The following is a 70783-nucleotide window of genomic DNA, read 5'->3' as shown; positions in this document are numbered from 1 at the left end:
AGAAGCATAAGGGGCCGTCAAGTCCCGAGCAATCAAAAATCTATTTATTAAATGACCTAAAACGGTCCACGTTTCGGCATGTCTGCCTGTGCAATCCACACAAAATTAGCCAAATAAATCACACCTAATATTGATGAACTCAACAAGCGGCAAAATGAAACGTGCACACATGCGAGTGGTTTTATTGCACTCAGTAGTCAGAACGCATGTGTGCACGTTTCGTTTTCACCACACCAAGGATGCTGCTTGTTGAGCACGTCAGTATTTAGTGTTTCTTGTTTGGCTAATCTTGTGTGGATTGTAGGTAGAGGCGCTGAAACGTGGACCATGTCGGGTCCTTGAATATGTAGCTATTTGATTGCTCGGAACTTGAAGGCCCCTTGTGCTTCCTATTTGACTCCCTCTCCGTTTTGATGAAGTGAAATCGGTTGGGGTCTGTACAGCTCTTAGTAAACATCTATATTTTTCTGAGCAGCGATGCAATGCATGTAAATGGCTAACTTTTCTGTTTTTTTGCAGTGATCAGAGGCACAAGTGAATTACAAAAACAGAGCAAAGATTGTGAGGGGTACAGTTAAAGACCAATGAGTCTCAGATGCAGTATTTGAGACTTGCAAATATGTCCTGATGTGGCCACGTTAAATCATTGAATTTGGGTTCTGGTTTTAATTATTCACCTTTCTGCATGAGCGTAACGTAAGACCATGATAACTGATTTTTATTTTTTTTAAGGCTTACTCTTTTGCAGCACAATGGGGTTGATGTTTTGTGGTTAACATCACTTGTTCATTTTCCAAGGCATTTCGGTCTATAAATGTGCTCAACTGTACCCAGGCACAGTGGGGAGGTGATCCTGAGGGTGAGGAAGGGAAAAGAAGCCCTGCAAGCGGCAGATCATGAGTCTGTATACCTTTGGAAATGAATGTGAGATCCAAGGGCAAAAATTAAATGCAGACTTGTGTCTAGAGCAGTGGTCTCAAACTCGCGGCCCGCCAAGTACTATTTTGAGGCCCTCGGTATGTTTTATCATCATCACAAAAGTAAAATAAAACAGTTTCTTGATCATATGTCCCTTTAGCTATAAATGACAATATTATTATTAAGATTTAGCCAAAAGGAAAGATTTATAAATACCTCACGCAAAATTGTCTTTTTTTCAGAGGCCTACAAATCCAAAATGCGGCCCTGCAAAGGGTTTGAGTTGGAGACCACTGGGCTAGAGCCAGCGTGTTTTCATGTGCGGGTCCTCGGGAGCGGAATAAGCTTCCGGGATATTTACGACAGCAAACAAGTTTGAGTAGTTTTAAGAAAATATTGAAGAAACACCTCTTCTGTAAGATGAAATATGGGACTTGATTTATAGTTTTCTGATGCCTCTTTGTAATCTTAGGAGGCTTTACATTATTCATGTTTGATTTCTTGTACTGTATGTGATTCTGTTTGTGTATGGACTCTATTATGACTTGCCTTGGGAAACGCAGGGTACAAATAAATACAAATATCAGTGAACTTTTTGAAATGTCGCCTCCGTTCTCTCCATATAAGGTCATTAAAGATTGACATGCCTTGAGTGAATTTTCTAAAAGCTGCTTACCGGTGAAAATAACCATCGTGATAGTAAACAGTTCTATATTAATCCAACTTCTTGTATGTAACATGCACCTGTTATGCTATCAGAATTATTCTCCTCTCATTGGTTCCGCCCTGGATTACATTAATCTGCTCTTAGATCATTAAAAGACCACCAAGCTGCTCAACTAAAAACCAGATTCCCACTTCATTTCGGCTAGGCCTCGGTTGTACGATTTCCCTGTCCCTGGCAATTCTTTATGTTTGTAGCTCTTTTCATTCTAGATGTAAACCGCTGCAACCTGCTAGTGGTCTGACGGCAACTTCAGCATTTGGAACCAGGTGGACGTCACAGTCTATGACCCAGAAATATTAAAGAAGAGACAAGTTAATTGAATCATGTACGGTATTTGTAATGGATATAACTAATGGGCAGACTGGATGGACCGTTCAGGCCTTTATCTGCCGTCATTTACTATGTTACTATATTCACCCATCCTTTCTCATAGACTCGCACGCACAAGCCACTATGGATCAGCAAGACTGGCAGGATATGATAATTGTATGCTTATCTATATGTGTCTGCTTTAGGTGCATTTACAGTGTGTCACTTTGTTTTGTTTCCACTCTCGTGCGTGTCTGTCTGTCTGTCTTTTGTTTGTGCATGTATGTTCTGTGTGCAGAGGTGTATAAGTGTGTTTTATATATGTCTTCTGGCTGTGTTTATGTACCTACACACTACCCTACACACACACACACAGGAATTAGAACTCTGCATGCTTATCTCACTATGCCCCCCAACCCTTCTCACCACTGGGCTCTGTGCCAAGATCACTGGGCAGTCCAATCTGTAATATTTCAGAAGATGCAGGAGGTTTAGAAACACACTTTCCAAGCAGTTAGACTTGAAAAGTACCACAGTAAGTCTAAGTACTTTGAAAATAAGCTCCTTAGATAGACCTGTTATTCTTGTTCTAAGTCTGCTCAGTCCTTTGCATTGCCTCAGAGGTCCTTTCCCGGAGAGACTTACAGGGAGGTTAAGTACTTGGTACCTCTGATGGCTGAAGATTACCAAATCAGAGCTGATCTACGGCCATCTCTTCTCCTGAAGGTAGGAGCCCTAAAGATACCATTCATTACTGTCATTTTGCCAGGCTCAGCATCTTATCTGAAGTTCAATTATGTCTGCTGTGCTGGGCACAAATGAGAGAGAGAAATGAAGAGGCGGGTTAGACAAAGGCTGGTAAGATTCCTGAACACATTCACTGCCTCAATGCAACGGAAGACACAGGGGTAATATATTTAAGGGAATGTTTTGCTGAGGGGAAAATGTTCTGCTTGGCTTAGGTGTCTCTGAAGAGGTTAAGGATGCAAGAATGAAGTGCAGAGATAGGTGTCTGGTGAGAAATTAAATCCAGAGCTTAAAATGGGCTTAGACAGAGCCGGAGGCTTTCGAATAATGAGTACATGGGTGCAACATCCGTGCTGTGTGCCAGAGACAGCAGAAGAGACGTGGATTGAGCTACTGCCCGTAAAGGGATCTGGGACAGGATGGGAGCCAGGAGACGTTACAAGAGATGGGACGTCCTGAAAGGAAGCTGAGACTAATCATTTGAATTCTAATGGAATAATATTATCATTAAATTCCCAAAATAAGAAAAACAGAAGGTATCTCTCAAAGCATGCAAATAAGAGCAAAGCTAAGGGATAATGAGAATATGCCAAAGATGTGGCCCAAAATTCATGAAAAGGAGCGATTGATAAGGCAGTTATCAAGCGGGGAACTTTAAACCATTGACACCAGTCTTCAAATTTTCCCTCTCTGTCTGGGTACAACTATGGATAGGGCAGACAGCTTTGGAAGACCTCGCTACTGTGCGTAAATATCCGTTTCTTCTTAAAATTAACTTATTCTCTTTTAAGAGAGTAATAAATCTTCGACAGCTCTTTTCTTTTCATAATTTTGATTCCATAATTTGACAGAAGGAGGGAGAAGAGCTTTTTAAACGGCTCCAATCCACATTTCTTTTATCAGGGTTTTGCCCCTGTGTACTATTTTGAGAACTAAGAAGGTGAAGGTGGACAGATTCTACTTTGCATCGTGATGGCTTTCGTGGGCTTTGAGGTGGGTGGCTGCATCCATATTAATCATTTTTTGTAAAGTTTAAAGACTTTCTTTTTTGAAAATTATGTTACTCTTCATTTTAACTTTTTGTGTAATATATATCTTTTTTAATATAAGGTTTCTCCTGTGGCAATCCGCTCTGAATATGAATTGAAAAGAAACGAAATATAAGATTACTGATTAGATTAGATTACTCTTTTTTTCTCTCTCTTTTTAAATGATGGTGTTCTTTTCTTTTAATATCAGTGCCATCTAGATTGTAAATTGCTTCCAAAAGGCAGTATTTCAAATGGTGACCTCGCCTTCTATGGTTTATGACAGGGCTGAGGAACAAGGGCCGCAATCCACCTAGGTTTTCAGGATTTCCCACTGAATATGCATGAGATCTATTTTGCATACACTGGAGGGAATGTATGCAAATAGATTCCATGCATATTCATTAGGGAAATCCTGAAAACATGACTGGATTGCGGCCCTCGTTCCCAACCCCTAGAATAATTTTTAAAGATGCTCCTAATAGAAGCCCTGCCCCAAAAATAAGCCCTAGTTAAGACTAACCCACAAAGCTCCCCCCCCCCGAATGTCCCCAATACTCCCTGACTCCATCTTTGACACTAGTGCTGCCTGATTTGCTGAAAAAATCAGACTCGTCAATTCAGCAACCCCCCACTCCTCGGAGCGGAGGTATGTCATTCTCATGGTGGGAGGGTTGATGGGGTTCTGCTGCACAAGGGGATGGATGAGAGGGGAGGGAGGGAAGGAAAGGAAAGAGGAAGAATTGGGGTAGAGGGGAGGAAGAGAAAGATGATTGTTGTAAATGAAAAATATAAGACATCCCCGAAAGTAAGCCCTAGTGCGTTTTTTGGATCCAAAATTAATATGCCACTGCCCTATTTTCGGGGAAACACGGTAGTGGGGACATCTCAAGATTTCTGCAATCCGTGTAATAATTGCATGAAATAATCAATTTGTTAGTTTCAGTGAAAGGTTATTTGTGCCCAGCCATCCTCAGTCTAAAGCAGTGGTTCCCAACCCTGTCCTGGAGGACCACCAGGCCAATCGGGTTTTCAGGCTAGCCCTAATGAATATGCATGAGAGAGATTTGCATATAATGCTCCATGCATATTGATTAGGGCTAGCCTGAAAACCCGATTGACCTGGTGGTCCTCCAGGGCAGGGTTGGGAACCACAGCTCTAAAGTTTTCAAAGTAATGTTAAGCAGGTAACCAGTTCTATTCAGCTTTGAACAGTCCAACCTACTCAGTTTGGCTTTCACTTGCTCCATAGATTATGAATTTTACCTCCCATTGCTAAGGTTTCTCTGGGTAATTCCCAGCATTATCTGAGATCATGTTTTTCTTTCATACAGCACCTCAAAAGCTGACTTGATTCAGAGACTGATCTGCATCTCTTCTCCAGCCAGAATCCAATGGAAGAGGAGAACGTCACCTCAGCAACAGGATTCATCATTGTGGGTATTCCTAATTTCCCCGACCTGCAAATCCCCCTCTTCCTTCTCTTTTTACTGATGTACCTGATTGTCCTGATAGGGAACTTCACTATTATAACCGTGACCTGCCTGGACCCTCGCCTGCACACCCCCATGTACTTTTTCCTGTGTAACTTGTCTTTCCTCGATATCTCCTACACCTCAGTCACTCTTCCCAAGCTCCTCGATATCTTCTTAAACAAGAATCGAAGGATTTCTGCAGTTGGGTGTTTCACCCAGACCTATTTTTTCATGTTTTCGGTGTGTGTAGAATTTCTTCTCCTCACTGTCATGGGTTATGACCGTTACGTGGCGATATGTCACCCCCTACGTTACACTGTGATTATGAATCCGAGAGTCTGTATACTGATTGCGGTGGGGACCTGGATCTTTGGCTTTCTGGACCCAGTGGCACACACCGTCCTGCTCTCCCGTCTCTCTTACTGTGGATGTAATGAAATTAACCATTTCTTCTGTGACCCCTCAGCGCTGCTAAAACTTTCCTGCACTAACACCTACGTAATTGACAGCATGACTTATATTTTGGGTGCCATGGTAGACCTACCCTGTTTTATCTTAACCCTGGCATCTTACGCCTACATCATCTCCGCCATCCTGAGGATCCGCTCTGCGCAGGGGAGACGCAAAGCCTTCTCCACCTGCTCCTCCCACCTCACGGTCGTTACTCTCTTCTATGGGACTATAATGTGTTTGTATATGAGACCAACATCCATGCAGTCCCTGGAGCAAAACAAGCTCTTCGCTTTGTTGTACAATATTTTAATTCCCATGTTTAATCCTGTAATTTACAGCCTGAAAAATAAAGTGGTACAAGAAGCCCTAAAAGGTGTTTTCAATTTCAACAGAGCCACAAACAATAACGCCAAAAGGTGAAAAAATGCCTCCAAAACTGGACAAAGATTCACTTTGTTGCGTCAAAATCGAATGACCTGTTTTATATCGATTTTTTCTTTAGATGGTTCAATTAATTAAATCATTAAATTTAAAGCACATTTATTAAAAATTGTGCAGCACTTATCTAAAATTTTGTTATCATTTCTAAACATCTGTGGTTCTTTCATGATTCTGATACCCTACAATAATGCAATTCATTTTTAATAATGTTCTTTTTTGATATAATTCAATCTTGCCATCACTTAATTCTTCTATTTCATCCTGTAGTAGATTCCTGAGTTTATCTTCATCATAACTTAGAACGTTATCCCAGTTCTTGAAGACCATCCCTTATTGTGTTCACAGTCGGAAAACAGAGAAAGGGAGGCCAACAACGAATCCACGACTAATAACACCAAAAATGCCTCCAAAACTAGATAAAGATTGCATCAAAATCGAATGACCCTTTCCAAAAATAGTATGAAACTGAATTTGGAGGGCAAGATGTTAATCTCTCGTGTTAAGATCGGGGCTGTCTGTGTTTCGCCAAGTTCTGGAATGCGCTGCCTGGGATTCTGCGATTCTGTGGCGGGAGAATGGACTAGAAGAAAATGTTAAAGCTATTCTTTGTTGGTGCCTTTTTGTGCCTGTAGGATGAATTTAAAGAATTTTGAAAATGATACAGTCTGTTAAAGTCTTCCTGTGTTTGTTCTGTTGAAATATGTATAGAATTCGTTTAAGGTGTGTGTATGTGATTTTATAAACCGCAAAGTTTTATTTTTGCGGTATATAAATTTTTAAACAAAATAATAAAACAAAGTAGACATTTTTCGATCATTGGAAGTCTCTGTTTGATAATAAAGACTCTCCGTATCTTTAGATTTATCATGCCTCCTGTCTTTCCTAATAACTCTGTTATGGTATCTGAAATGTCACTATATAGGAAACATTAGCTTGCAGAGTTATGTACCTCCATGGTATAAATGAACAGGAAAGGAAACTCTGGAATGAAGGGGGGGGGGGGGAGAAGAAGGTAAGACGGGCTTAGGAGTAGACTAACAAAATACTTCTTTAGTTTATTTTAATAAGAACATAAGAATTGCCGCTGCTGGGTCAAACCAGTGGTCCATCCTGCCCTGCAGTCCGCTCACCAGTGCTCTAAATGAGTCCAGCCTCATCTGCATACGTTCCAGTTTAGCAGGAACTTGTCCAATTTTGTCTTGAAACCCTATAACAGACTCCTACAAACCCTGGAGGGTGTTTTCCTCTATAACAGACTCCTACAATTCTATTCGGATTTCAAATTATTCAGGTACTCAAGCATGGAATATTGCTACACCTTGGGTTTTGGCCAGGTACTAATGACCTGGATTGGCCACCGTGAGAACGGGCTACTGGCCTTGATGGACCATTGGTCTGACCCAGTAAGGCTGTTCTTATGTCCCCTGTCTGTTCCGGTGGGCTTCCACTCTATCTAATGTACCTGGACAATGGGGATTAAGTGACTTGCTCAGAGTCACAAGGAGCAGTGCGGGATTTGAAAGAGTGGTAGATGTGTGGCATGGTCTCCCACTGGAGGTGAGGACAATATCTGCCTCTATTTTTCTCTGTTTCTCTATTTCTCTATTTCAGGTAAAGACCATGGGCCCAATATTTAGACTGTGGAAGGTAGCCTGGATAATTCAGACATTCAATGCTGGGCTGTGTCCAGCCACCTGTATTGAATTTCCAGGGGGGGGGGTTGTCCACTAGAAATATAGCTGGTTAAGTTGATATTCATCACCTGACTGCCCCAAGTTATAGACCCACCCAAAGATAAGGCCTATCTTTGGCCGCTCTCTGGCCAAAACAAATGTTTCACTCTGCTGTATACGAGCATCTCATTCCCCTGTATAACCCTGTGATCTATAGCCTGAAAAACAAAGGGTTAAAAGAAGCCCTGAGAAGGAGGATGCAATCTTCCTACAATGAGCCTATTTAGGTGCCATGTCTGGGTGTTCAGTCCATCACTTTGCAGACCCCTCCCACGAAAAGTTGGCCGAAAATGTGGTATAAAGATGGATGATTTAGCATCTTGGACGATCAGATCGACAGGACATATACTTAGACGAATTTTGAAATGAAAAAAAATGTGGACGTATTTTTCGAAAATGTGTCCTAAGCTGTTTTTTACTTTGGACGACTTGTGACTTAGATGAAAATGGACTTAGACATTCCTTTTGATTATGCCCCTCTATCTAGTTTTAATTGTAATTGTTTAATTTTTTTATTTTATTATGAATATTTTTTTACTCAATTCTCATTGTAAAGTGTTTAGCTATTCCATGATAAACAGTACATCAAATTGAAATAAACTTGGAAACTTATTATGAATTATAGTTCAATTTTTTGAACTTTCAAGGGCCGAGTCCTTGTCGTCAGGTGCATGGAAAGTCTATAAGAAGACATATGCCTCTGTCATTTTCCCTGTATCATACTTCCCATTGTATACGATCTTCTACATTGCTCAGAGCTTCAAGATGTGTCTTCATTTTCATCATGAATGCCAAAATTTTGGATTGACCTTCCACAAGACAGCAGAGATGATCTCCATTTCAGAAGTTTTTGCAGACAAACAGGTAGCTGTTTTTTTCAGGTTTAGGATTAGATTTTCTTAATTTCAGCTGCTCTTGAGGGCTGGGTTTCTGTGCTCATGGGAGGGGTTTAACTGTTATCAAGACCTAAAACAATGGAACTTATTTACCTCTATAAACCATACAACTCAAACTTCAACCCTAATGTCTGAAATCATCATCTACCAATGTTTCTGTATATTCTTCATCACCATGAACCACTTAGTGATTTTGGTGAAACATGAATTCATGACTGACTGAATGAATGAATGGCTATTGGAAATATTCAAACAGTTGGACCAATATTTCAACACCCCAGGAAGCTTTTAAATAATCTACGTAACTTCAATACCACCATCCAATTCGGTAGTGGCAATATATGTATATACCACCAACCATTGCTGCTATACAGTTATTCAGCCATTATGGAGGGTTATCCTGCCACTATGGGTAGGGAATATGCATAACAGCTGAATATCGTTTTGTCTATACGTAGAAAGGGTCTGGAGGAGTTGCCGTACAGCAAAAGATTAGAGAAACTGGGCCTCTTCTCCCTTGAACAGAGGAGATTGAGAGGGGACATGATTGAAACATTCAAGGTACTGAAGGGAACAGACTTAGTAGATAAGGGCAGGTTGTTCACCCTCTCCAAGGTAGAGAGAGGGCACTCTCTAAAGTTAAAAGGGATAGATAAGGAAGTTCTTCTTCACCCAGAGAGTGGTAAAAAACTGGAACGCTCTTCCAGAGGCTATTATAGGGGAAAACACCCTCCAGGGATTCAAGACAAAGTTAGATAAGTTCCTGCTGAACCAGAGTGTACACAGGTAGGGCTAGACTCGGTTAGGGCTCTGGTCTTTGACCTGGGAGCCGCCGCGTGAGCAGACTGCTGGGCACGATGGACCACTGGTCTGACCCAACAGCGGCATTTCCTATGTTCATATGTTCCTTAACTCCAACCATGCTCCTATAGCAGAGTAGTCAGAAGGAATTTTCAGCACCAACTCACTTAGGGACTTCTAAGCTTCAATATCAACTCAGTTATTTTTAGCCATTCCACAACCTTCGAAAAAGAAGTGGAGATCTCTACTTACAGCTCCAAAACTTTTCTTTATGGAGAAAAATTTGAGGGAAAAATTTGGTACTGTTGCTGGAGTATTTTGGAATGAAATTTAAAATAGGTCTAGATGCACTAAAGTCATTGTTCGTTGCTAAACCTGTTTTCACAGCTTTAGTGACGATCGCTGTTACTGACCCGATGCACAAAACAGCCCACCGCATGTTTTTCCCCTCGATCACCCACTTTCCAATCCGGCCATGCAAATGAGCTAAAACCCTATGCAAAATAGCCAAGCGATTGATGCACTAACATCGCTTGGCTATTCCAAATGGGGTTTTAGCAATCGTAAAAACCGATTTGTCTAGACCTGTCGGTAACTGTGAAATGCAAGCCTATATGCCTGTTTTCACTGCAGCTGTATCCTAGTTAATATTTCAGCAGCTTTTGTGATGGTATTTTAGAAAAAGACCTAGGCAGTATGAACCTGGGAAAGTTTATCTGTGACTTCGCAGTTCTTTTATTTACATCTCAGCTTATACAATTGCTTTGTACACATTTGACGTGTACAGCCATTTTTTTATTTGGTTTTCACAAATAATACACTTTTAATATCAGTTTAGCTGCCTTGGACAATTAAAAAATATATTTAGACTATCCTGCATTCATCCTGATTAAACAGGATACCAAGATGGGCTGGGATGGTTTAGACGAGCTGGAGTGAGCGTCGACGGAGACTCCAGTAGATGCATAATACCGGGCAGAGCTCTGGGTTTCTGGCCCAGAAATATCCAAGAAATTTAAATTAAATCATTAAATTATAGAGAGTGCATGTTTGGGCAGATTGGATGGACCATTCGGGTCTTTATCTGCCGTCATTTACTATGTTATATTAAATAATGAACTTATTATTGAATATTGAGTTCCTTAATATTGAGATGCATTTGAAAATAAGGATATCTTTCTAGTGCAAGCCTGCTGCAAAGTGCAAACGCTTTATTATTTGGTTTGGATCCTTTGCACTTGATCATTAAATGGAAGCAAAGATTGTAACCAAACCTACACACCAAATCACCCTTGAAGTTTTGCTGTACGACTTGTGATTTCTCTGTGGGGATCCTGCCCCAGAGGGATCCGCATTGCTGTAAAAGTACTTCCAAGAAGAGAACATCGCCAGATTGGAGCTGGTGCAATTCCATCCCTCATCCTGGAGGTAAGGAGTTTGATCACAGACTTTACTTGATGTATAACGGGTGTTGAGCTCATATTTGAAGAGTCCCCAGGAACCTCAGTAAGAAATCGAGGTCAGGACACAAGAATTGTAGCAAGGTTGCATTTCTCACATAGGTTCCATAGCAGCAAAAAGGCAAGCGTGATGCCCGATCTAACCAATCCAAGCTTTCTTATAATATGTAACAGTCCTATGGTCCCATGGGCCATCACGCTTGCCTTTGTGTTGCTTTGCTTGCTTGTTAAGCGAGATCCTTTTCCCTTTCACATAGGGAGGGGGCAGTATGTGAGGGATGCAGGAGAGAATGCATCAGACTCTAACTGGACCACTCACAGCCACAAATGAGGCCAAATTCCTAGACAGAAGCAGAGGAGCTTGTTGAGAAGAGAGGGAGAAGATACAGAGGAGGGAGTCCTTTCCAACAGTGCCAAAATCAGATTATGGTCCATGGAGCTAACAGGTAGCATTATTTAAACAAATTCGGAGAGCTTTCCACTGATGCAAGGGATCTTAACCTGGGGTCTGTGCATAGATTTTAAAGGGTGATCAAAGAATTGACCCCTTGGGTCCACAGAGGAGTAAAATTCCAGGACAAAAAAGACTCTGAACCTGATGTTGCTGACTGAAGTTGCTTTGATATGAAGAGATATATATTATTCCTCTGTGATATTTAAATAATCAAGAAATCTTCTAAAATCACAGCTCTAAATGATAATAATTTAAGTTGTGAAAACCTCAGACCCTGAACCCTTGACTGGTGATGACACCGACCTGAGGTTCTTTGGGGGACCATCATCGTTTTCACTGTCCCCTTTACCATCCAAAAGAAGATATAAATATAACTAGCAAATGAATGAAAAAAATAAATAAATAAGAGAACTTATCTGAGATGGATGGTATCCAATCATTAATGAAGTGACTAGTGCGTGTGCTGATTAAAAAAACCACTTTACTCCTCCATTGCATAATCCCTGTCCCCCCCAACAGGGATTTTTTGCTGACTTAAGTTTTGCATAAACTTTGCAGTTTCAAATTTGTGGGTTTACCGTTTGTTTTAATAAAGCCGTCATCAGCAACATCAGGTTCCAGAGTCTTTTTTGTTCTGGATTTTAAGGGGTCAGAGAATTTGGATGGGAAACAATGTCATCTTTGGTGATATGATCTATAGCTAGGTATTTCTTTTAAGCATTTAAATACATTTCTCTGATAAAAGGTCCAGACTTTCAAAGCAGTATATAAATAAACAGCGATACTGTGCTGGGAGGATGAATTTTAAGAACATGCTGAAAACTCAATTGCTTGTTAGCACTTTCCTGTAAGAACATAAGAATTGCCGCTGCTGGGTCAGACCAGTGGTCCATCGGGCCAGCAGTCCACTCCCACAGCGGCCCTTAGGTCAAAGACCAGCGCCCTAACTGAGACCAGCCTTACCTGCGTACGTTCTGGTTCAGCAGGAACTTGTCTAACTTTGTCTTGAATCCCTGGAGGGTGTTTCCCCTATAACAGACTCCGGAAGAGCGTTCCAGTTCTCCACCACTCTCTGAGTGAAGAAGAACTTCCTTACATTTTAACTTTAGAGAGTGCCCTCTCTTTCTTGCTACCTTGGAAAGGGTGAACAACCTGTCTTTATCTACTAAGTCTATTCCCTTCATTATCTTGAATGTCTCGATCATGTCCCCTCTCAGTCTTTTCTTTTCAAGGGAGAAGAGGCCCAGTTTCTCTAATCTCTCACTGTGTTAGGCTTTCTTTTTTTCCTTTTCCTTTCTATGAGAGCTGTTTATATGTGGTGCTTAATCTGATATGATTGCAATCTTTGTAAACCGTATAGTTAATATACGGTATATAAATTTTTAAATAAATAAAACAGTTAAGACTCCCTGACTTAATCAATAATTGTTCTGGAGATTGCAGATGCAAGGCATTGTACAAGTACTTCGCATAACTGAGTTTAAAAAGGATTTATACAAGTTTCTGGAGGAAAAGACCATTATGATCCAGGTAAGACTTGAGAAAGCCACTTTTCATCTTTGAGGCTGAGCAACAAAAAATAGACTCTGACCTGGATTCACTCCAGTTAGAAACAGTGGGACGGATGGAGTTTTGGTGGGACCCAGTACAATGATTTTTATGTTCTTATGTGATACCTGAGCAAAAAACAACAACCCCAAAACGATACACAGGAGCTAATTCAGGGTCATTGTGGAGCTTTGAGGGATAACAGAAGTTTGAAATGTACCAAAGAAGAAAATCTTTTCACAGGTACATTCCCTTCCTTAGATTAGTATTTAAAAAGGCCCCCTTTTACTAAGCCATGGTAGAGGTTTCTTATATACGAACCTGTCAGAATAACGTAGAAGAGAATGACGACCGTGAGATGGGAGGAGCAGGCGGAGAAAGCTTTGTGTCTGTGGATGGCAGAGATGATGTAGACGTAAGATGTCAGGGTTAGCAGGAAGCATTATAAGCATAGCCCAGGGCGCTAAATGCTCCGACACTCGTAGGAATTCTAAGAGTGTTGGAGCAACATTGGAGCATTTAGTGCTCCGGGCCACAGTAGAAACCTCTACCACAGCTTAGTAAAAGGGGGGGGGGGGAAATAAAATTTTTTTAAAAAGTGCTATACTTAGGGGCTCACCCTTATTTCCGCATAAATAAATGGACTAACGCAGCCATCACAATTGCTTCAAATTAGCTGAGAAGAGGTCTGAAAGCCATATCTGCTACAGGTAATTTTTAATTTTTAAAATTAACCCATAGCAGTGGCGCAGTGAAGGTGACTCCCCTCCCCTGCCCCCCCCTCACTCCTTCCCTATCCCCCCTCCATTGCGTGCCCCCCCCCCCACTTCCATTCCCTTATATCTCTAGTTGAAGTTATTGTTCAAAGCAGTTAACCATGTGCTTCTCATGACCTCATCAGCTCTCCCTCTGACATCATTTCCTATGCATGGCACCCGGAAGTGACATCAGCAGGAAAGCCGACGGGGTCACGAGGAACATGTTGTTGACTGTCACAAGCAACAATTTCATGGGATGGGGAAGGGATGGGGATGGGGAAGGGAAGGGAAGGGGGCCTATGCATGATGAGGGGAGGAGTGGGACAGGGCGGAGTGGAGGAGGGGTGCTGGTGCCTGGTTTGGACCGCCCCCTTGCCCCCCCCTTATTTCATCACTGTCCCTTAGTAATTTGAAAATTGCTTCAATCAAACTTCAGAAGAAACTAAGAAATCCTGTATAGTCATATCACAACATCAAGCTGAGATCTTGAGTATTATTCCTACTTAAGAACTGGTCGATTAAGCCTTCTCTCATTCTTTAAAAGCAGAAACCGAGAAAGCTTTGACTTAGCTTGGAAATGTTACAACCCTAACAACCCATTTCTTTATGGCTATAGGGACGGCCATCTCATTTCAGAAACTTCTTGGCCAAAAGATGTCCTCCCTCCACTCTGGGGTTCAGCTTAAGTGAACAAAACACAGAAAAAAAAAACTTGAGGAGAAATTGTAGTGAAAGTTGGAGGAAGTCAACTGTGGTTGATGCTAGCCAATATTACAAATATATGCTGACTTTTAATAAACCACGGTAGAGGTTTCTACCATGGACCGGTAAATGCTCCAACACTCATAGAATTCCTATGAACATCGGAGCATTTACCTCACTGGCCCACAGTAGAAACCTCTACCGTGGTTTAGTAAAAGGAGTCCATAGTTATATTCATTCCAGGAGAAGGTCAGTGTTGTTGGTCCTAGAATAATATGACCAATCAGTAAAATTTCTGAACTGTAAGTCACAGGGCAATGCCTTTTCCAGTTTAAGAGGACTGTATATTGAAATTATGCTATATCTTAGTCAGCAGTAGGAATGAGTCCTCTGTCTCATAACCTCACTTTATTTTAAACATCTCTTCTCTGTCCAAGACCGATGGAGGATGAAAATATCACCGTACCAGCAGAATTCATCATTCTGGGGTTTTCTGAATTCCCAGAACTGCAAATCCACCTTTTCCTTCTGTTTTTACTGTTTTACCTCTTCATCTTGATGGGGAACCTGATTATTATAACTGTTACATGCCTGGATCCTCGTCTGCAAACTCCTATGTACTTTTTCCTCTGTAACTTGTCCTTCTTCGATATCTGTTGCACCTCAATCACGCTTCCCAAACTGCTGGATGTCTCCTTAACGTTGAACCGCCATATTTCCGCAGTTGGGTGTTTTACACAAGTGTATTTTTTCATGATGTCACTATGTGAAGAATTTCTGCTTCTTACACTCATGGCTTATGATCGTTACGTGGCGATATGTCACCCCCTGCATTACTCAATAATCATGAACCGGAGACGCTGTATACTCATGGTCACAGGGACCAGCATTATAGGGTTTCTGGAACCAGTGACGCACACTGTCCTCCTCTCTCACTTCTCGTACTGTGGGACCAAAGAGATTAACCATTTCTTCTGTGATCTGTCAGCTCTGTTGAAACTCTCCTGCTCCAGCACTTCTCTCGTTGATCTCTTGTCGTACATTTTGGCTATGCTAATAATGCTTCCCTGCTTCCTGTTAACCCTGACATCTTATGTTTACATCATCTCTGCCATCCTGAGGATCCGTTCCTCAGAGGGGAGACGCAAAGCCTTCTCCACCTGCTCCTCCCACCTCTCGATCGTCATTCTCTTCTATGTAACTCTGACAGGTTTGTATATAAGACCAACGTCCACCCAATCAGTGGATCAAAACAAGATCTATGCATTGTTATATAATGTTTTAATCCCCCTGTTTAACCCCGTGATTTATAGCCTGAAAAACAGGCAGGTGAAAGAAGCCATAGGAAGATTTTTCAATAGAAAGAGATTTCCTCAAGCTCAAAACATTTTCCATGTTGGCAAAAGTGCAATAAACTGAAATGTTGGCAATAAATTCTTGAAAGATGTTGTCAACGAGTTTCTATTGTACATAAATTTATGAACCTACATCATGAATTGTAAGGATGCCTCTTTATGAAGGGCAGAATAAGTATCGAGACAAATTTTATTATGTCTCTGACATCCGGAAAGTGAGAAATAAATGTCTTGTAACCTCACTAAGGTCAAAAGAACATCTTCTGTGTTTTAATATGTTGGTTAGATCTTTCCCAATTACTGCTGTTTATCCAATAAAAATTTCCCACTAACACATTGCGTCTTAGTCCTGAATTAACCATCTTAGCCCTGACAGACTGAGAGTCTCCATAAATCCTCTATTTTTTCCTCCCAGACATTCCTAGAGGATGACATTTGACCAGACTGAAGCAGTTGGTGCCAACACTGAGGACAGGGAGCCAGAAAATGTTTGTTTGATATCATTCCTGTGTCATTTCAGGAATGTTCGTTTCATCTAGTTTTGTTTGCCCATTTTTGGGGGGCATCGGGAGCAAAGTCATTGCTTGCGCTCTCTTTTGAAAGATGGCGCTCGCTTTCTGAAAAAGTGCAGACTGTATCTAATCTAATCTACAATTTCTGGATTGTTCTATGCCTATCTAGGTTCAAGGTGACATAATTCAGGAGGATGTTTAGGTAATGCAACAGAAAACAAGGTTAGACTGGAGATAGGAAAAAGTTGGATTTTCTTTTGATAAGAGCATGAATAACATAGGATATAGCATGATATTTCCCTTATGACAGTCTGTCCCCCATGTCTGTCTCAACAGCAGACAATGGACTTTTGCTCCAGGAAATTGTCTAAACCCCTCTTAAAACCAGCTACGCTATCTGCAACATTTAAAAAGCCTGACACAGCTGTGTTTCAACCATGCAAAGACTTCATCGGGGCGAAAAAAAACTTTTAATAGTCAAACAAAAACCATATTTGCATAAATCATATAAACCAGTAAGATATGTGGGATATTGGTTTATATATATCCACCAAAAGATATTCGTATAATAGACCCAGACACCAGAGACTTATGTAAGGTAAGTTTCTAACTTAATACGGAGAAAAGACCTCAGTGTTTCCCAGGAGTATTCCCGAGAAACTTCTATGACAAGTATATAGTTGCCATGGAGAAACACATCCTTAGACATAGAAAAACTCCATTTTAAAAGTAAATACGTTCAATAAATAACAGTTCAATTCAGAAAAATTTGTTTCAAGTTCTCTTATATAGATGGAAACCAACACTTATCTTAGTAATAATATATGTCCTCTGGTGTTGGAAAAATCTTTGCGTTTGAAAAAGTGCTCCCGGGGCTGAAAGATTTCATAGCTCGCAGGAGACAAACTGAGGTCTTTTCTCCGTATTAAGTTAGAAACTTACCTTACATAAGTCTCTGGTGTCTGAGTCTATTATACGAATATCTTTTGGTGGATATATATAATTTTTGGGATATTGGGCTTGTTTATATTTATTTTTGGCATTTGGTTTATATGCCAGGTTTTTAAAATGTCACCATCAAATGTCCAAAGAAAATAGTTTGTACCCACTCACTCTTACCCATCATGCAGCTAGTGTGAACTGGATGCCACAACCTCCAACAGCTGCCTCGTGGTAGCTAGTACTGGCTGCCACAACAGGCAGACGTGAATAAGCATCATTCCAAGCCAAATGACCCCAGTAAAGCACTAGGGGGCTCATAATTGAAACTAAAATACGTCCAAAAACCCACCCAAATTGGTATATGGATGATCTAAATTCAGGTCGTCCAAGTGCCAATAATCAAAACGGCTTTTTGGACGTATCCAGGAACTTTTTATACCTCATAATCCCACCAGAGCTGAAAGGAGTGGATTTGGAGGAGTGGTGGGTCGACCTAGACTAAGTCATCCTGCAGCAATAATCGAAGGTTTTAGAGACTTCCTGGACGGAACTTATACATTGCGACTTAGACGAAGAAAACCCAGGTATAAGTGCCCAAAAGGTATCAAAAGTGACCAGATAACCATTGCTTAGACCAGGCAAAGAACCCCACACACTCACCCCGACAAAGATTGGAATAAAAATGTACATACCTGCCTCTGGAACATCAGCACCTGGCAAAGGAAAGCCTAGTAGAGCTGCCCAGAGGTGGCATAAGTAGTCGGGGGGGGGGGGGGGGGTGTAGACTAACGAACCATAGAGAGGAGGACCCAGGCCCATAAGGCACTCTAACTATAATATTCTTGGTGGAAAATGTGAGCCCACCAAAACCCTACTGTGCTGCCATATAGGTGCCATAAGGGCTATTGGGGTTGCAGACAGGTGGGTATAGTGGGTTTTGGGGGTCTCATCATAACCTATAAGGTAGTTCAGTGAAATATTTATGTGGCGCCCTTTTTGTGACGTTCACAGCAGTGCCCTCTGTTGCCATGTCTGAGTGACCAGTCCATCAATTTGCTGGCCTTTCCCAGTCCAAAAGGTCTTGTTCTGGACATTTGGGACTTGATTGAATTTTTGGTTGAGAATGCGATATAAAGACAGACGACTTGGCAGTCTGGATGATCAAACGCTTGGACGTACAGATAGACGGTTCTCAAAAAAATACATTTTAGATGTATTTTTCGAGAATGGACATTTTTCCGTAGCGCCCTAGGCCCAAAACAGACTTACGTGTTTCTTCTGATTATGCCCCTCTAGGTGTTTAAAAGTAAGTCCAGGGGGCCTACTGAGGTGGGAATGGGTGGAGATCCTCTGTCAGCCCTTACCTATATATGGGGTGGGCAGGAGGTGGGATCGGGGTCACAGGGGAGAAAGAGAGAAGCAGGAAAACTAGTTCCGCAACCTGGATGATAACTAGGCATTGACCAATATTCATACCAGTGCCTAGTTCATACCAGTGCCTCCCGTACGAGGAAAGACTGAGCAAATTGCAGCTCTACACTCTTGAAGAGCGTAGGGAGAGGGGAGACATGATTGAGACATTTAAGTATATCACGGGACGGGTCGAGGTGGAAGATGATATCTTTCTTCTCAGGGGACCCTCGACCACAAGAGGACATCCACTCAAACTCAGGGGAGGGAAGTTTCGTGGAGACGCCAGTGCAGGTGGTTGAGGCATGCAGCATCCCAGACTTCAAGAACAAATGGGATACCCATGTGGGATCCCTACGAGGTCATGCCAAGGGATAGGGTCACTAGGACTTGAATGAGCGGGTCAGTAGAGTGACAGTATAATTACAATTATACTTAAGGGGTCAGAAGACTTAAGAGGGTGGGTAAATAGTGTGGGCAGACTTGATGGGCTATATGGCCCTTATCTGCCGTCATCTTTCTATGTTTCTATGTTTCTAATTATCTTTGCTTTTCTACTGTCCGAACTTTAGTGGCTTACCTAACCAGTTAGAAGTTCCGGCTCCTCCACACTCCACCCACAGCTTGCTCTGGCACTAACTGGACAGCGCAAGGGTGGTGAAATTCAGTGCCAGTGCCAATATCACCACTTAGCTGGCAAGAAGTGATTTAATCAGGCAGGAGCCTCTCCCGCCAGGTTAACTCGCTTGAATATTGGGCAGAGTGATGGGAACCAAATGCCCAAAGCTAAGTTCACTTGAAACTGTGTTGTGTGATCCGTGATTTCTCACTGTCAACCTGAGGGATCCTATCCCGGGGGCCCTGCAGTGAGGATAAATAATGTCAAGCGAATTAGACCTTATTTAGTCTTGAGATAAGGCCTCTGAATTAATATTCTGTAATAGTACTATTTATACTGTATTCTACTGAAGAAGGAGGCTGCAGGTCTGTACCCCAAAGGTTTATAGTCAACTGGAGACTAAGAAGAGATATACCGTGATATCTGTGGTGTGCGCAGAGACTGGTACAGGATACAGAAGAAATTGATGCAGTAAGTATGTGAACAAGTTTATGCCACATTTCTCAGGGAAAAACCCCGCTTACTTTCCTTTTGAGTATGTCCCAAGCACATTTACACCTGATCTCCATTTTGATAACATTTAGGATTTGCTTACTTTTGAAACTGCAGAAGTCCGTTCCCAGGAACACCTCAACTTGCTGCTGGTACAAGTCTCTATATGCCTACTGTGGGAAATTTTACAGGACGTTTCATGCCTTGAACCTTAAGGGTTTTCAACAGTGTAAAAGTAAACATAAATGCATGTTGTAATAATTAAGTGAAGAACACATTAGGATTTTATTAAATGAAACGAAACAACTCCGTAGGGTTGATATTCAACCAGTAGCATCGAGTATCTGGGTCATCGGTTGCTCCCGGACATTAATCGAGAGCAGTCAGTATTCAGTATCTGCAAAGGTAGGACTTTATTACATCTGCTCACACTTGCTCGATTAGCTGTCCAGGCACCGGTGCCAGGAGAAGTTCCGGATCTGTCTCTGTTCTGCTCCTGCGAAAGTCTCGGCACAATCGGGTTTAAGTTTTGCTCCGCATAAGCAGACATGGCATCCAGCGCTATTTAACTGGGAAGGAGCCTTTTCTGCCTGGTTAAATAGCTTAGCTAACAGGAAAATTATGTGGAAAATATTTCATATATCACTGTTCAAAATTTCAGTAATTTGGTAATGTATTTCTAGCCATTTAAAAACACAGCATACCTTTTGCTGAAGAGAACTAGCTTGAGGGGTGATTTTTAATTGCTATGATCCTGTTAAAGCTGAATTGAAATTGCATTTCATTGTGTCTCCTGATACAAGCAGAGTTGCCAAAAGAGTGTTCCTGTTGAGAGGTTCTCAAGCCGAGTTTTCTTCTGAAAGGAAGTTCATTTTAATTTTTTTATGTTTAAATTAGTTGGCTCAATATTCAGTGTGGTTTAACTAGGCTTGGTTCTACCATGCATGTAAGTGGGTAGTGCCACTTAGCATCAGCTCTAACTGCTGTGGCACTATTCAGATAGTACCGTGGTGGTCCCAGAACGTATTCAGGTAGAAGCGATTTTCAGCCTAGAATCCGTATATCTAGCTATATGAAGTTAGGACATCTAAAAAGCTAAGCTGTCTTTAAATGTGGCCACTACGGGAGGTGATTTGTAGCCCAGAAGAAGTTAACCTGAATGTTCAATGCCACTGGTCAGACATGACCCAGCATTGACTCTCTGGACCTTACTCAGCTCACAGCTGTCCGTGTTTAAGCAAAACCCAATGCCCCAACAGATTTCATGAATTATTGAATGTTTCCACAGTTTTAGTAATGAACTTAAAATTCCTGATGGTTCAGTTCTTGAACATATGAAATTTCTCTCACGCTAAGACTTTCAGGAAGTCTTAAATTAATACTATCTTCCACGGTCTCATGTTTTGCTGATTTTTGACCTGGAAACTGGTTTTCTCTTCTGACCAATAGAGAATGTTGGACATCTGTAGAAAAGACAGCTTACGTGAATGTTCAAAGGGTTATGACATCTCCTTAAGCTCATTAAGGGGGATAGCTTTTTACCACTAACTTGTTCTGTTTTAGCACGGAATGCAATGACATCTAGTTACTAATAACTGGGGTTAACAGTAATATAACAGATCTTAACGGTGGCCCAGATTCATAAAGAAAGAAGAAATCTCTGTATAAATGGAAATCACTACTAAATGCAATAAAAGTGAACCAAGTCTAGGACAACCAAGCCATTGTGACATCACTGATGAGGTTGGTTCCCATTGGTGGAATGAGGCATTATGACATCACAATACCAGCTCAAACCATTCATATTAAGGGGGGGGGAAGTTATCAACGTAGGCTACCAATATGAAGTTCCATTTTATGCTATGAGACCTAGGCCCTCTTTTACTAAGGTGCCCTAAACGCTAACGCATGCATGTTAGTCTATGGCCGTGTTAGCGTTTAGCGTGCACTAATTCGTTAAAGAGGGGGCTGGTTACTAATAACTGGGGCTATCAGTAGCATAATAGATCCTATTGATGGCCCGCATTGATAACTTCCCCCCTAAGTTGTAGCTTCCTTTTCTCTGCCAAGTCGCATCACTTCGTCCTCTGCCTCTGTTTTCTTTGCAGGACCCATGGAGGATGAAAATGACACCTCAGTGACAGAATTCATCATTCTGGGGTTTCCTGAATTTCCAGAACTTCAAATCCCCCTTTTCTTTCTGTTTTTACTGATTTACCTGCTCATCCTAATGGGGAACCTCGCTATAATAACCTTAGTATGTCGGGACCCTCATCTGCACACCCCCATGTACTTTTTCCTCTGCAACTTGTCCATACTTGATATCTCTTGCACCTCAGTCACTCTTCCCAAACTGCTGGACATCTGCTTACGAAGGGACCACCGTATTTCCGCTGTTGGGTGTTTTATACAAGTATATTTTTTCATGATCTCATTATGTGATGAATTTCTGCTTCTTACATTCATGGCTTACGATCGTTACGTGGCAATAAGCCACCCCCTGCATTACTCAATAATCATGAATCCCAGACTCTGTATTCTCATGGTCTCAGGAACCTGGATCTTTGGGTTTCTGGAGCCAGTGACACACACTGTTCTTATGTCGCAATTCTCTTATTGTGGGTCCAAAGTGATTAACCATTTCTTATGTGATGTCTCAGCACTGCTGAAACTGTCCTGCACCAACACCTCCACCGTTGAGCAGTTGTCATACGTTTTGGCTGTGTTCGTAATGTTGCCTTGCTTTCTGTTAACCTTGACATCTTATGTCTGCATCATCTCTGCCATCCTGAGGATCCATTCCTCAGAGGGGAGACGCAAAGCCTTCTCCACCTGCTCCTCCCACCTCTCGATCGTCATTCTCTTCTATGTAACTCTGGCAGGTTTGTATATAAGACCAACGTCCACCCAATCAGTGGATCAAAACAAACACTACACATTGTTATATAATGTTTTAATCCCCCTGTTTAACCCCGTGATTTATAGCCTGAAAAACAGGCAAGTGAAGGAAGCCTTAAGAAAGTTGTTAACAGACAGCAAATTCCTAATGTCAATATAATATTTTTACTGTTAGTGAAGGTTTAGACGTTGTGTTCCTCAAAGAACGATAAATAAGTGCTTGTCCTTGGGTGGGAGTTTGAAAGATGAACCGCTTCAGATAACCTTCTGCACCTAGAGACCTGTAAATGGCTATATCTTTATTAAAAGCAGAAAGAGTGGAGATTGAAGTTTTTCTAGGATTCTGCAAACTGAGAAATAAATGTTTTATTACATGAGATTTGTAACCCTGGCGTTATTGATCATATTTTCTTTTAGGTCAGCTCACAGACCTTGGTTGGAAGAAAGAGTCCTGCTAGGTTCACTTCTTTCCTTACTGGCAGGATATTGTAAGCTGGATAGATGCCACCTTTTCTACGTAATTCTTTGTCTATAGAGGGGGGGGGGGGGTTCAGTGCATTCCACTGTCCCCTATTTTTTTAATGGTGTTTTGCAATCAGTAAGAAGAATTATTTAGAGTAGGGTTCCCAATATCCACAATGACTATGCATGAAACTGATTTGCAAACCAAAGAGGTAAAGTATGAAGATTGAGCTCATGAATATTCATTGTGGATATTTTGAAAACCTGACTGGGCAGGTTTCGGAAACACTGATTCAATGCAGTTGAGCCAATATTGAAAGCAATCTGATCACTCAAGAAAGTGTCTTGTTTGGTCAAACTGCTCTGTCTGGGCCAGGTGCTAATATTCATACCATACCACTCTCGGCAGCCTCTCTAATCTCAACTCTTTGAACTCAGGCTGTGCAACCCTCCTGCAAATCGCCTACACCTAGAGATGGCCCAGAAGCGCTCATACTCTTACAGCATTCCTAAATATGGAACCAACTTCCCCCTGCCATCAGAGCAATTGACAATCTCCTGTCCTACTAATCACGAACCAGCATGTTCCTAGTCTCAAACTATAACTGACCAAGACACGGTGCACCTGAGACTTTCTGTCAACCTCTGCTTGTTCTCCTATCTACTGTAGCCACGCCGAAACCATTCTTAGATTCTCTATTGCTTGTGTGTCCTTAGACTCACTATAGCATATGTGTTCTTAGTTTCTTCTTAGTATGTGAAAAGGGTGAACAGAATGCTAGGAATGATAAAGAAGGGGATCACAAACAGATTGGAGAAGGTTTTCATGCCGCTGTACCGGGCCATGGTGCGCTCTTACCTGGAGTCCTGCGTCCAGCACTCGTCGCCATACATGAAGAAGGACACGGTACTACTCGAAAGGGTCCAGAGAAGAGTGACTAAGATGGTTAAGGGGCTGGAGCAGTTGCCGTACAGTGAGAGATTGGAGAAACTGGGCCTCTTCTTTCTTGAAAAGAGGAGACATGATCGAAACATTCAAAATACTGAAGGGAATAGACTTAGTAGATAAAGACAGACTGTTCACACTCTCCAAGGTAGGGAGAACGAGAGGGCACTCTCTAAAGTTGAAAGGGGATAGATTCTGTACAAACGTAAGGAAGTTCTTCTTCACCCAGAGAGTGGTAGAAAACTGGAACGCTCTTCCGGAGTCTGTTGTAGGGGAAAACACCCTCCAGGGTTCAAGACTAAGCTGGACAAGTTCCTGCTAAACTGGGACGTATGCAGGTGAGGCTGGACTTGCTGGGCAGGATGGTCTGACCCAGCAGCGGCAATTCTTATGTTCTTATGTGTGTTATTGATAATAGTCTTAAATTCTCTGTAACTTATGTGTTGTGACTCCTGATGTCTACTGGGTACATATCCTTGTAACCCATTCTGGGATCCTGGGGAGGACAGGCTAGAAAATGAACCTCCTCTTCCACTAAGGCGTGCTAGCCGATTTAGCACTTGCTAAATGCTAACGCATTCATTACATTCTATGGAAGTGGTAGCATTTAGTGCGCAATAAATCAGCTAGTGAAAGAGGGGGTAAATAAATAAATAATACCATACCATATCATTCCTTATATTGTAGTTTGCAAAAGAGATACAATTACCACCAGATGAGAATCTAGCAAAGGTCTCTAAGACCCCATATGGGCATGAAGCACTTTCAGAACTGGATTTTTAATGCCAGTGCTCAGATTCTGATCGCCAATATTTATGCTGATCACATTCAAATTCATAGCCCTTGTCAGGTGTCGTTAGAGGCTTCCTAGTTCGATATTGAGTTGTCTTTGAATGTCTGAACATCGGCCAGAGTGGAAGAATAAAGTTCAATGCTTGAGGATATTATTGGACGTTTTGCCTCTCGTCTCCCTTCCCATGAACAGGAGAAACATCTGAAAATGCCACAGTATTGACTAACCCCCCAATTCTGTATATAGCGCCATAGATTGCGTGTGCACACAACTTAATTGTTCAACAGGAGCAAACAGCACTGATAACTGGCAGTTAACACCTCGTAGCTGACATTAATTCGCACCGTTTAGAAGTTATGGACGCAACTAGGTCAGTGCATTCCATAAATGGGCACCCATCAGTTCTAGCGTGGGAATCTCAAAAGGGGGTGTGGCCAGAGGAGGAGCATGGGCAGATCGTGGGAGTTCCTAAAAGTTCAAGAATATGTCCAATCCACGCACAACTTAGGTGCAGGGATATAGATCTGGTTTTTCTCGGCCTAAATATTAGTGATGTGTGATTCTATGTAAAGTCCTCAAAATGTGATTAGGATTGATGATGATTTTTTAAGTATTATATATTCTCTGTACTGTTCTCCCATGAGAGCTCAGAATGGTTTACATGAGTTTATTCAGGTCCCTGCCTGCCTGGTGGGCTCGCAATCTATCTAATGTACCTGGGGCAATGGGGGGATTAAGTGACTTGCCCAGGGTCACAAGGAACAGCATAGGTTTGAACCCACAACCTCAGGGGGCTGAGGCTGTAGCCTTAACCACTGTGTCACACTCTACCCCTCCATAACGGTTTTTGTTGGAGAATGACACGGGGACAAATTCTTCCCTGTCCCCACAGGAACTCAATTTCCATGAGTTTTGTCCCTGTCCCTGTCCCATTCCTGTATGCTCTGCCTTAACCGCACAAGCCTCGAACACGTATGATTTTAAAGTGTTTGCGGCTTGTGCAGATGAGGACGGAGCTGGTATTGTGACATCATAATGCCTCATTCCACCAATAAGAGCCAACCTCATCAGTGATGTCACAATGGCTTGATTGTCCTAGACTTTACAAAAATTGACTTCAACCAATGGTGGAATTCTGTATGTCTCCATAATAAATATGAACGCCACATGGCGGATCGTTGTAACGCTTCGCTTTCCTATACTAAAACTTGGTCGATTATGCTGGACTTTTGTGGTATGGACCTTTGACTGTACACTTACGTGATCTTTTTGTCTTACTCATGGTGATCTTCAATATGTTTATTATGAGCACTAATTTGATTGCTGTATTTGCCGATTTGATAACTATATGATTGACTTCGTATGATTATAATCAGACATGTTTATTTTTGACATAGTATGCACGTCACACATCATTTTATATTTTGTATCTCTTTTATATTCATGCTCATTTTTGATAGTTGATGTATTCCTATTTACCTGCTGTATTGTATTATTGATTATTCTTTATAACCCACCCTCCATTGTTATGCAATGTGATATACTTGCTGGTGTCCTTCTCTTTCGATTTCTTCCGTTTTTTCGGAAGCTTATCTTACTTTTCTGTAACTCTATTGTTTATAAAATCAATAAAATTACTGGAACTAAAAAAAAAAATAAAATAAAATAACAAATTAGAAAACTCAAAATCTAAATCTCACCAGCCAAGTCATTATAACCAAAATAAACATCAAAATAGCATCTCTGAAGATAAAAAGTTCTGGATCCCTGTGCACATTCATGGGATCATTCACGCTGGTGGAATACTTTCCCCGAGAGATCTGAAGTGTACAAAAGCTTCTGAGAACTGAAGATGCCCAGATAACGGTGAGAACAGAATCAATCATTATTCTTCAGGTAAGAAATGCAAGAGTGCAGTACACAGTCTTATCAATATTGTTATTAGAATTCCAATACCATCACTCCTGCAGGGCTGAAAACGGAGCAGAGGGCATGAGAGGTAGGGCAAGAGAGCAGAGAATGAGGAAGGAAGCAGTGCAGAGGGCAAAACAATGCTGAGGAATACAGTGAGATCTACTTGGAGATGCTTTATTGAAGAGAAGTTGGTAATGAGGTAAGCTCTGACATCGTAGAAACATGATGGCAGATAAAGGCCAAATGGCTCATCTAGTCTCCCCATTTGCAAAATCCACTATCTCCTCCTCTCCCTGTTGGCTAAGCTCTTAACGCTTGGATTATGAGGTCATATAGCTTTATGGTTATAGAAACTTGACGGCAGATAAAGGCCAACTGGCCTATCCAGTCTGCCCATCCGCAGCATCCAATATCTCCTTCTCTCCCTAAGAGAGCCGACATGCCTGTCCCATACTTTCATGAATTCAAGAGTATTTAATGAAGATAGGAGAAGATAGAGCAGGGGTGAAAAGAAGTCAGCCAAGAAAGAAAGCATTTAGAGATCGAAGATGGGAGCCAGGTATGAGGGATTAAGACATACGAGGGCTTATTGAAAAGTCATGAGGCTGCCTCTGATTTTCTTTCCAAGAAGCAGAGGTGGCAATGCTGTGCTGTTTCTTGTGAAGCTCATACATTGACGTTTGTGGACCTGCATTTGAACTGCCGTAGTCTTCATAGTTGGGTCACAATGAAAGGAAGAACTTTGTATGTTTTGAGGGAGACGTGTCTGTGAGAGCTCGCCAGAGGTGTATGATTGAATTTTGTGTTAAACTAGGAAAGAGATGTAATGAAACTTTTGAAATGTTATGGCAAGAATATGGTGGTGATACAGTTAGCTGTGACAGAAGTACTTCAAAGAGGATAACCCGTGAGTGACTGACGAAATACGTTCTGGAAGGCCATCTACCATGGTTATAGATGTCAACATTGCCAAAGCTACGGAGGTGTTGCAAAACGACAGAAGGCTAACTTTACGGGAACTTTCAGCTTCACTTGGTACCTCATTTGAATGGGTTCAACATATTATGACAGAGGAACTGGAACTGTGTTACGTGTGTGCCAGGTGGATACCCCGAAATCTCACCAAATAGCAGTTGCAACAACGAGTTGAAGTGTGCAAGAACACTGTTTAAAGTGAAAACTGCCACGGCCACAGTGCTAAAAGTGATGTCTCAAAAAGAGGTTTCCTCAGAAAGAAACTGGAAACTAAAGAAGTGGAGACATAAGCTTTTAAAATTTCGAGGTAAGTGCATCTTGAATTTGCAATGAAATGTATTATACATGCAGCTAATAGTCCCCTAGAAAGTCACACCCTCTTCCCCACTATCTATAGAAAGTTATTATAAGCACCAAAATGACTTCCTTCCCCTGACCTGTAAGCAAGAATTCAATTGCGTGACTTCAAACTATAGTATATATAGATGGTCCCCAGTGTTTCAAAGCTGTATGTCTCGGTAAAATCATACTAAACTCCAAATTATCTAGATCAAAGCTGCAGCTTTGAGGTCAAACTGCAATTTCAGCCTGGAAAGCCACCTAATTGAGCTTAACCTTTGAATGAGTTTTTGATGCACAGAATCTGCCTTTTAAAGAATTCATTGGACATCAGCGCTCCAAAGTTGGGTCCTGAAGGCTAAACTGTACAGATTTGAAAAGGAAGACCTTCGTTGATGAATTCTTAGACAACTCTTGGGTTTGGTGCTCTAACGCAATTCACATTAGATTCCAAAACTCGGGAGCCTGTAAGCTTTTTAGGTCTTTATTTAAAAATGTATATACTTCACAATATTGATCCCAGTCGAATCAGTTCAATTCACAAATAAAATACTCATAATAATTCATTAAAGATTATTTACTGCAGAACAACTAAAGCCCCCTTCTACTAGGCGGCATTAGTGAGTTTCGTGTGGGAAGTGCACCGAAGCCCAGAGGGATTTAAAGGACTTTGGTGTGGTTACTACGTCAGCTTGCGCTAATCACCTTACTAAAAGGGCCTAAGTTTTTACCATCGTATCAAACTTTTTGTGTGTGTCACGATCCAATTTAATCTCTAGGGACAATTTGTTTTATGCCTCTTTAATTATACTTCAAAAGACAGGGATAGCTCAAGATAATATTTTACTAAAAGAATACATAAGTAAATTTTGTTAGTCCTGATAGTAGTTTTCTTTCGCTATTTGACACATAGCAGAGCGCAATGTTTGCCCACAAAAGGTAACCAAAGAAAATGAAGAAAGCATTTGAGTGGAACATTAAGTTTCCAAATTTACCAAGTTTCCAAGTTTATTATGAAATTTGATTTATCGCCTATTCCAAATTCTAAGCGATGTACAATTAATAAAAAATTACAGAGTTGGGGGAAACAGACATAACGAACAAAAACTAATTCTACTAAACATATTAAAATTCAACAAATGCGTACAAAGTCAAACATAAGGAGAGTTAGAGAAGAAATACAATTTGGTTGTAAAAGAAACAATTAAGGTAAAAAAACATTGGGAAAGGGAAGAGACAAATCATTAAAAAATTGTGGCTAGGTTAAAGGCATAAGCAATTCATTTAATCCTTGAATGCATCTTTAAAAAGAAAACCCTTGAGTTTGCTCTTAAATTTTTCCAAAACCCTTTCTTCTCTTAAATAAATTGGAAGGGCATTCCAAGCTTGAGGGGCTGTAACTGAGAAGATAGATTGCCACCGTGTATTAATAAATTTTAGAGAGGGAATGACCAATAAATGTTGGTCATTCGACCTTAGTAACTAGATGAAGTATAAGGAATTAAAACGTTATAAATAAAAGCTGGGGTTTTAAATGTAAGCAAGCATAATTTGTACATTATACGATGAGCAACTGGAAGCCAGTGCGCCTTCTCAAGTAGGGAGGACACATGGTCAAATTTTTTAGCTTTCTCAATAAGTTTGATTGAAGCATTCTGAATAATTTGTAAGTGTCTAATTTCTTTTTGAGCTAGTCCTTTAAACAAGGCATTACAATAGTCGATTTTAGAAATGACCAGAGAATGAACCAGTATATTCAGGGATTTTGGACATAAAAATTTAGACACTGAACAAATTTGGTGGAGTTTATAAAAAGTAGATTTAACAACATAACTAACATGATTGTGATAGGTTAATTTATCATCAAAGATAATCCCAAGAATCCTAATCTTGTGAATCAACTTCAAAGAAATGCCTTTAATAGTGATTGGGTGTATGACTATCTTTCCAAGGAAAGAGCATGATATTTGTTTTATTAATATTAAGTGCCAATTTATTGGAATTGAGCCATTGATGAATCTGTTCGAGTTTTCCATTTATAGCTGATATTTCAAGGGAACTGTTGGGGTCAAGAGGATGTAAAAGCTGAATGTCATCCGCATAAGCAAATACGGAAAAACCAATAGACTAACATAGGGTCATGAGGGGTGCGAGAAAGATATTAAATAGAAGAGGAGAGAGAATCGATCCCTGCGGAATTCCATAAGGTCCTGAAAAACTTTCAGAAGTTGTATTATTAAAGAACACAGTAGAAGAGCGATCATCAAAATAGGATTTAAACCAAAGCAAAACCTGATCTCTAATACAGATAGATTGAAGTCTATCTAATAAAAGAATGTGGTCAATAGTATCAAAAGCTGATGAAAGGTCGATTGAAATCAATCTTTTCTCTAGCATATAATAATCTCTTCTCCTGATTACATCCCCTCTTTTTATGCTTTGTAAACTCTCTTCTCTCTTCCCATATTTTTTAAACTCTGTAAACCGTGTCGAGCTCCACTTCAGTGGAGAAGATGCGGTATATAAACCTAAGGCTTAGTTTAGTTTAGTTTAGTTTAGAGTATGGAAGTTGTCATGCCTATTAGAGAATGTTCCGTAGAATGATATTGTCTAAAACCCGTTTGGTTTGGGTGTAAGACATTTGTTTTTTCTACATATTCTGAAATTTGATTAAACCTTTATTAGGTTAACAAAGGATTCATAATGCAATTGAGCAAGATATCTTTCCTCCCAGAGATCTATCCAATCATACCAGAGCAAAACATGTTCTCGTTCATCACTCTGGATAGTTTCTGTTAACAGAGGTTGGCAGAATAGAATAAAGAGAAGATATGAGGAGGATTCTGTGGTTTGTGTGCAACTGTAAAAGATTCAACACTGGTAAGCATTGACCAACCGAGCAACCCTACGAATCACATACTCAAGGGCTGAGTTTGTGGAGGAGAGAGACCAGTCAATGGCCTTAGTCTAAAAGCTTCCCAAGACCTATATCATCTATGGAATGCAAAACAATGACATCAAGTAATGTCCTAATTGCGTTGTGTGAAAAACTGGTGTTGTGTTCTTTCATTGCAACTCAATATATGACAAAGGCTTTTTGAATGTTTCAACAGGCAAGACATTCATTTTTTAAGCTGTTTTTTTCTATTTTAAAGGTGCCCCTGGCAAGCTTACAAGAATCTGACAGTCGTGCATATGTCATAACATCCAAAGCACCTGTGTTGCAAAGTTTGCTTTCTTTGAAGAATCTAATGGAAGACAAAAATATCACCACGATAACAGAATTCATCATTCTGGGGTTTTATGAATTCCCAGAGCTGCAAATTCCCCTTTTCCTTCTGTTTTTACTGCTTTATCTGGTCATCCTGATGGGGAACCTCACTATTATAACCATGACGTGTCTAGACCCTCGTTTACACACCCCCATGTACTTTTTCCTCTGTAACTTGTCTTTCCTTGATGTCTCTTACACCTCAGTCACTCTCCCCAAACTAATGGACATCTCCTTAAGAAATAGTCACCATATTTCTGCTATTGGGTGTTTTACGCAAATGTATTATTTCATGTTTTCGGTATGTGTAGAATTTCTGCTTCTTACGGTTATGGCTTATGATCGTTATGTGGCAATATGTCACCCCCTGCGGTACAGTATAATTATGAATATGAGACGCTGTGTATTGATGGTCACTGGGGCCTGGATCTATGGAGTTCTAGAACCAGTGACACACACCATCCTTTTATCACATTTATCCTATTGTGGGTCACATGAGATCAACCATTTCTTTTGTGATCTCTCAGCTTTGCTAAAACTCTCCTGCACCAACATCTCCACTATCGATCATATGACTTACGTTTTGGCTGGGCTTGTAATGCTTCCTTGCTTCCTGTTAACCCTGACGTCTTATGTCTACATCATCTCTGCCATCCTGAGGATTCGCTCTTCAGAGGGGAGACGCAAAGCCTTCTCCACCTGCTCCTCCCACCTCACCGTCGTTACTCTCTTCTATGTATCTCTGGCATGTTTGTACGTGAAGCCAACATCCATGCAGTCACTGGACCTAAACAAGCTAATTGCTCTGCTGTATAATGTTTTAATCCCTTTGTTAAATCCCATCATTTATAGCCTGAAAAACAGGGAGCTTAAAGAGGCCATAAAGAAAGTTGGAAAGAGAACACAATTTGCTAAAACTAAGAAACATATTTTTCTTGTTAGAAAAGGTTTAACGTCACATCTGAGCAAGAGATAAGCTCAAATGTTACAGAGCCAACTTTCTACTCAAATTTTGGAGCCCAGGGTTTTGACTATCATGCCCAGAATGGTTTTTGCCTTTTAACATGAAGACTAAAAGGGAATATTCCTTTTTGACCATTCTGAAAACATGAAGCCCAGATTCTTAAACCAGCACTGAATTTCTAGGCCCGGTAGGCACCCATACCTCCGTTAAAAACGCCGACCAAATGGCATTTTTAGCCAAGATTTGAGGTGCATGCCTAGAAAATTGGCACTGGAATGATGACAACCTAGGTGCTTTAGGCCGCCAAACACCAAAGTAGACATGGCCAATACCGGAAGTGGCATTAGATGGCAGAAAGCACCTATGTAATAATGATTTGTGTGAAGAAAGGCATCAGAAATGTAGGCCCAGGAAATCTTGGCCCAGATTTCCAATGTCTATTCATTTGAAAACCAGTGCTGATGCGTGATTGACACAAGATTAGGAGCCACTGATATCGGTGTTGATTCGAGAATCCAGGCCGAAAAGCTGAACTTCATTTAAAAAGAATAATTCAGTGCAATTTCTTCCAAATGTCAATGGGTCTCTGGGGGCTGGGTTGTCCAATGGGCTCTCCCACACTCTAAGGAGCCATTGCTGCGCCTTCCCTCATAAGAACAAAAGAAACGCCTTCTCCGAATCAGACCTTTGGTCCATCTAGTCTGTAAAATAAGAACAATTTGTGAACCTATTACCATATCCTGTTCTAAAATCAGAATGACTTTTGAGTCAATATGTTCATAACCTCAATTTTATTTATAAACTGGAGCAATTTTTTTTTAACCTATAATCTTCCCCTCACTTCTTTCCCTTTTGCGTGTGATGGTTTGGTTTGTTTTTATTATATGTCTGGAGGGGCATAATAAAAAAAAACACATCTAAGTCCCCTTTTGGCCTAAGGCCCTAAACGTTAAAAGTAGAAGCAGGGAAAATGTCCATTATCAAAAAAAAGTCCAAATGGAGGTTTTTTTCATAATGGCCTGCCTCTACGTTCAACTGTTTAAATGCCCAGACCACCACTACGTCTAAACTTACACCATATAATCAACCTAAAAAAAGCCTAAGTCTCAAATGCCCAAAACAAGGGCTTTTAGACAAAGGAGGAGCCAGTCCTTCGCCTAAAAGCTGGATTCTGTAACTAGTGTCTGTCAAAAACAACACCGGTTCCAGAATCCACTCCCCCCCCTACAATGATCTGGGCAGGAGGGAGCCCAAGTCCTCTTGCCCCATTGAGCCGCGACCCCCCCCCCCCCCCGACAACATTGGGCCAGGAGGGAGCCCAATCCCTCCTGGCCATGTGACCTCCCACTACAAGATCGGGGAGGAGGGAGCCCAACCCCTCCTGCCCGGGTGACTACCCTATCCCCAACCCTAAGGCACATGGGCTGGGTACCCGGGGGGGGGGGGGGGGTGGATTCTGTAACCAGTGTTGTTTTTGACAGACATCGGTTACAGAATCCAGCTTTTAATAATAATAATAATAATTTTATTTCTTATATACCGCCAAAGCCATAGTAGTTCGAGGCGGTTTACAACGAAGAAGGGCTGGATAATCAGCGAAAATGGTACAATGTTACAATCAGATAAAATTAGGTGGTAGAGAAAAAAAAATGGTACAACAGAGAGAAAAAAAATGGTACAACTGAGAGAAAAAATGGTACAAACAGAAAGAAAGATGGGTACAATTATGGCAATGAAATGGTACAGTGAAGAAGGTCAAGACATTCTGCGTAAAGGACATAGAGAGATAGAGGGCCAGGGTGGGCATAGGGTCTTAGGGTATGAATCGGGTGAAAAGATTCGTTTTTAGTAGTTTCCTGAAGTTTAAGTAGGATGAAGAGCGTGAGATGATGTGGGCCAGCCAGTTATTGTGATGACCTGCTTGGAAGGCAAGAGTTCTATTTAGATATCTTTTGTAACGGCAGGTCCTTAGGGTAGGGTAGCTAAACAGGTGGGTTCTACGTGTGAGTTTGGATGTGCGGTCTAGGATAAAATGGGGTACTAAGTAAAGGGGGGCCGAGCCAAGGATGGATTTGTAGCAGAAACAGGCGAACTTGAATAGCACTCTTGCTTCTAGGGGTAGCCAGTGAAGTTTGTGGTAATAGGGAGTTATGTGTTCCCATTTTTTTAGTCCGAAGTTCAATCGGATTGCCGTGTTTTGAATGATTCGCAATCTTTGTGTGGTTTTTTTGAAAGATCCCAGATAGATGAAGTTGCAGTAGTCGACTAGACTTAAGATGGAGGATTGCACAAGCAGGCGGAATGAGGGGGCGTCAAAGTATTTTCTGATGGATCTTAGCTTCCATAAGGTGGCGAAGCTTTTTTTGACCAGAAGGTCGGTGTGAGCTTCAAAGGTAAGGTTGCGATCAAGAGTCACTCCGAGTATTTTTAAAGAGTTTGTTAAGGTAAAGACTTGGCCATTCTGGGAGATTGAGGTATCTTTGATTTTGTCTGGCTCCTCCTAGCCTAAAAGCTCTTGTTTTGAGTGTTTGGGTGTTAGGCTTTTTTAGGTTGATTATATGATGTAAGTTTAGATGTTTAGAGGTCTGTGCATTTAAACAGCTGAACGTAGAGGCAGTCCATTATCAAAAAAAACCTCATTTTGGACGTTTTTTTTGATAATGGACATTTTCAGTGCTTCTACTTTCAACATTGAAGGCCTTAGGCCAAAAGGGGACTTAGATGTTTTTTTTTATTATGTCCCTCCACACCAGTACTCCAAAAGCATGCTACAAAAAATTAGTTTTCAAGAACTTCTTAAACCTAGGGAAAGAGGTTTCCTGTTTCAATGACTGTGGAAGCAAATTCCAAAATGCTGGACCAATATGCTGAGGAGTGTGTGGCACAATGGTTGAAGCTACAGCCTCAACACCCTGGGGTTGTGGGTTTAAACCCCGCACTGCTTCTTGTGACCCTGGGCAAGTCACACAGTCCTCAATAGCCCCAGGTGCATTAGTTAGATTGTGAGCCCACCAGGACAGATAGGGAAAAATGCTTGAGTACCTGATTGTAAAACCGCTGAGATAACCTTGATAGGCGGTATATAAAAACCTAATAAACTTGAAACACAAAAAAAGCTGCTTTCTTGTGCAATTTCATTTTGCCTCATGTAAATTTGGAATATCCAACAGATATTCTTGACTCAAACGCAATAATCCGATGACATGACAGCATGCTCATGGGCGGGGAGCACACAGAGCCACAATTTATTACACACTGGGATGGGGGTGAGGGGCAACCACCAGCATTCTGCGCAGATATTTAATGTCAAGCCAATGCCTAGGTACCAGCAGTGAACATCAACGCACAGCCTCACACCAGCGATTTATCAAGTCAGGAGCCTCTCCCACCTAGTTATATCACTTTGAATATCGACCCTGTTATTCATCGAGATGCAGAAACTTCACATGTGAAAGTCTATACCTGAAATGTCCAAAGCGTCATTGTATCTACGATTTCTGCTGCTTTCTCACTGTCAGACACCATTTTCTTGGGTGCACTGGTGACCAAAAGCATCACTGAGAAAGCCAACACACCTTTCAGCCCAACCCTAATCAGATTCCGCTCAGGAATTGTGGCATGTGGTTCCCTTTCTGGAATATTCTTTCTGCAGATTTGGGGGGTTTTGGTCCACTCTTATTTACTGTGGATAGTTTAACACTTGTTCATGAAATAATAACATATCTCATAACTGGTCAGATATCACTTTTGCAATATCGTAAGTATGAGATATTATTATCTAACACTTTGCACTTACATACCAACAGGAACTTAATTTGAGTCCCTTTGGAAGATTATCTAACTTACTTCCATAAGCCTTCCATCATCTTACTTCCATAAGCCACTGAAATGTCTGTCTTTCTCTCTTTCCACAATCTCATTTGTAATTATTACGTACTCATAATTTTAAGTTGAATTAAATGTACTCAAGAAAATTATCTATACTTATCAATGTGTTGAACTTTTGTAAAATTTTATAAAATTTAATTAAATCTCATGCAAAATAAAATGATAACAGCCCTAATGCCTGATTAGCTTTCAGGCCCTTCTATTCCTAGGGTCAGTTTAATCAAAGATATCTAAATAAAATAACAAATTAGAAAACTCAAAGTCTAAATCTCACTAGCCAAGTCATTATAACCAAAATAAACATCAAAATTGCGTCTCTGAAGGTAAAAAGCTCTGGATCCCTGTGCACATCCAAGGGACCATCCACGCTTGTGGAATACTTTCCCCGAGAGATCTGAAGTGTATAAACGATTCTGAGAGCTGAAGATGCCCAGATCACTCTAAGCACAGAATCAATCATTATCCTTCAGTTAACAAATGCAAGAGTGCAGTACACAGTCTTATCAATATTGATATTAGAATTCCAATACCATCACTCCTGCAGGGCTGAAGACGGAGCAGAGGGCATGAGAGTTAGGGCAAGAGAGCAGAGGATGAGGAAGGAAGCAGTGCAGAGGGCAAAGCAGTGCTGAGGAATGTAGTGAGATCTACTTGGAGATGCTTTATTGAAGAGAAGTTGGTAATGAGGTAAGCTCTGACGTCGTAGAAACATGATGGCAGATAAAGGCCAAATGGCTCATCTTGTCTGCCCATTTGCAAAATCCACTATCTCCTCCTCTCCCTATTGGCTAAGCTCTTAACACTTGGATTATGATTACGCGTAGGCTCCATTGCTGAGGCCGACTCCTGTATGCAGAATAGAGTTTACACTCGATTATAAGTGGGAATTGTCTGATTTATATTATCTTGTGTAGTTCTCCCACTAGGGAATTGCAATTTAGTGTGATATAGAAACTTGACGGCAGATAAAGGCCAACTGGCCTATCCAGTCTGCCCATCCGCAGCATCCAATATCTCCTTCTCTCCCTAAGAGATCCGACATGCCTGTCCCATACTTTCATGAATTCAAGAGTGTTTAATGAAGATAGGAGAAGATAGAGCAGGGGTGAAAAGAAGTCAGCCAAGAAAGAGAGCATTTAGAGATCAAAGATGGCAACCAGGTATTGAGGGATTAAGACATACGAGGGCTTATTGAAAAGTCATGAGGCTGTCTCTGATTTTCTTTCCAAGAAGCAGAGGTGGCAATGCTGTGCTGGTTCTTGTGAAGCTCATACATTGATGTTTGTGGACCTGCATTTCAACTTTTCATTGTTGGGTCACAATGAAAGGAAGAACTTTGTATGTTTTGAGGGAGACGTGTCTGTGAGAGTTCGCCAGATGTGTATGATTGAATTTTGTGTTAAACTTGGAAAGAGCTCTAATGAAACTTTTGAAATGTTATTTCAACAATATGGTGGTGATACAATTTGCCGTGACAGAAGCACTTCAAAGAGGGTAACACATGAATGACTGACAAAGTGCGTTCTGGGAGGCCATCTACTATGGTTACAGATGTCAACATTGCCAAAGCTACGGAGGTGTTGCAAAATGACAGAAGGCTAACTTTACGGGAACTTTCAGCTTCACTTGGCACCTCATTTGAATGGGTTCAACATATTATGACAGAGGAACTGGAACTGTGTTACGTGTGTGCCAGGTGGATACCCCGAAATCTCACCAAATAGCAGTTGCAACAACGAGTTGAAGTGTGCAAGAACACTGTTTGAAGTGAAAAACGCCAAGGCACACTGATGTCGCCAAATAGTCTACTGTACATCTTTGAATCATTTTTGAAAAACTGCAAAATTGTATTGAATGTGAAGGATGCTACGTTGAAACAGAAAAATATTCAGATCCTGTGGAGCCATCTGATTCCGAATAAAAGAAACAGGCTCATTACTTTTCAATCGGCCTTCGTAGATGAGGGTGAAGTTATACTATAATGACCTTCTTCCCCTGACCTGTAAGCAGGAATTCAATTGCGTGACTTCAAACTATAGTATATATAGATGGTCCCCAGTGTTTCAAAGCTGTATGTCTCGGTAAAATCATACTAAACTCCAAATTATCTAGATCAAAGCTGCAGCTTTGAGGTCAAACTGCAATTTCAGCCTGTAAAAAGCCACCTAATTGAGCTTAACCTTTGAATGAGTTTTTGATGCACAGAATCTGCCTTTTAAAGAATTCATTGGACATCAGAGCTCCAAAGTTGGGTCCTGAAGGCTAAACTGTACAGATTTGAAAAGGAAGACCTTCGTTGATGAATTCTTAGACAACTCTTGGGTTTGGTGCTCTACCGCAATTCACATTAGATTCCAAAACTCGGGAGCCTGTAAGCTTTTTAGGTCTTTATTTAAAAATGTATATACTTCACAATATTGACCCCAGTCGAATCAGTTCAATTCACAAATAAAATACTCATAATAATTCATTAAAGATTATTTACTGCAGAACAACTAAAGCCCCCTTCTACTAGGCGGCATTAGTGAGTTTCGTGTGGGAAGTGCACCAAAGCCCAGAGGGATTTAAAGGACTTTGGAGTGGTTACTACGTCAGCTTGCGCTAATCACCTTACTAAAAGGGCCTAAGTTTTTACCATCGTATCAAACTTTTTGTGTGTGTCACGATCCAATTTAATCTCTAGGGACAATTTGTTTGATGCCTCTTTAATTATACTTCAAAAGACAGGGATAGCTCAAGATAATATTTTACTAAAAGAATACATAAGTAAATTTTGTTAGTCCTGATAGTAGTTTTCTTTCGCTATTTGACACATAGCAGAGCTCAATGTTTGCCCACAAAAGGTAACCAAAGAAAATGAAGAAAGCATTTGAGTGGAACATTAAACCTTTATTAGGTGAACGAAGGATTCATAATGCAATCGAGCAAGATATCTTTCCTCCCAGAGATCTATCCAATCATACCAGAGCAAAACATGTTCTCGTTCCTCACTCTGGATAGTTTCTGTTAACATAGGTTGGCAGAATAGAATAAAGAAAAGACGTGAGGAGGATTTTGCGGTCTGTGTGCGACTTTAAACGATTCAACACTGGTAAGCATTGACCAACTGAGCAACCCTACGAACCAGTAATATACTCAAGGGCTGCGTTTGTGGAGGAGAGAGTCCAGTCAATGGCCTTAGTCTAAAAGCTTCCCAAGACTTGTGTCATCTATGTAATGCAAAACAATGATATCAACTAATTTCATAATTGTGTTGTGCGAAAAACTGGCATTTATACCCAATGTATTCTTTTATTGCAACTCAATATATATGACAAAGGCTTTTTGAATGTTTCAACAGGCAAGACATTCATTTTTTAAACTGTTTTTTTCTATTTTAAAGGTGCCCCTGGCAAGCTTACAAGAATCTGACAGTCGTGCATATGTCATAACATCCAAAGCACCTGTGTTGCAAAGTTTGCTTTCTTTGAAGAATCTAATGGAAGACAAAAATATCACCACGATAACAGAATTCATCATTCTGGGGTTTTATGAATTCCCAGAGCTGCAAATTCCCCTTTTCCTTCTGTTTTTACTGCTTTATCTGGTCATCCTGATGGGGAACCTCACTATTATAACCATGACGTGTCTAGACCCTCGTTTACACACCCCCATGTACTTTTTCCTCTGTAACTTGTCCTTCCTTGATGTCTCTTACACCTCAGTCACGCTCCCCAAACTAATGGACATCTCCTTAAGAAAGAGTCACCATATTTCTGCTATTGGGTGTTTTACGCAAATGTATTATTTCTTGTTTTCGGTATGTGTAGAATTTCTGCTTCTTACGGTTATGGCTTATGATCGTTATGTGGCAATATGTCACCCCCTGCGGTACAGTATAATTATGAACATGAGACGCTGTGTATTGATGGTCACTGGGGCCTGGATCTATGGAGTTCTAGAACCAGTGACACACACCGTCCTTGTATCACATTTATCCTATTGTGGGTCACATGAGATCAACCATTTCTTTTGTGATCTCTCAGCTTTGCTAAAACTTTCCTGCACCAACACCTCCACTATCGATGATGTGACTTACATTTTGGCTGTTCTTGTAATGCTTCCTTGCTTCCTGTTAACCCTGACATCTTATGTGTACATCATCTCTGCCATTCTGAGAATCCGCTCTTCAGAGGGGAGACGCAAAGCCTTCTCCACCTGCTCCTCCCACCTCACCGTCGTTACTCTCTTCTATGTATCTCTGACATGTTTGTACGTGAAGCCAACATCCATGCAGTCACTGGACCTAAACAAGCTAATTGCTCTGCTGTATAATGTTGTAATCCCCTTGTTAAATCCCGTCATTTATAGCTTGAAAAACAGGGAGCTTAAAGAGGCCATAAAGAAAGTTGGAAAGAGAACACAATTTGCTAATACTCAGAAACATATTTTTCTTGTTAGAAAAGGTTTAACGTCACATCTGAGCTAGAGATAAGCTCAAATGTTACAGAGCCAACTTTCTACTCAAATTTTGGAGCCCAGGGTTTTGACTATCATGCCCAGAATGGTTTTTGCCTGTTAACATGAAGACTAAAAGGGAATATACCTTCTTGACCATTCTGAAAACATGAAGCCCGGATTCTTAAACCAGCACTGAATTTCTAGGCCCGGTAGGCACCCATACCTCCGTTAAAAACGCCGTCCAAATGGCATTTTTAGCCAAGATTTGAGGTGCATGCCTAGAAAATTGGCACTGGAATGATGACAACCTAGGTGCTTTAGGCCACCAAACACCAAAGTAGACATGGCCAATACCGGAAGTGGCATTAGATGGCAGAAAGCACCTATGTAATAATGATTTGTGTGAAGAAAGGCATCAGAAATGTAGGCCCAGGAAATCTTGGCCCAGATTTCCAATGTCTATTCATTTGAAAACCAGTGCTGATGCGTGATTGACACAAGATTAGGAGCCACTGATATCGGTGTCGATTCGAGAATCCAGGCCGAAAAGCTGAACTTCATTTAAAAAGAATAATTCAGTGCAATTTCTTCCAAATGTCAATGGGTCTCTTAATGGGGGCTGGGTTGTCCAATGGGCTCTCCCACATCCTAAGGAGCCATTGCTGCACCTTCCCTCATAAGAACAAAAGAAACGCCTTCTCCGAATCAGACCTTTGGTCCATCTAGTCTGTAAAATAAGAACAATTTGTGAACCTATTACCATATCCTGTTCTAAAATCAGAATGACTTTTGAGTCAATATCTTCATAACCTCAATTTTATTTATAAACTGGAGCAATTTTTTTTTAACCTATAATCTTCCCCTCACTTCTTTCCCTTTTGCGTGTGATGGTTTGGTTTGTTTTTATTATATGTCTGGAGGGGCATAATAAAAAAAAAACACATCTAAGTCCCCTTTTGGCCTAAGGCCCTAAACGTTGAAAGTAGAAGCAGGGAAAATGTCCATTATCAAAAAAAAGTCCAAATGGAGGTTTTTTTCATAATGGCCTGCCTCTACGTCTAAACTTACACCATATAATCAACCTAAAAAAAGCCTAAGTCTCAAATGCCCAAAACAAGGGCTTTTAGACAAAGGAGGAGCCAGTCCTTCGCCTAAAAGCTGGATTCTGTAACTAGTGTCTGTCAAAAACAACACCGGTTACAGAATCCACCTCCCCCTACAATGATCCGGGCAGGAGGGAGCCCAAGCCCTCTTGCCCCATCGAGCCGTGACCCCCCCCCCCCCCCGTCAACATTGGGCCAGGAGGGAGCCCAATCCCTCCTGGCCATGCGACCCCCCCCCCCCTACAAGATCGGGGAGGAGGGAGCCCAACCCCTCCTGCCCAGGCGACTACCCTATCCCCAACCCTAAGGCACATGGGCTGGGTACGGGGAGGGTGGGGGGGGGGTTGGGGTGGATTCTGTAACCAGTGTTGTTTTTGACAGACATCGGTTACAGAATCCAGCTTTTAGGCGAAGGACTGGCTCCTCCTAGCCTAAAAGCTCTTGTTTTGAGTGTTTGGGAGTTAGGCTTTTTTTAGGTTGATTATATGATGTAAGTTTAGACGTTTAGAGGTCTGTGCATTTAAACAGCTGAACGTAGAGGCAGTCCATTATCAAAAAAAACCTCCTTTTGGACGTTTTTTTTGATAATGGACATTTTCAGTGCTTCTACTTTCAACATTTAAGGCCTTATGCCAAAAGGGGACTTAGATGTTTTTTTTTATTATGTCCCTCCACACCAGTACTCCAAAAGCATGCTACAAAAAATTAGTTTTCAAGAACTTCTTAAACCTAGGGAAAGAGGTTTCCTGTTTCAATGACTGTGGAAGCAAATTCCAAAATGCTGGACCAACATGCTGAGGAGTGTGTGGCACAATGGTTGAAGCTACAGCCTCAACACCCTGGGGTTGTGGGTTTAAACCCCGCACTGCTCCTTGTGACCCTGGGCAAGTCACACAGTCCTCAATAGCCCCAGGTGCATTAGTTAGATTGTGAGCCCACCGGGACAGATAGGGAAAAATGCTTGAGTACCTGATTGTAAAACCGCTGAGATAACCTTGATAGGCGGTATATAAAAACCTAATAAACTTGAAACACAAAAAAAGCTGCTTTCTTGTGCAATTTCATTTTGCCTCATGTAAATTTGGAATATCCAACAGATATTCTTGACTCAAACGCAATAATCCGATGACATGACAGCATGCTCAGGGGCGGGGAGCACACAGAGCCACAATTTATTACACACTGGGATATTCAGTTAGCAGTGGTCAGCATTTTTATGGGGGGGAGGGGCAACCACCAGCATTCTGCGCAGATATTTAATGTCAAGCCAATGCCTAGGTACCAGCAGTGAACATCAACGCACAGCCTCACACCAGCGATTTATCAAGTCAGGAGCCTCTCCCACCTAGTTATATCACTTTGAATATCGACTCTGTTATTCATCGAGATGCAGAAACTTCACGTGTGAAAGTCTATACCTGAAATGTCCAAAGCGTCATTGTATCTATGATTTCTGCTGCTTTCTCACTGTCAGACACCATTTTCTTGGGTGCACTGGTGACCAAAAGCATCACTGAGAAAGCCAACACACCTTTCAGCCCAACCCCGATCAGATTCCGCTCAGGAATTGTGGCATGTGGTTCCCTTTCTGGAATATTCTTTCTGCAGATTTGGGGGGTTTTGGTCCACTCTTATTTACTGTGGATAGTTTAACACTTGTTCATGAAATAATAACATATCTCATAACTGGTCAGATATCACTTTTGCAATATTGTAAGTATGAGATATTATTATCTAACACTTTGCACTTACATACCAACAGGAACTTAATTTGAGTCCCATTGGAAGATTATCTAACTTTTCATCATCTTACTTCCATAAGCCACTGAAATGTCTGTCTTTCTCTCTTTCCACAATCTCATTTGTAATTATTACTCATAATTCTAAGTTGAATTAAATGTACTCAAGAAAATTATCTATACTTATCAATGTGTTGAACTTTTGTAAAATTTTATAAAATTTAATTAAATCTCATGCAAAATAAAATGATAACAGCCCTAATGCCTGATTAGCTTTCAGGCCCTTCTATTCCTAGGGTCAGTTTAATCAAAGATATCTAAATAAAATAACAAATTAGAAAACCCAAAGTCTAAATCTCACCAGCCAAGTCATTATAACCAAAATAAACATCAAAATTGCGTCTCTGAAGGTAAAAAGCTCTGGATCCCTGTGCACATCCAAGGGACCATCCTCGCTTGTGGAATACTTTCCCCGAGAGATCTGAAGTGTATAAACGATTCTGAGAGCTGAAGATGCCCAGATCACTGTAAGCACAGAATCAATCATTATCCTTCAGTTAACAAATGCAAGAGTGCAGTACACAGTCTTATCAATATTGATATTAGAATTCCAATACCATCACTCCTTCAGGGCTGAAAACGGAGCAGAGGGCATGAGAGTTAGGACAAGAGAGCAGAGGATGAGGAAGGAAGCAGTGCAGAGGGCAAAGCAGTGCTGAGGAATGTAGTGAGATCTACTTGGAGATGCTTTATTGAAGAGAAGTTGGTAATGAGGTAAGCTCTGACGTCGTAGAAACATGATGGCAGATAAAGGCCAAATGGCTCATCTTGTCTGCCCATTTGCAAAATCCACTATCTCCTCCTCTCCCTATTGGCTAAGCTCTTAACACTTGGATTATGAGGTCATAGAGCTTTATGGTTATAGAAACTTGACGGCAGATAAAGGCCAACTGGCCTATATAGTCTGCCCATCCGCAGCATCCAATATCTCCTTCTCTCCCTAAGAGATCCGACATGCCTGTCCCATACTTTCATGAATTCAAGAGTGTTTAATGAAGATAGGAGAAGATAGAGCAGGGGTGAAAAGAAGTCAGCCAAGAAAGAGAGCATTTAGAGATCAAAGATGGCAACCAGGTATTGAGGGATTAAGACATACGAGGGCTTATTGAAAAGTCATGAGGCTGTCTCTGATTTTCTTTCCAAGAAGCAGAGGTGGCAATGCTGTGCTGGTTCTTGTGAAGCTCATACATTGAAGTTTGTGGACCTGCATTTCAACTTTTCATTGTTGGGTCACAATGAAACGAAGAACTTTGTATGTTTTGAGGGAGACGTGTCTGTGAGAGTTCGCCAGATGTGTATGATTGAATTTTGTGTTAAACTTGGAAAGAGCTCTAATGAAACTTTTGAAATGTTATTTCAACAATATGGTGGTGATACAATTTGCCGTGACAGAAGCACTTCAAAGAGGGTAACACATGAATGACTGACAAAGTGCGTTCTGGGAGGCCATCTACCATGGTTATAGATGTCAACATTGCCAAAGCTACGGAGGTGTTGCAAAATGACAGAAGGCTAACTTTACGGGAACTTTCAGCTTCACTTGGCACCTCATTTGAATGGGTTCAACATATTATGACAGAGGAACTGGAACTGTGTTACGTGTGTGCCAGGTGGATACCCCGAAATCTCACCAAATAGCAGTTGCAACAACGAGTTGAAGTGTGCAAGAACACTGTTTGAAGTGAAAAACGCCAAGGCACACTGATGTCGCCAAATAGTCTACTGTACATCTTTGAATCATTTTTGAAAAACTGCAAAATTGTATTGAATGTGAAGGATGCTACGTTGAAACAGAAAAATATTCAGATCCTGTGGAGCCATCTGATTCCGAATAAAAGAAACAGGCTCATTACTTTTCAATCGGCCTTCGTAGATGAGGGTGAAGTTATACTATAATGACCTTCTTCCCCTGACCTGTAAGCAGGAATTCAATTGCGTGACTTCAAACTATAGTATATATAGATGGTCCCCAGTGTTTCAAAGCTGTATGTCTCGGTAAAATCATACTAAACTCCAAATTATCTAGATCAAAGCTGCAGCTTTGAGGTCAAACTGCAATTTCAGCCTGTAAAAAGCCACCTAATTGAGCTTAACCTTTGAATGAGTTTTTGATGCACAGAATCTGCCTTTTAAAGAATTCATTGGACATCAGAGCTCCAAAGTTGGGTCCTGAAGGCTAAACTGTACAGATTTGAAAAGGAAGACCTTCGTTGATGAATTCTTAGACAACTCTTGGGTTTGGTGCTCTAACGCAATTCACATTAGATTCCAAAACTCGGGAGCCTGTAAGCTTTTTAGGTCTTTATTTAAAAATGTATATACTTCACAATATTGACCCCAGTCGAATCAGTTCAATTCACAAATAAAATACTCATAATAATTCATTAAAGATTATTTACTGCAGAACAACTAAAGCCCCCTTCTACTAGGCGGCATTAGTGAATTTCATGTGGGAAGTGCACCGAAGCCCAGAGGGATTTAAAGGACTTTGGAGTGGTTACTACGTCAGCTTGCGCTAATCACCTTACTAAAAGGGCCTATGTTTTTACCATCGTATCAAACTTTTTGTGTGTGTCACGATCCAATTTAATCTCTAGGGACAATTTGTTTGATGCCTCTTTAATTATACTTCAAAAGACAGGGATAGCTCAAGATAATATTTTACTAAAAGAATACATAAGTAAATTTTGTTAGTCCTGATAGTAGATTTCTTTCGCTATTTGACACATAGCAGAGCTCAATGTTTGCCCACAAAAGGTAACCAAAGAAAATGAAGAAAGCATTTGAGTGGAACATTAAACCTTTATTAGGTGAACGAAGAATTCATAATGCAATCGAGCAAGATATCTTTCCTCCCAGAGATCTATCCAATCATACCAGAGCAAAACATGTTCTCGTTCCTCACTCTGGATAGTTTCTGTTAACAGAGGTTGGCAGAATAGAATAAAGAAAAGACGTGAGGAGGATTTTGCGGTCTGTGTGCGACTTTAAACGATTCAACACTGGTAAGCATTGACCAACTGAGCAACCCTACGAACCAGTAATATACTCAAGGGCTGCGTTTGTGGAGGAGAGAGTCCAGTCAATGGCCTTAGTCTAAAAGCTTCCCAAGACTTGTGTCATCTATGTAATGCAAAACAATGATATCAACTAATTTCATAATTGTGTTGTGCGAAAAACTGGCATTTATACCCAATGTATTCTTTTATTGCAACTCAATATATATGACAAAGGCTTTTTGAATGTTTTAACAGGCAAGACATTCATTTTTTAAACTGTTTTTTTCTATTTTAAAGGTGCCCCTGGCAAGCTTACAAGAATCTGACAGTCGTGCATATGTCATAACATCCAAAGCACCTATGTTGCAAAGTTTGCTTTCTTTGAAGAATCTAATGGAAGACAAAAATATTACCACGATAACAGAATTCATCATTCTGGGGTTTTATGAATTCCCAGAGCTGCAAATTCCCCTTTTCCTTCTGTTTTTACTGCTTTATCTGGTCATCCTGATGGGGAACCTCACTATTATAACCATGACGTGTCTAGACCCTCGTTTACACACCCCCATGTACTTTTTCCTCTGTAACTTGTCCTTCCTTGATGTCTCTTACACCTCAGTCACTCTCCCCAAACTAATGGACATCTCCTTAAGAAAGAGTCACCATATTTCTGCTATTGGGTGTTTTACGCAAATGTATTATTTCATGTTTTCGGTATGTGTAGAATTTCTGCTTCTTACGGTTATGGCTTATGATCGTTATGTGGCAATATGTCACCCCCTACGGTACAGTATAATTATGAACATGAGACGCTGTGTATTGATGGTCACTGGGGCCTGGATCTATGGAGTTCTAGAACCAGTGACACACACCGTCCTTGTATCACATTTATCCTATTGTGGGTCACATGAGATCAACCATTTCTTTTGTGATCTCTCAGCTTTGCTAAAACTCTCCTGCACCAACATCTCCACTATCGATCATGTGACTTACGTTTTGGCTGTGCTTGTAATGCTTCCTTGCTTCCTGTTAACCCTGACGTCTTATGTCTACATCATCTCTGCCATCCTGAGGATTCGCTCTTCAGAGGGGAGACGCAAAGCCTTCTCCACCTGCTCCTCCCACCTCACCGTCGTTACTCTCTTCTATGTATCTCTGGCATGTTTGTACGTGAAGCCAACATCCATGCAGTCACTGGACCTAAACAAGCTAATTGCTCTGCTGTATAATGTTTTAATCCCTTTGTTAAATCCCATCATTTATAGCCTGAAAAACAGGGAGCTTAAAGAGGCCATAAAGAAAGTTGGAAAGAGAACACAATTTGCTAAAACTCAGAAACATATTTTTCTTGTTGGAAAAGGTTTAACGTCACATCTGAGCAAGAGATAAGCTCAAATGTTACAGAGCCAACTTTCTACTCAAATTTTGGAGCCCAGGGTTTTGACTATCATGCCCAGAATGGTTTTTGCCTTTTAACATGAAGACTTAAAGGGAATATTCCTTCTTGACCATTCTGAAAACATGAAGCCCGGATTCTTAAACCAGCACTGAATTTCTAGGCCCGGTAGGCACCCATACCTCCATTAAAAACGCCGTCCAAATGGCATTTTTAGCCGAGATTTGAGACACATGGCAGCGCCTAGAAAATTGGCACAGGAATCATGTCTACTTAGGTGCTGTAAGCCGTCAAACATCAAAGTAGACGTAGCCAATACCGGAAGTGGCATTAGGTGGCAGAAAGAGCCTATGTAGTCATGAATCACGCGAAGACAGGCTTCAGAAATGTAGGCCCAGGAAACCCAGTACCTATCGATTCCAAAACCATTGCTGATGCGTGATTGACACGCGATTAGCGGCTGCCGATATCGCTGTTGGTTCGAGAATCCGGGCCGAAAAGCTGAACTTCATTTAAAAAGAATAACTCAGTGCAATTATGTTTAACTCAAATATCCTGAATTATATCATTTTTATCTTTTAACATTTCATAAATTTATATTGACAGGCATGATATAAATACAAATAATTAGAAAACTAGAAATGTAGAAAAACATATTTTTATAGATTTATGCCATGTGCAGAGAGCAGTTCAAATGTTACATGCTTGACCAGCTCAGAGGATACCTATGATTGAATTTGTCATTGCTTGTGTGGTATCTTACAATGTGTGCTTTCCTGTAAATATTATATTTCCAATCTTTCTGTATTTTGTATGATGTAAACTGTCTGGACTGCGTAGATTAGGAGGCATAGCAAGTGAAGAAACACTACATCACTATTGTAGGTTGAAAAGGGATTTGATGTACTATAGGAACCTCTTATAGAGAGATGAAAGGGGACATGCAAGTGAGCAATGTGGTTTCAGAGAGATTCTCTCGTATAGAGTAAAGTTTGTAAGGGGGAAGAGGGAGGGGAGGAAATGAGAAGCTCAGATTTTGGCAGGATATATTTGAGATGGAAGGACAGGCAGGAGAGCCTAGAGAGAAATCTGAGTGGCCTTAGTAGTAAAGCCATGAATAAGTGACACTGGAAGACATTAGTCTAATCCCTGTTCAATAATTCCCATCGTTACAAATAATGGGCTGGGAGCAAAACCTTCTGATGTACAGGTGACCTTCGCTGTTACCCATAATTTACCCTAAAAGTCCTCTCAAGCAATAAATTGCACCATGGCTACTAGTTACAGCACATTAAAAGTTTCAACCTTCAGAGGTCATCCGTAACCAAATCTCCACTGCCAACCAAACCTTCAAACGCTGTAGAATATACACATCCAATGGCAAAAAGGGCACCTTCTCTCTCTGCTTTCAGTTGAAATATAGGTTTTCGGGCATAAAAGAATCAGTCCATGATCTCCCCTTTATCTGCAGGAGTCGCTTAATTATAGTTCATCCTGTTCAATTTTTAATTAACATTTGCAGTTGATCTCATCTGCCCATGAATGAGTTCACCAGGGTCTAGATCAATAACATTATCTTCATCCACTGAGATTAGTTTCTGCAGATTTTATAAAACGTTTATAAAACGGGCTCGAATCATGATCCCAGCAGTGCACAAGATCTCCCCCACTGGATCCAAAAGGATGCAACCATGGGGTGAGCTGAGAAGGGTTGTGAAAAAGCTTTCTTATTACAGTACTTCGTCAACATGTGAAAGGTAATCAAGCAACTTCTTTAATAAGCTAAAGCTCAAATACAACATAGTCCAACCACCTTCCCCTTTATGACTCTGTGGAACCAATCTTTTGGCCCCATTCATGGATCTTAAGTTTTCAAACCTTTGAGAAAAATAACGTAGGCAGACTTGTTTATAGGGTCACTTCTCCATTGTAAAACAAAACCTGTTTCCATGCATCTGGCACTGCAGCTGTCCATGCTATATCCATGCTTTCTGTGTATCAGTAAGACATCTTCACAGAGATCGGATGAAGATCGGTTCTTCAGCTGTCTGTGCTGTATTCATGCTTGCATATATCAATGTGATACCCACATGAAAGGGAAGAACAGGGCAAAAATTCAGATGACAAAACAGCACCACAGAAGCACCGACCTCCATCAGTTTTATTCCTAATGGCAGAAGAAGCTGAGTGACAGCTTGAAAAGAAAGCCATGTATAGATGGCTGCTAAATCACTATTATCACATTGATGTTTTCTATTTTTGCTGCTTTCAAACCAACGTATGGTTTTAAAATTGTAAAAACTGAAGAGTCTGGTTTCTAAAAGAGTTGGGGAACTATAATGCTGCCTTACTCTTCTCTATATTGGAGGGGCTTGTGCTCAACTGTTCCTCTTCCTCCTGGTAAACCACGACCTCCTCTGATTTCGGAAATCTCTTGCGCAGTCCTAGAAAACAATTGAAGTTTTGAGACGCGTCAGAGATTACACAAGGGCTTTCTCTAAAATATTCTCCTCTTTGAAGGGAGTAGCAATGCAACAAATGCGGACTCCTGGTCACGCAAATGGCCACTGAAGCCATTGGCAGAACGGGAGAAAGCTTCAAGGTGGGGCTGAATGCATTGAAGGGTTGAACTGTCATCTGAAGACTTAGGGGGTCTTTTACTAAGGCATGCTAAATGCTAATGTGCCCATTATATTCTGTGGATGCGTTAGCATTTAGCGGGCCTTAATATTTAGTGCGTGCTAAATCAATTAGCACGCCATGTTAAAAGACCCACTTATTGCGTTTCTATGAAAATGCTCCATCTTGCATAAAGCGTTGAGGCAGCTGTGTGAGTATATAAATAAATCAAAGCACAGGAAAGAACGTAAGATGGTACCTTTTTTAAGTGGACCAACTTAATAAGAACATAAGATTTGCCGCTGACCAGTGGTCCATCGTACCCAGCAGTCCGCTCCCGCGGTGGCCCTTAGGTCAAAGACCAGTACCCTATTTGAGTCTAGCCTTACCTGCGTACGTTCTGGTTCTGCAAGAACTTATCTAACCTTTTCTTGAATCCCTGAAGGGCGCTTTCCCCTATAACAGCCTCTGGAAGAGCATTCCAGATTTCTACCACTCTCTGGGTGAAGAAGAACTTCCTTACGTTTGACTTTAGAGAATGTTGATTAGCTTTCAAGGCCACACCTCTTCTTCAGATCAGAAATGAGCACATTATGTCCTTATATCATATATGTAAAACATAAAAGTGTTTCAATGACAGTCTCATGGGGAAGGTAGGAGTGGAGGGGGTGAGAAACCGGGAGAGATGAATGGGGTGATCAGAGGGTAACAAATCTGTATGATTTCATGGTTGTTAATGTCAGAGGCAACCTAGATCTTTGTTAAGATCTGTCTGGTTTCTGAAGAAGGTGGCTCTGCCTTCGAAAGCTAATAAAAATGTATTAAGTAGTCCAATAAAAAAGTATCATCATATTTTCTTATTTTTTTTGTTTTAATTCTATTTATTACTTACTGCAGCAAATACCAATTTTACATAACAGAGCCACAGTCTCCCCTCTCTCCAGCAGATGGCACCAACACTCCATGATGGGAGATAGCTGTTAAAAAAGCATGAGATTTGCCCTAGTGGGGAAATTACGGGATAAGGAGGGTACCTCTCTGGGAAAGAAAAAAACTGATGCATAATATAACTTCTCTCTACACATACTGGCAAAGGTTAGTCTTCTCTTGTGGACATTCTAAAATCAACATATGGAGAATTTTAGGAAGAGGTTTTTTTTGGTCTCCAAGAGGACAACAAGGACTTGAGAATCTACAGTCTAGTTTAGGGTTTGTGGGTACTGCCCTGTCACACGAGGCAGCGAAGGAATGGGACATATTGAGTAACTGATGGGATGGAGAGGATGGGTCAGGTTATTAACTGATGAAGTGACAGGGAGGGTCAGATGTAGCAGTTGGGTGGAAGAAAATTATTTGAGCCCCAGCATGCATTTTTCAAGCACATTCCAAATTGAAAATGCAAAGCGATATAGTTCCTTTCTCATAACCCCCTAATTACTCTCTGCCCTCACACACATTCTTTGCAGATAAAGTAATTGGCTTACCCCTTTCCCAAGGTCTTGAGCTCTGTTTCCCTACAACGAAGTAGATGAGGTGAATCATTGTGTACACGATGAAGTAAAAGGCCCCACGGACCATCAGGAGTGGGCTGACCAACATGGTTACTGGGTCTGTTGGGGGGGGGGGGAGAAAAGTTAGGAGAGCATTATAAATATACACAAGGGTGAACTTGTCTATTTCTAGGTGAAGGGTGAAGTCTATTTCTAATTACAAACCAATTTTTCTTTGCCCAACTTCAGTTTGGGGGATCTCCATGTCTCTAGCTCCATTTCTTTCACAGTCTCTCTGCTATACCCCGTACTAGGACTCTCTCCTCTTGCTCTACCCCCTCCTTATACTATACGAACATGACTTTATGTGGCGTGAGAGGTTGCAAATGGTTCAGCAAATCTAAGAAGCACTAATGACCATATTTAAAGTAGAAGAGAGGTCACGGCAAAGGCAGAATAAAATATTTTTAATCCATTCCAGTGAAGAAATGGAAAAGAAAAGAACATGTCTCCATTCCCCATGTATGCCTCTCTCCTCATTGTGGCACTCAAATGATCCTGGTTAATTTCAGCCTTTTGTTTAACTTTCACACTTTTAGAAGAATATGGAGATTTGGGGGGGAGGATTTCAGAAGTAAACAACCAAGATAATAGAGCACATAATATCATCTAGCGATGCCTGCAACAGGATATAAAAACTTGAACAAGTCATGGTGTTTCTAGCGCAGCGAATCTCTACCAGTGAATGAGCCCACTGATTTGCTTATCTGATATTGGTCATATATTCAATCCATTTCCACACTGGCTCTCCATGACATCATCTGGTGGTGCCTGCAATAAAATATACTGTAAAAACTTGAAGAAGCTCTGGTCCATGCTCAAAGGGATGGACCCAAAGGGAAACACCCCTTTGGAGCTTCTTCAGACAACCTGAGGAACATCTGTAGGAGTGGGAGCAGGTGAGTCATGGGCTGAGCTGCTTAACTGCTTTGAATGGATAAGAGGAAAGGAAAAATTTAAGAACTCGCTGGGATAAAGTTATCAGTTGTTCAAGCCACATGGACTCTTTTATTGATATGGGGCAAGCTCAAGTTGAGTATGCAGAGTAGGCCATACTGGAGGAAGAAGTCTCATTGGGCCCAATTCCTCCTTTGTCATTTGCAAACATGAAGCTGAATTCTTCTGATATGGCCCCAGAAACACTGGGAAGAGTGTGAGAAGGTTATCTATAGGCCCACAAGGAGTCAACTGAGATGGAGAGGGAAACATTACTACACCTTCAGGGAGTGTATTAGCTAAAGGTATGAGATGAGATATTCAAAGTAATGATCAGTCATTCCTTGAAATTTCTTGTTGTTTCCAGTGTAACTAGTAAGAAAGGATCAATTCCTTTGATGTCCCCCCTCGCCCCCAACCTCACCCAGGGAGATTTTGAATGTGGAGATTTGGATATTAGGTGCTAAAATGAAGGCAACCCTTTCAGGTTGTCTTCCTCAATCTTGTAGATTTTCTGGTGAAACTGTTAAAATAGCTTCACTAGAGAATGTTTCAAGGCAATATGAGACCTCTCTTCTAGATCAGGGCAAGAAAACGAGGCCTTGGAAGCCTCCAATACTATAGTGATTAAAGGTAGCATTGAATTAGAGGATAAAGAAAAAAAGATGGAACAAGTTATGTATCGTAATAGTCTTAGATTTGCAAATGTCCTTTTATGTACTATGATTTCTCCCTTAGAGATGCTGAAATGTTATTCCTTGATGTTTTAAATCTAGATCTGAGTTGCCTCCAACATTCCTGAGTCAATAAACAGGCTGGAAGGAAAAGATGCAGTAGAACAAATTGGATGCAATAACATAAGAATAGCCTTACTGAGACAGACCAATGGTCCATCAAGCCCCGTAGCCCGTTCTCACGGTGGCCAATCCAGGTCACTAGTACCTGGCCAAAACCCATGGAATAGCTATATTCAGGGCAAGCAGTGGCTTCCACCATGTCTTTCTTAGAACAAATTAGAACTGCCCTGTTGGAGGCTTGCCCTGTTGGAGACCTGGGTTTGGAAGACTAGCAGCAGAGCTATGTCATCTTCAGACAGAGGACACTACATTTTAGAGAAAGACATGCTTTCAAGTTTTTCAAGATGTCTTTCCTAGGACTCTGTCAATTAGCAAATAATTCCTTAAGTTTGATGGATGAAGTTCTTCTTGAAGTATCCAAGGAACTGCTTGATTAAACATCAAGCCAAAAACTAGCTTTAGATTTTAATCATGACCCAATAAAGACAATTGTGTCATATTCTCTGGATAAGGTGACCATTGGTAGAACTTATCCAGAGAGTGAACTGAATATTGCCCCTGTCTGGGTAAGGTCTGTAACCACCCTGCTTCTGCCCCAGCATGATCCATGAAGTGCTGAAGTGGTCTGTGAGGATATGAAGAGGCTTTATCCGAAATGTGCTGCAAAATATCCCGGTCAGCACCTCTGATCCGGGTAACTACTTGTAAGCTTTGATCGGTTCATCCAGGTGTGCTCCGCTAGGCAGAGTCAGTTTCTGCTAGGAACTCAGACGGATACCCTTTTGGTGGTGATGATGTGTGGGTTATTAATGATCATCCTATCTATTCTTTTTCTCCCCCTTCCTCCCTGATTTGAGGACCTTTGCTATTTTACATGCTCCAAAATAATTAACATCTCTTTTATGTATTCCAACTAATTAATTACTATGCGGAGAAACTCTAGTTTGAAACTTTTTTTTTAGAGTAATTGGGAAGAATCAACTATGAACATAAGAATTGCTGCTGCTGGGTCAGACCAGTGGTCCATCCTGCCCAGCAGTCTGCTCACGCAGCGGTCCCCCAGCTCAAAGACCAGTGCTCTAAATAAGTCCATTCTCACCTGCGTAAGTCCCAGTTTAGCAGGAACTTATCCAGCTTAGTCTTGAAACCCTGGAGGGTGTTTTCCCCTACAACAGACTCCGGAAGAGCATTCCAGTTTTCTACAACTCTCTGGGTGAAGAAGAACTTCCTTACGTTTGTACGGAATCTATCCCCTTTCAACTTTAGAGAGTGCCCTCTCGTTCTCCCTACCTTAGAGAGTGTGAACAGTCTTGTCTTTATCTACTAAGTCTATTCCCTTCAGTATTTTGAATGTTTCGGTCATGTCACCTCTCAGTCTCCTCTTTTCAAGGGAGAAGAGGCCCAGTTTCTCCAATCTCTCACTGTACGACAACTCCTCCAGCCCCTTAATCATTTTAGTCGCTCTTCTCTTAACCTTTTCGAGTAGTACTGTGTCCTTCTTCATGTACAGCAACCATGGCCCGGTACAGCTGCACGATAACCTTCTCCGATCTGTTCATGATCCCCTTCTTTATCATTCCTAGCATTCTGCTTGCCCTTTTTACAGCTGCAGCGCACTGTGCAGACGGCTTCATCGATTTGTCAATCAGAACTCCCGAGTCTCTTTCCTGGGAGGTCTCTCCAAGTACCGTCCCAGACATCCTGTATTCGTGCATGGTCTGATCATTTTCTTATCAGGCTGTTCAGTCACGGAACAGTTTTCCATTTGAAATAAGAATCTTGTTTTTCGTAAAGTCTTAAAGACCTACTTTTTTGAAAAATGCTCCTCTTGGTTTTAACTTTTTGTGTAATAATTTTTTAAGCATTTATGCTCCCCTTAATGTAGGGTTTCTCTTGTAATCCACTCTGAATCTGAATTGAAAAGCAGCAGAATATACAATTACTGATTAGATTAAATGTTAATTTGGTAAAACACATTGCCTTTGTTTTGAGGTACCATTTGGAATTGCCCATGTTGAGATATTGGTATAAACTCAAGAAATATTTTGAAAACCTAAATTCTGGCATATATGCACCTAAAAAAATGAAAATATGAAGCAAACACCAAAACAGGCCTGAACACAGGGAAAAGTTTCCTTGAACGAGCACAAGGCAACCTTTTTCTGGCCATGCACACCCCTAGTCCTTGCCAACCCCATCTTTTTCTAACTGTAAGTTACTGCAAGCACTTCCCAAATCCTACTTTCTCTAATTCTAGAGGACCTTCTGAGATCCAGCCCCATCTTTCTGGGATTTTCATGGCTCTCACACGCTTGAAGGCAATTACCTTCACAGATAACCCCGACAGCATCTTCTATGTCAGGAGACAGCGTCTGGCTTGAGATGAGCAGCCCGCAGTCAGACAGTTGAGTTTCTGAGCCATTGCAATAGGTATCTTTCAGCCACACCACACCAAGGCCACGACCAAAGTGACTGTGCCTCATCACTCTCCTGGCCTCTCCGCATCTCTGCTGCCTGCAGACCACCCGTGCTTCCTCCATGTCCCAGTGGAACTGCGAGACAGAACCCCAAGTGCCGTTGTACTGCACCTCAACCCTTCCATCACAGCTGCCGACGCCATCCATAAGACGCAGGCTGAGGCTACCTGGAAAGAGGGTAAGAAAACACAGTCAGGTGGGATAGGAGGGGAGGGGCACTGTCGAAACGGCTCCAAGATGCAAATTTTCAGTCCATTCCTATTTCTTTGGTGTCTGCTTGGGATTCATCTCATTTAGTAAAATGTTTATTAAAAGTTTTAACCACACTTCGGTTTATCAGCAGCACGGTGTACAAAAATTAGTTTATTTATAGCAGGGGTAGGGAACTCCAGTCTTCGAGAGCCGTATTCCAGTCGGGTTTTCAGGATTTCCCCAATGAATATGCATTGAAAGCAGTGCATGCAAATAGATCTCATGCATATTCATTGGGGAAATCCTGAAAACCCGACTGGAATACGGCTCTCGAGGACCGGAGTTCCCTACCCCTGATTTATAGTCTACATATCCTACAATTCTATGTGAATTACAAATTATTCAGATGCTCAAGCATTGTTCCCTATCTGTCCCAGTTGGCTCACACTCTATTTAATGTACCTGGGGCATTAAGTGACTTGCCCAGGGTCATAAGGAGTAGTGTAGAATTTGAACCCACAATCCCAGGGTGCTGGGGCTGTAGCTCTAACACTGCACCACACACTCCACACATTTAATTAATCTAAAAACAGGCAAATAATTTTGTTTAAACCTTGTTTAAATGCATACATTGCCTACAGGCTTATTTTGCAAGAGTTATCAAATAAATCCTTGTCCCCAGGCACCCATCCTCTGCCTCCCCCCCCACCCCAACAGACTCCTCTCTAATTCCCTCCCCAGTGTACTGTAGCCTAAGGCTGTAGCTCTGTTACTATGCTTTATATTCCATGGGAGCTTCAGGAGGGACATTTCGGTCTGTCAAGGTTTATGGAATAAATGCTGTTGAAAACCTGCTTTTTTTAACTTTCCTTCAACCAGTGTCATGAGTGCAGCAAATGCTGAGTTTTAAAATAATCTTTCTCCGTCTCTGACTCTTCCTCTCCCTGACACTCACTCTGTCTATGACAGTTCTCTCACCGGCTGGGGGTCCCCCCCCCCCCCCCGCCTTACCGGAGTTAGGAGCACAGTTCACTTCCACCTCCCCAGAGAGAGTGCAGGGAGCCCCGCTGGACGTCATTCGTGTCCCACACTTGGACATACTGAGCTCAGAGCCAGAGCAGAAGGCGGAGGTCAGCAGCACATGCCCTGAGGGGCTGGACATTGTGGGGTCTTCACTCGGCATCTCCATAGCAGCCCCACACTTCAACTCTTTACAGACAACAGCAGCATCTTGGCTCCCCCAGGCATCGTTACACACAGCCCCACTGTCATTTCCAATAGCAACCTCAAGGCGCCCTGTACACATGTTTGGACCATTCAGCAACCTCACACTGGAAATACCTGAGAGAGAGAGAGATGAAGATGGGAATAAGCTACTTCAATCTCTTAAACTGCCAGGAGATGGCACCAATGCTCCATCACTCGGTGAGAAAGCTAAAGGTTACGTACAATATTAACATGACTCTTCTGTTGTACAGTACACTATTAACCATGCAGGTATCTGCTACTTTAATCTATACTGAGAGATAATCTTCCCCAGTGTTAAAACAGGGATCTGTGATTCCCAAAACATACCTGGTTTTGGATTTCTAAAATGCTGTCGGTTGATTTAGCTAGAAAAAGCCGGTGCAAGTGTTGATAGGAACTTCTTTCTAACATTAGAAGGCCAAGTGGAAGCTACCTGCTAAGAGAACTCTATAACCCAAATCGTATCTGATTCCTAATCGGACATCTTTGGACAGCAACAAAGATCGAAAGCGAACACCTGGGGTGACTAGACTTTGCTATTCCATTTCAAGGGCACATCTAAAAAATCCTGAAGCTGGATTAATTTTTCCGACTACATTATAGATCACCATATGAACCAGAAATGCCTCGACGCTCATCTAAAAAAAAAAAAAACATACCTAGACTGAATTTATATGTCATTCATGTATGTTTTCTACCAAGAAAGTTATTTTTTGCTTATCAAAAAGGAGAGGTGGGTTAATAATTAGGTTAATGGTTCATCAGTTTGTCAAGCGACCTCTTGGTCACTCACCTGCTTATTTACTTGGTTACATTACTGATTTGCTGGTAATTTTTGCTAATAGACTAGCTGGCTAAGAACATAAGAAATGCCGCTGCTGGATCAGGCCAGTGGTCCATCGTACCCAGCCGTCCGCTCCCGCGGCAGCCCTTAGGCCAAAGACCAGCGCCCTAACTGAGACTAGACTTACCTGCGAACGTTCTGGTTCAGTAGGAACTTGTCTAACTTTGTCTTGAATCCCTGGAGGGTGTTTTCCCCCATAACAGACTCCGGAAGAGCGTTCCAGTTTCTACCACTCTCTGGGTGAAGAAGAACTTCCTTACGTTTGTACGGAATCTATCTCTTTTTAACTTCTGTATTAATGAAAGCTGCTTGGGTAAGTAGCTAACTTAGTCAGTGGGTTATTATTGTATTCACCAGGGAGCTCAGAGCCAGCTGTGGTTAGTGCATACATTCACAAGTATTTCCGTTACTCACAGTTTAGTCAGTTAAATGGTCAGTGCTTTTGATCAGTCAATAAAACTTGCCCCCCCCCCCCTTCTTACTAAACCGCGATCGTGGTTAATAGCACAGGGAGCCAAGCTGAATGCTCCGCGCTGCTCCCAACACGGTTTAGCAAAAGGTTGTTTGTTGGTTAAGATTGATTAACCTCATATCGATTCAGGTTAACGAGGTGGTCAGTTATGAACTGAGTTCACTCACCAACTGTTGGGCAGAGGCAAAATTGTGGAAGTCACTTGTGGTAACAGAGTTGCATTTAGGAAACTACTCAAAACACAACTGTTTGTTAAAGGCTTTTTTAGGCATTGATTTTTCCTGATTTTCTGAGGATCTGATTATTTATGTATGTAAGATTTCGTAAACCGTGTAGGCTATACACGGTATAGAAATTTTTAAAATAAATAAATAACCAACCAACCAACTAACTTGTAAGTGGCAAAGAAGTCAGTGGCCTGTTTGGTTACTTAGTAAGGTGCTATTATACCAGAAAGTGAGCAGACAACCCCTGCATCCCACATGCGCTCTCTAGGCACCCAGGAGAAGGTCGATTGGCCGCAGGCTGACAACTCTTTCTCGGTACCAAAGCAGTCGATCTGGGACAAGCAGAGATTCCCATTCCCTGCCCCAAAGCGGTTGTCAGTAACGGCCTTCCGGGCCGGGCCACACCCCAGCTGGGCACAGACGACAGCAGCATGTGGAATTTTCCAGTCATCCGTGCACACTGAGCCCCGGGTACCGCGGTAGGTCACCTCCAATCTCCCCTCGCACTTGGAAGGTCCACCCACAAGCTCGAGCTGAAAAATACCTGGAAGGGAGAGGAGCAAGATGGGAAGAAGAGGAAGGGTTCAGGAAGAGAGAGACAAAGGAAGAGGTTAAATCCTCTCTGGTCCATGAGACTGCCAACTCTGAGCTGCAGGTGCTAATCCCACCTGCAAGACATTGACATACTGTGGCTCGAGGTCTTATTATATGATAATATATGCTGACAAAATGTAATGTAATTTATTTCTTATATACCGCTACATCCGTTAGGTTCTAAGCGGTTTACAGAAAATAGACATTAAAATTATAAGTAAGAAAGGTACTTAGAAATCCCCTTACTGTCCCGAAGGCTCACAATCTAACTAAAGTACCTAGAGAGTAATAAAATACCTGTGTAACATAAGAACATGATAACAGCCTTACTGGGGCAGACCAGTGGTCCCTCTAGGCCTTCAAGGTGGCCAAAGTCAAGATACCTGGTAAAAACCCAAATAGTAAAAGAAGTCCATGCTACCGTCCCAACATAACATAACATCGTACTTCTTGACCGCGTAACCATAAGTTCTACGCAGTTTACGAAAGATTATAAACTAAAGATAATTTTGACAATGACAGAAAAATTTGTTTGACCGAGTATTTTGAGAAAAGATGAGTTTTCAATCGGGTTCTAAAATATTTATACGAGCAAGCTCCAAGCAATATCATGGGAAGCCACTTGGAATGCTAAAGTAAGTTCAAGAAATGTCTTGCTTTTCCAGCCCTATACTGATGGGAAAGTAAACAGGGCATGAGATCTTCTATTATATTTATACGATGCTAAAGAAAATCTATTAAACATGTAAAATGGAGCAGTATCCTACATAACCTTATAACAAAAGCAACCCAGCAAAAACAAAACACGAGCTTCCATTGGAAGCCAATGCAGCTCACAGTAAAATGGAGTTACATGGTCATACTTTTTAAGACCGTAGATCAATCTAACTGCTGTATTCTGAATCAGTGTGAGTCTGACCATGTCTTTCTTGGGAATTGTTAAATAGACAATAGTGCAGTAATCCAAAAGACTCAGTACCAAAAGCTTTTTTTACATTATCTTTATTCATTTTGAAAACCAAAAATAAGCGCAACACAATATACAATCAAATTACACTATAATAGCACCTAAATTCAATCAAATTGTAATCTATGACAATACATAGACGACCCCCCCCATCTTCATATTCAAAAATTGCACTCAAATTACAGATTAAAAATATTTTCCACCCCCCCCCCCCCCGAACGTGCAAGATCAAGGGGCAAAATCAACAACAATCATTCGTTGCAGTGTTTTGTCAATGGCTCCCAAATTTCCAGACACCAAAAGTTTAAAGGCAGAAAACTCAAAATAGGGTCTAATGGTACGCAGTTTCCACAACACTTACGTACCACAGCATCTGTCTGTTTTTTCATGGTCAGATGCTAATCCAAAACGACTCCCAATATTTTAATTGCTGGTTGAATTGTATATAGTGGAGAATTTATACTGATTGATGGCTCGTGAATGATCTTCTGCGGTGACACGACAAAAAACTTTGGGCTCCTTTTATGAAGCCACTTTTGCGGTTTAACGCGTATAATAGCCGCGCTAAACGCTAATGCCAGCATTGAACTGACGTTAGTTCTAGCCGCGTAGCGCGGGTTTAGTGCGGGCTACCCCAGCTTCGTAAAAGGAGCCCTTTGTCTTATCAGGGTTGAGCTTGAGTTTAAAATCCTGCATCGATTTCAACACAGACTCAATTTGTCCAAACCTTTTTTTAAAACCAGCTACAAAATGAAAGAAGCAGCTGGCTGACGTTCTCGGACTTGCATTGGCCACACTATAATCCTTCTCTGCCAAATTCTGTAACGGCGCTTTCTTGCAAGTGGTGTGGTTTGCAAAGCAAAAGTAATTTCAACCATTGTCATCATCACTCATAAGCAGACTTTCTGGTTCCAGGAAATCACCTCACTTCTACCAGAGAGGAGTGAGGGGCATTGGGAGAGGTATGTGTGAGGGTCTCGGTACTGGAAGAAAAGGGGTTACAGCAGGGCAGGAGTGAGGGGCATTGGGGGAGCTGTGTGGAATGGAAAAAAATTCTTAGCTAGCACTTTTTTTTTTCCTTTTTACTCTTAGAGATTTTCAGCTACCAAGATGTCTTTAAATTTAGGAAGCAGAATGTATCTGAAGAAAGAAAAGCACCATAAGCGTGTTGATTTAAAGACTGGTTTCAAAACCCTGACTAGAAACAGAAACCAATCTTCATTTCTCACACTGCCCTCCCTGACAGCTTCCCGGAAAGGCCAGAACGAAGGATTTTTGGTCCACATGATTCTCTATGAGGGTGGAAACAGCAGCAGCTGCGTCACCTGCAGAAATCAGACCCCCCAAATGACCTGCAGAAACTCCAGACAACGTATACACCGAGTTCCCATTTATTGACTCCAAATTCAGAAAACGTATGAGCTTTTCAAAATCCAACAAGCAAAGTTTGGAAGTTCCAATGTGGAAGAGTTGCCACGGTTGTAAGAAATGCATGTTAGGTTTTTTTTGTCTGCAGAAAGAACATGGCATCCAAAGCAGAAGCTGTGTTGTTTTTTTTTTCTTGGGTTTTGGCAACAACAACTATTTGTAAGCTAGATCAATAGATCCTTTGCATCAGGTTTTGTATCTATTTGTCTCAACGGTGCTCCACCTCCCACACTACTCTCACAATCCCACTGGTGTTTTCTACCACACTGTGGCCATGCACCCCTCCCTTCCCCCCCATCAGTGATGATGAAGATGGAGAAATAAAAGGGAGGAGCGAGTAGAGAGAGCGACGAAAGGCCAGGGAGAGATGGTTAGGTGGGCACAGTGATGGAGAGAGACTGAGGCAGTTTGGGGTGAGCATTGGAGAGCTGTGCTAGAGAATGACACGGTGACAAAATTCATCACCGTTCCCGTCCCCGCGGATAACCGCGGGAAATAATCCCATGTCATTTTCTAGTGTCTATTTCAACCTCGGTCCTTCTACACCAGCATTCTTCAAAGCAAAGCTTGCGGGTCAGTGGTTGTGGCCATTCATACTCTGATTCTTCCCTCTCTCCTTAAAGAATGACATGAAGATGGTTTCCCGCGGTTATCCGCGGGGACGGGGACGGTGATGAATTTTGTCACCGTGTCATTCTCTACTGTGCACCTCCATATCTTCTGGGACTAATCTGAATATAACTCTTACCCACTCCCACTTCCCTCCAGGCAGCTATGCGGAGAGGAATTTGGTTGACGAGGACAGGGAAGTTTATCAACCCGCAAGAAGTTTGAGATCTGTGGGGGAAGATAGGATTCGTTATGTGAAATCTGTCTTTTCCATTGCTGTCTTTTCCATTGCTGGTAAAAAAAAAACCTCTGGAATTCCATCCCGGGAACAATGAGATTATGTAAAGATCGTACGTCATTGAAGGAATTATAAACGCCTTTCTCTAAACTCAGTTGGATTTGCTTATCTAGTTTTCAGTAAATGCTGGTCCAAAGGGAAAACTGGGAAGATTAAGGGGTCCTTTTAATAAGGCGTGTTAAATGCTAACACATCCGTAGACTATAATGGACAGATTAGCGTTTAGCGCATGCCTTAGTAAAAGACCCATAAGTTAAGTCAATTGTAGTATTTCATGATGTTTTCTCTGTGTTTATGATGTTTGTTCACTGCTTAGATTTAAGCGGTTTATAAATTTTGAAAAAAATAAAAAGATGAAACCAGAATGGGAGAGGAAAGTTATGTTTCTTTTTCTATGGAACTGTTGTGAAAAATTTTCTAAACCACGCTGAGGAAGCTTTGCTAATAACAAGAAATAAATTGATTTAGGAGCGAGAGGCGGGGTTTTGTCTTGGTCAGTCCATCCCCCCTCTGTGCAGTACAAGGCTCGACAATTTCTCCGTTTTAATCTAGAGCTTAGTTCAGCCATTAGACTCTGGGTTACTGGTTAAGAACATAAGATTAGCCTTACTGGGTCAGACCAATGGTCCATCAAGCCCAGTGGCCAATCCAGGTCCCTAGTAGAGACCAAAACCCAAGGAGTAGCAGTGTATCTTTCTCAATAACAGACCATGGACTTTTCCTCCAGGAACTTGTCACAGATGGTATTCATTCAGTTAGTGGTATACTTGGATCCAGAAGCATTTTACTTCTCTCAAGCATTTTGCTCATAGGTGCTTGTTTTGGTGGGGTTGTTTTTTTTGGGGGGGGTATATTATGAGTACCCCTTTTTTCCTTTTGCAAATTGTAATTTAACCTTATTGTTTTTCCCTTTAAATGTAACAGAGTTTCTTTTGTTTTGTTCCCTTATTTTATACTTAATGTAAACCGCTTAGATGTTAACTTTTTTGTTTTATATTTGCGGTAGATTAAATAAATTGAACTTAGATTTTAAAATGTGCCTTTCAGCAGTGGCTGGGGGGTTCAAGACTCATTTAAAATGAAATTACACTAACCCCCTCTTTTACTAAGGTGCACTAAGCTAAAAAGCATAGCACACCTTAGTAAAAGGAGCCTTGGGTGTCAAGTGGGTAGATCCTGGGCTGCCTCTTTGTTAATGAACCAGTTAGTTTGGTTAACTCTTTCCTGTTTGAATTCCCACTGGTCATTGCCCCCGGTACATATGCCTGATTTGCTCATGCCATATGGGCCTTGCCACCCCTGGCCTCCCCACTCCTTCAAGCTCTGCCTGGCAGTCTCTAGGGCTTCTGCTATCAGGTGAGAGTTTTCCTTCTCCCCTTTAGGAGAGTGGCAATAGCCTGGCTTTTGCAAGTGGCAATTCAGCGAGGTTTTGCCCCTTTGCAGCTTCCATTGAGCCACCGCTGCATTCTTTTCCCCCCCTCCCCTCTGTCCGTTTTGTGTCTCTCCCTTCATTCTGCCCTTCTGCCCTGTTTTTCTTGCATTATTTTCTCATTTCCTTTTCCCTTTTTTCACATGGTTATTGTAAACCACTCAGCAGTACGTTCACCATCTCAAGATAATGTAACTAAATCAGTAGATTAGAAGATCAATTCTCTTCTTGCTCTATGGCTTTGAAATGTATTAGATTCAGTCAGCATTTTGGGTGATCTTATATGCCTTGGTAATAAGTCAATTAGATTACTGCAATGCCTGTAACAAATTTCTTCATCTTTAATTTTAAAGACCTGCACCTGATGGCACTTATTTCTCTGTTTGCTAAATATTTGGACTACACAAGGTGCTCTTTGGCTTCCAGAGTCATAAGAACAGAAGAAGAGCCACAGACCAATGGTCCTTCTGGCCCAATATCCTGCTCCCAGCAGTGACCAATTCAGGCCACAAGTACCTGGCAAAATCCCACAGAGGAGCAAGATTCCAGCTTTAAATTCTCTCTCTTGTGTTATTTGGCCAAATTTCATATCTCTACTGGGGGAGGGAGGGTTGCAAGCTGTGGCAGTCTCCCCAAAGTCACACAACCTGAACCATCTGAGGGTAGCGCCCTACCAAAAGCACAAATTTGGAACCTCTAAAATTGCTCCTTTGACTGTCGGCGGCACAGTTATAGATCAGTGCAGGCTTGGCACAAGTTCCCCATCCACGGATTCTGTACATGATCTCGCCATCACATCTCTGCTGCTGTTACAACCCTCCAATTCATAAGTCTCTGGTCTGTTTTTGTCTTCAGGTGTTCTTTTTTTATCATTTGGGGAATAAAAGGTGTCACCAAGGTTCCTCTCATCAGCTGCACGCTCTGACATTCCTTGCCCAGCCCGTACCAACCGTCCCGCCCCCCCCCTTTCCATCCACAAACATGCACATATCTGCCATATCCTCAAAAAACTTGTCAGGAAACTTAAATACCATCTTTTCATTAACAGCTTATGAGATAACTCACTTCCTGATCCTAAAGCCTCAGTGTGAAGGAGGAGAACCAGGAGGACTTGGTACAGACTTTCACATGCCATGGTCTTCGCAGGCTGGTCGGTGGCAGAGGGTGAATATCGCTTCTCTTCTGGAGATGTGTCACTGTGGTCCAGGCTTTTGACAGCAGACCAGACGGGGTGTACAGGAGGGAACTCAGTCACATGATATCCTGGGCCAAGAGTTGCAAAGACGGAGCTAGTGGATGGACTAGAGAACGGGGCGTTAGGCAGGGGAATTTTCAGCTGACAATGCAGACCTCTATTTCCACATCGAACCGAGGTGCCGAAATTTAACAGCTCAGTTTTTACTGACAATTGGACTCATATATTTTTTCCCTTCATTTTGAAAGACTGTGGAGATGGGGATATAGGGAGGAGAAATTTCATAGGGTTGCCAAATGCCAAACTTCATGACTCTCTATCTTCTCCTCCCCCCCCACCCTAAATTTTTCTTCCACTCTTGCAGGTGCTTCAATAGCTAGGATTACGCTTTTAAAAAGCCAGGAATAACCATATATTTTGAGGACCCCTTCTAAAGATGGCCCCTTATTTTTCTAGTTCCTTTAATCTCCTGACCCCAAATCTCCTGTCGTTTGAGCCAAAGGGCCAAGGGGTGGGGGAGTAACTAACTTGTAAAAGTTACAGGAGTGTGGGGGTTTTTTTTTTTGGGGGGGGGCAGAATAGAGAGTGAAAATTTGTTTGGAAATTAAATATTGGGATGTTAAGGTAGGACAGAGGTGTAACACCTGAGCTCCATGCCAGACTGTGAGCTCTTCGGGGCAGGAACACTGTGGCTCCACAAGTTCTGCTTGGCAACTGCGAATAAAGCCACTCTCTGAACGAGTCTGATTTATTTTTAATTGATGCAAATGCCAGTTGGTGAGAGTAGTGGGCCCAGAAGCAGGAAAGAAACCGTCCTGAGAACCTGAGTCCATGGCCATAAATAACTGCAGCCTGTCTTCCTTGGATTTCTCAACTTTGTTGCAACCACATGGCATACCCCTTCCGACCCCTCATTCTTTGACACAGCCTTAAAAGCCAACCTCAACCTCACCCTGGTAGTGCAGCCTACAACTGGCAAGTACATTCATGTTCCATCAGCCAAATTTCATTCTGCACCAACCTGACTTAGTCCAACAAATATCTGCCCATGCTATAGCTCAGAGGGGGGGGGGGGAAGCCCCAAACGAGGCCTGGCCTCTCCTTCAAGCAGCTCCTGCATGATTTGTCGCACCTAAAGTATTTCTTTAGTCTGAGACAGGGCAGAAAGAGAGAAGAGAGACGAGGCTGAGACCAGAGAAAGGGAACTTTACGTGTCTATCTGTTCCTAAATTGGCTTCTTGTTCCTCTGATGTGGTTGAAAGTGAACAAAGCAGGGGAAGGAATCTAGAGAGCACTGAGCTCCCCATCAAGTGTGCTGAGTCAGCAAGGAGTTGTCCCAAATCTAAGGACGGTGTGTACAAAACGAGAGTACAAACCGAGAGCAAAGAGTCTTCACAGAAGTGAAACATCACAGAGAGAGAGAGAGAGAGAGACATCCTGCCCTTGCAAGCAGGTGGAGCTAAGATTCTCCTAGGACAAGCAGGATGAGTCAGCCACATATGGGTGTTGTCCCAACAGCTCCCAATTTGCGGATAAGCTCTCCAATAGCTCAGAGATTTATTTTTTTTTCTGAGCACATGCAGTGCCTGGGCCACACTGGGCATGCCCATGCCCAAGCCCTACCCATTTCCCCCTAATCCCCAGTCTGAGGCCAGGATTTTCATAAACCCGTGTTAAAAAACAACAGTCTGCTCCCGCAGCCATTTTGGTACCGAATCTAAAAACCCGAGACATTCTTTAAAAAAAATTACACAAGCAAATAAGATCGGCGGACAGCAGTGAAGATTTCCTACATTTGCATGCCTATCGCTGATGGGTACATGCGCAGAAAAACACCGTAAAATAAAACCAAAAACACTCTCCTGCTGCACTATTGGACGAATGGAAGGGAGAGGAGGGGAGAAGCAACGTCGGCTTTTTTCAATCGCGCATAAATCATGCCTTTCTCTCCAAAAAACCACTATAATTCATGGAAATCTTGTAATTTGTTTTTAATGTAAAATGTAATCAAGACCCACAGCCAGAAACTCACAAGACAAGGGTATCATAGACGCGCTCGAGAAGAAACACTGGCTTTTAACAAGCGCGCATGAAACATGCCTGTCTCTCCCCAAAACTCAAAAGAAGAGTGATTTTACTACCCGGCACTAAAAATATATAAATATGCTTTTTTTTTATTTCATTAGCCACAGTCAAAACACAAGTGCTGGCACTGTAATGGCACCCCAGGACCAGTCACTGCTTTCTGTCACCAAAAGCCGACGCCGCTCTTCGAAAATGCCTCGAAGAATCCACCGGAGGGCTCATTTCAATTTGCATGCCGTTTTCGGAGCCTGCTAGAAACCTCGCTAAAGACAGAGATAATCCATTATGATAATCCACCGTGCAGGCTGAACCACCAGAAAACAGTTTAGCGACGGCGTTAATGTTTTGAGAATCTTGCCCTCCACATTGAAGTCTGAGAACTTAACACTCCTTCCAGATGCCTTCGGACTGCACCCGGTGATGAATTCAAAAGCGAGGACCTGGTTCTAAAGGGTCCATCCCTCGTCCAGGTCTCTCTCAGATTCACCTTGGCTCTAAGTCAATGGCCCATGTTGATCCCAATTTATCACCACAGAGAGGAGACACCATAGAGATGTTTACATACCGCTGTGACACAAAATGTACAGGAGACAAGGCTCTTTCAATTGAAAGGGAATTTGGAACGAGGGGGCCTAGGATGACGATGAGGAAATATGTCTTCTTGGAAAGGGTAGAGAATACATGGAAAGACCTTCAGATGGAGGTGGAGGAGATGAAAACTGTATGTGAATTCAAGAAAGCCTGGGAGAAGTAAAGGATCAGGGGTTGATGGGTTTTTAAAAAAATAGTATCTACATACCACTTATAACCTAAGTGGTTACATGCAAGTACTCAAGCATTTTTCCCTGTTTGTCCCAGGGGGTTTACAGTCTATCTAATGTACCTGGGACAGTAGAGGACTTGCCTAGGGTCACATGGAGCAGCATAGGATTTGCACCCTCAACCTCAGGGTGCTGAGGTTGTAGCTCTAACTACTGTGCCACACACTTCCCACCTTTCTGTGGATGCAATAGGAGCAGGCAGGAACCCAGCACCCCCACCCCCAGATTCTCCACTTCTTCCGTAGACTGCAAGCACGGTAATCACTGGACAGAGAGTGGCACTTTCAGTGTGACCCTTTCTGAATTGCTTGGACTTTGCCTTACTGGGTCAGACCAATGGTCCATCAAGCCCAGTAGCTCGTTCTCACGGTGGCCAATCCAGGTCCCTAATACCTGGCCAAAACCCAAGGAGTAGCAACATTCCATGCTACTGATCCAGGGCAAGCAGTGGCTTCCCCCATGTCTTTCTCAATAACAGACTATGGACTTTTCCTCCAGGAAATTGTCCAAACCTTTCTTAAAACCAGCTACGCTATCCACTCTTACCACAACCTCTGGCAACGTGATCCAGAGCTTAACTATTCTCTGTCAAGCTTTATTGATTTTTGTTACTCTTATTGATCTCACGACTTCCATTGGGCGTTCATTCTATGTACCCCTAACTCTCCCTATGGAGATATGAAAAAATAGTTTGGGATGTACGTTGGCTACTAAGTTGACCTCCCTTCCCCCCTTGCTCTGTGACCTGTTGGTCCAGAACGTTCTTTCTTTCTGCAATACGTCTACCATCTGCATGTCTTCATTCTCTCTTCCCTCTCTAGCATGTACTAATATCCTACTTGTCTCATCTTTGAAGCATTAGCATGTCTAGAGGAAGCTTTCAGCAGGTTTCCCAGAAACAGCACTTCTCGTTTTTAACTTTCTCATAAAAAGGCCGCCTAGTTCTATTTGGAAGAAGACAGTCGCTCTTAAAAGAGAGAGGTGGGCGCCTACCTCAGCTGAACAAAGAATTCACAAGAATAATCATAATTATTAAACAGCCCGAATACTCCTGGAAGTGAGAACTAATCTAATCTAAGCCTTAGATTTATCTACCTTATCATCTCCTGAAGTAGGGGCTCGACTCAGTTTACACAAGACTTCAATAAACAGGGAAATCAGTTTATCTAATGTGAATTACTAAACAAAAGACAAATAGCACTCCTTAGTACCATGTCTCAAAAAACTGTTGAAATAGCATTGTTTTCATTGATTTATGTAAAATCTGGAGAGAGAAAAGAGTTCTAATATAACTAGAGCGAGAGATATTACCAAAGAACTTTATCCCTTTCACTACAGAATATGAAAGTTTGTACATCTGATAATTCCTTGAAAGAACAGACTGAAGAGAATTCCATGTTAGAGGGACTATAGGCAGACATAGACCATGGATAATTTTGAATATCATAGCGCATTTAAATCAAATTCTAAGATGATTATAGCGCCTTGCTAAAGTCTCCAAACTTTCACACGTTTGGTACAATCTGCTGGATCAAAGGTAATATGTACATAAGAACATAAGATTTGCCGCTGCTGGGTCAGACCAGTGATCCACTCATGCAGCAGCCCTTAGGTCAAAGACCAGTGCTCTATTTGAGTCTAGCCTTTCTTGCGTATGTTCTGTTCCAGTAGGAACTTATCCAACTTTGTCTTGAATCCGTGGAGGGTGTTTTCCCCTATGACAGACTCTGGAAGAACGTTCCAGTTTTCCACCACTCTCTGGGTGAAGAAGAACTTCCTTACGTTTGTACGGAATCTTTTCCCTTCTAATTTTAGCGAGTGCCCTCTCGTTCTCTCTACCTTGGAGAGGGTGAACAGTCTGTCTTTATCTACTTTGTCTTGAGTCCCTGGAGGGTGTTTTCCCCTATGACAGACTCCGGAAGAGCGTTCCAGTTTTCCACCACTCTCTGGGTGAAGAAGAACCTCCTTACGTTTGTACGGAATCTTTTCCCTTCTAATTTTAGAGAGTGCCCTCTTGTTCTCTTCACC

At 41.7% G+C, this 70783-nt stretch overlaps 7 protein-coding genes across 9 annotated transcripts; 6 read left to right on the top strand and 1 right to left on the bottom strand.

The window, feature by feature from the left end:
- Nucleotides 1–5162: 5162 nt before the first annotated feature.
- On the top strand, nt 5163–6077 carry LOC117350322 (olfactory receptor 6M1-like). The gene has a single exon (XM_033924574.1). The coding sequence runs from the start codon at nt 5223–5225 to the stop codon at nt 6075–6077; it is 855 nt and encodes a 284-aa protein (XP_033780465.1). The 5' UTR covers nt 5163–5222.
- Nucleotides 6078–15065: 8988 nt separating this feature from the next.
- On the top strand, nt 15066–15869 carry LOC117350321 (olfactory receptor 1009-like). The gene has a single exon (XM_033924573.1). The coding sequence runs from the start codon at nt 15066–15068 to the stop codon at nt 15867–15869; it is 804 nt and encodes a 267-aa protein (XP_033780464.1).
- Nucleotides 15870–21893: 6024 nt separating this feature from the next.
- Nucleotides 21894–22838, top strand: LOC117350320 (olfactory receptor 151-like). The gene has a single exon (XM_033924572.1). The coding sequence runs from the start codon at nt 21894–21896 to the stop codon at nt 22836–22838; it is 945 nt and encodes a 314-aa protein (XP_033780463.1).
- An 8429-nt stretch (nt 22839–31267) lies between these two features.
- LOC117350319 (olfactory receptor 1009-like) lies at nt 31268–32354 on the top strand. The gene has a single exon (XM_033924570.1). The coding sequence runs from the start codon at nt 31359–31361 to the stop codon at nt 32352–32354; it is 996 nt and encodes a 331-aa protein (XP_033780461.1). The 5' UTR covers nt 31268–31358.
- Nucleotides 32355–39834: 7480 nt separating this feature from the next.
- LOC117350694 (olfactory receptor 5V1-like) lies at nt 39835–40710 on the top strand. The gene has a single exon (XM_033925192.1). It carries the CDS (start codon nt 39850–39852, stop codon nt 40696–40698), a length of 849 nt encoding a protein of 282 aa, XP_033781083.1. The 5' UTR covers nt 39835–39849; the 3' UTR covers nt 40699–40710.
- A 6380-nt stretch (nt 40711–47090) lies between these two features.
- Nucleotides 47091–47960, top strand: LOC117350318 (olfactory receptor 5V1-like). The gene has a single exon (XM_033924569.1). The coding sequence runs from the start codon at nt 47106–47108 to the stop codon at nt 47958–47960; it is 855 nt and encodes a 284-aa protein (XP_033780460.1). The 5' UTR covers nt 47091–47105.
- An 820-nt stretch (nt 47961–48780) lies between these two features.
- Nucleotides 48781–65847, bottom strand: LOC117350816 (deleted in malignant brain tumors 1 protein-like). Of its 3 annotated transcripts, XM_033925449.1 has the most exons (7): nt 65720–65832; nt 59553–59873; nt 57550–57879; nt 56196–56513; nt 52071–52196; nt 50319–50411; nt 48781–50031 (listed from the first exon to the last, which is right to left on the bottom strand). In XM_033925449.1, the coding sequence occupies exons 1-7, from the start codon at nt 65787–65789 to the stop codon at nt 50027–50029; spliced, it is 1263 nt and encodes a 420-aa protein (XP_033781340.1). In that variant the 5' UTR covers nt 65790–65832; the 3' UTR covers nt 48781–50026. The 3 variants fall into 3 exon arrangements, with proteins under 3 accessions (XP_033781340.1, XP_033781339.1, XP_033781341.1); XM_033925448.1 differs by having other exon boundaries at nt 48781–50411; XM_033925450.1 differs by lacking the exon at nt 59553–59873 and having other exon boundaries at nt 48781–50411; nt 65720–65847.
- Between the last annotated feature and the right edge of the window lie 4936 nt (nt 65848–70783).

Source organism: Geotrypetes seraphini, chromosome 16 (assembly GCF_902459505.1).
Source record: "Geotrypetes seraphini chromosome 16, aGeoSer1.1, whole genome shotgun sequence".
NCBI lineage: Eukaryota > Metazoa > Chordata > Amphibia > Gymnophiona > Dermophiidae > Geotrypetes > Geotrypetes seraphini.
The sequence above is the reverse complement of the archived record's forward strand: the minus strand, read 5'-3'. Positions and strand labels throughout refer to the sequence as shown.

What these genes read in the sequence shown, in the direction of transcription:
- LOC117350322 (XM_033924574.1), top strand. Translation starts at nt 5,223, where the DNA reads ATGTACCTGATTGTCCTGATAGGGAACTTCACTATTATAACCGTGACC.
- LOC117350318 (XM_033924569.1), top strand. Translation starts at nt 47,106, where the DNA reads ATGACGTGTCTAGACCCTCGTTTACACACCCCCATGTACTTTTTCCTC.
- LOC117350816 (XM_033925448.1), bottom strand. Translation starts at nt 65,789, where the DNA reads ATGGCATGTGAAAGTCTGTACCAAGTCCTCCTGGTTCTCCTCCTTCAC. An exon ending in GAACTGTGCTCCTAACTCCG is followed by an intron (nt 56,514 to 57,549) that starts GTAAGGCGGGGG and finishes CCCTCTTTCCAG; the next exon opens with GTAGCCTCAGCCTGCGTCTT. An exon ending in CTCAAGACCTTGGGAAAGGG is followed by an intron (nt 50,412 to 52,070) that starts GTAAGCCAATTA and finishes ATTGTTTTCTAG; the next exon opens with GACTGCGCAAGAGATTTCCG.
- LOC117350321 (XM_033924573.1), top strand. Translation starts at nt 15,066, where the DNA reads ATGTACTTTTTCCTCTGTAACTTGTCCTTCTTCGATATCTGTTGCACC.
- LOC117350320 (XM_033924572.1), top strand. Translation starts at nt 21,894, where the DNA reads ATGGAGGATGAAAATGACACCTCAGTGACAGAATTCATCATTCTGGGG.
- LOC117350694 (XM_033925192.1), top strand. Translation starts at nt 39,850, where the DNA reads ATGACGTGTCTAGACCCTCGTTTACACACCCCCATGTACTTTTTCCTC.
- LOC117350319 (XM_033924570.1), top strand. Translation starts at nt 31,359, where the DNA reads ATGGAAGACAAAAATATCACCACGATAACAGAATTCATCATTCTGGGG.